The sequence below is a fragment of the Solanum verrucosum genome, unplaced genomic scaffold (genome assembly GCF_900185275.1).
Source record: "Solanum verrucosum unplaced genomic scaffold, falcon-dt-bn FXZP01001278.1, whole genome shotgun sequence".
NCBI lineage: Eukaryota > Viridiplantae > Streptophyta > Magnoliopsida > Solanales > Solanaceae > Solanum > Solanum verrucosum.
In genome coordinates this window covers 258463-327890 of record NW_026020317.1, presented here as the reverse complement: position 1 = coordinate 327890, position 69428 = coordinate 258463, and the positions used below count along the sequence as shown (strand labels likewise).

Here is a 69428-nt window from a genome sequence, read left to right as displayed (position 1 = left end):
ATTATGTACAAAATAATGAGTGATTTTATGAAATATAAATGTTTGAGATAATTTTTAATTTTTTTAAAAAAAAAAATCATAAAATTTAGCTCAAATACTTATTTTTTTTAGTATTTAAAGATTTGAATTATTTGTTAAAAGTATTTACCAAATAATATTTGCTTTAAGTTTTTTCAAATATATTTGAAAATATCGATGGCCAAATGGGTTATGGACGGTTGTGCTATCTGTCAAATGCCAATACCAGTGCTCCTCAAAAAAAAAATGTTGTTATTTTCCTAGTCTTATTTTATGTGGTATTATTTACTTTAGTATTGTATTTAAAAAATAAATATTTTATGTGATATTATTTAATTTAGCATTGTATTTTTAAAAATGAAATTTGCAGTTTATAATAATCTTTAAATATATGAGTGTGTATAATTTTATTAAAAGTAGAAAGAGAGTTTTAAAATTAAATTAACTTTAGTTATAATAAAGTAACATTATTTTTTAATGTCACGATCCAAACCGTCGTGATTGACACCCACACTAATCCTCCGGTGGAAAAACCACTACCACAACCCGATTAAGCAATTTAAAGAAACTAAACCATTAAACATTACGGAAGCAGATTTAAATGATGAATTAAGTACTGAGTTCCCATAAACTCATAAGGTTTAACAAAAACAACCAAACATAAACCTAGCGGAAATTCAACCCCTAGACCTGAAAGTTATTGTACCAAAACTTTACTAATCAACAAATCTAAAAAAAAGGGGGTGCAACTCCGAAAACTAAACATAAGTAAAAGTCTAAATATATATAGTCTGAGTCCGAAAGGAATGGACATAACTAATGATAGATCCATGGCAGCCTGAAAGAATTGGTTCACCCTCAAATCCGGTCTCGGTCAATGATCTCCTAGCTGAGGTCTGTCAGTAGGCGCTTGAAGATGCCTTGTACTCAACGAAGAAAGAGCAAGTGCAGTATCAGTACACGAAACAACGGTGTACATGGCTACTCCAATAAGCGAATTTTAATTATAATAATGTGACATTATTTTTTGAATCTTTAAAAAAAAAAAAGATATTACGCGTAAAATAAGACGGAAGGAGTATCTATTATTTTTTAATTTGATTATTGTAATTTTTGTTTTGTTATATGTTCACTTTCCTTACTTCTTTTCTTATTAGACTACTTTAGATTGTTTTTTCAAGACACTATTAAATATAGTATCGTTATCTTTAAAATAGGATAAGATCTATTTACGTTATACTTTCTTAAAAACTCATTTTATAAGACTATGTTAAATACTTTATTGTTGTGTAGAGTCTTTAGCTAAAGAGTGATCTATTGGATCTGATCTATTTTGATCCTATAAATGTAACTCTTAAAGCATTTTTAGTTTTTTCTTTAATTTACTAAAGTATAGTACGTTTGGTTTAATAATTAATAGAATGCACTTAAAAGTTGATAGTGACTATCACTATTAAAATCACGGCCAAAATTGATTAAATCAATTAAAGAATCGACACACTTGATCGATTTGATTCCAATTTTTTTAATATAACAAAACGAAAAATTTCAATCAAATTTTCTGTACAAATATTAATCAAATTATATAGTCTGATTTTTAAAAAATAAAAAATAAACAACTAGGTTTGATTGATCGATTTTGATAGTACTTTTAATTATATTTTATGATATCGTCGTTAGAAATTAAATTCTTTATATTAATTAGATCAAAGGTACTTTATTTTTATTTATTTTTAAAAAGGTACTTTATTTTAGCAAATTTAAATTTAAATTTAAAGATGTTCAAAGTTTATTTCAAAAGATAAAGTAAACTTTACCCCAATATATATGGGACAATTTTAACTTAAAAAAACCATACTTTATATTGGGTCCCTTTAATTAATGAGTTACTTTTTTGAAAACATGATGAATTATTATAAGAGACTTAAGTCTTAAGGTTTATAGATTCGAGAATGCAAAAAACTATTACATCATCAAGTAGCGTGCAAACAAAATAACTTTCACTTTTTAAAGTTGTGATTTTTTTCAATTATTAACGTAAATGTTACTTATATTTTAACTAGCATTTTTTTAAAGTAATTTTGTTAGGTTATTTATATATTTTATTATAATTTTTGTTAATTGTTTTATTCTATTTTGAAATAATTTTTCTTGAGCCGAGGATTTATCAAAAATAATTTATCTATTTTTAAAATGATGATAAAATCTGCATACACTCTATCGTCACTAGACCTAATTTTATGGGATTACAGTGAATATATTTTTAATATTATTGTATTCTTGATAATAATTACTTGGTGGTCTATTTGTTCTTTTTTCTTGTCCAATAAAATAAATAATTGTAGTTTACTTTAGCAAATTAAGAAAGAATTTTTTTTTTATATATATATACTAGATATGGTACGGGGTCCAATATATGTTACTGTTTCTGTTTCAATTTATGTTGTACATATGAAATTTGAAATTAGTCAATTTTTTAGTATGTTTTTATATATTTTAAGTTGCTAATTATTTTTATTTAGAGTATGTTTTACGTAAATATATTATAAATCACAATAATTAACAAGTTAATATAAAAAAACTTATAAAAAATTCATTGACTTTTGAAATTTCATTTGTATCGCATAAATTATGACAAAGCAAGTAATATATATGAAAATTACATAAAATGTACTATAACTCACAATAATTAGCAACTTAAAATATCTATATATCTATATTTCTCCCAATTTATGTGGTATAGATGAAATTTTGAAAGTTAACAAAAACTTTTTATATGTTTTCAAATATTTTAAGCTATTAATTATTATGATTTATAATACTTTTTACATAAAAAATTTATTTATATAAAGTATAAAAGAAAAAATTTAAAAAATGAAACATAAATGTCAGCACGAGTCCAATCTATGTTAATTTCTATGTTTTAATTATTGTAATACCGATTGAATTTGGAGAGTCAACTACATTTTTTAAAAGGATTTTTTTATAAATTTTAAGTTGTTAATTATTATAATTTATAATGTTTTTATTTATTTTAAACCAATATATATTTCTCTCTGTCTCAATTACATGACACATATGGAATTTGGAGAGTCAACTAAAATTTTAAAATATGTTAAGTTGTTAATTTTATACCTTATAGTACTATTACATCATTTTCAAATAAAATATGTAATTTTTTTTATTTCAATTCATGTGTCATTGATATAATTACATATATTAAGTAATAAAGAATTAATGTCTAAATTATGTGACACCTATGAATTTTGGAGTGTAAATCAAATTAGTTATATGATTTTAAAAAAATAAAGCGGTTGATTATTACAATTTATAATATTTTTTATATTTTTTTAAAATGATATATATATATATATATATTTATGATATTGATATTAGTATTATAATAAATTAAATTTTATTATTTTTAAATTTATGATCTCAATTGTCAGTCTATGCCACATTATAAAACGTTCCAAAGTAGATATCAGATTTACAAAAATGTCGATGCCAGCTAAAGTAATAAAATAACATCTAAGGGCATGAACCTATATATATATATATATATATATATATGTATATATAAAGCTGAATATAGACAATCTGATGTGGCACCTCTCTATGGCCAACATTTCTATTCATCTTTTTTCTCCTTTTTTTGACATTTTATCTTTGTTTTGTATTTTTTATTTGTATTTTAAAAAAAAAACTGAAAGTATTTATGTCATACCCAATTAATTATGCCTTTTATAACATCCATTACACTAATATAGATTTAAGTAAATGGAAATGGAAGATGAAAAGATAAAAACTATTCGTTTTTCATAACTGTTTATAATTATTTAGCCTATAAAATAAAATAAAAATAGTTGAACATTTGTAACAAATAAGAACAAATTTGTTCACTTTGGCTCTTCTTCTTTTGACGATGATGATGAATATATGGTATCAATTTCTGTCGCTAAGATGTCCATCAAATTTCTAGGTTATGTGACTTTTTTAACAAAAGAGAAAGAGAGAATATCTCATGATTCTTGTGAAGACATTGATGTAAAAAAAGAGATCATGTAACAAAAGTTTCTCTTCAAAATAAAAGACTTTTTGAAAAAATGTTTATTCCTCCTACAAGGAGAGAAAATTCATTGTGGTTGAGAAATTTATAAGAAGGTTGATTAGTGTTTCAAAGGGTAAGAAAAATTATTTGGAGAAAAAATCATTTTATTTATGAAATTCGTATCAAATTAGGAGGAGTACAAGCAAAAATTTATTTTGTGATTTGAAAAGAGAGAAAATTAGATATTATTTCTTTCAACCTCATTATTCTTCTAATTTCTTTCTTCTTTTAATTTGTCTTGATTTTTTATATCTTTAATTAAATTTTTTTTTCTTTTTTATCTTTAATTAAAGTTTATATATATTTTCTTAAAAAAGAATTTAAAAAGATGATCATATTTAGTTCCTTTCCTCGTCAATGCTATTAATCTCATAATTAGTGTTATTTATATTATTTTCTTAATAACTTTTTTTTCTTTCTTTTAATTATTTATTTGAAGAAATTTGTTATCATAACTTTATAAGAATTACACATGTATTTTTACATAATTGATTTGTCATTTTAAAATTTTTTGGATCATTCTTCATCTTAAAGTTTCTATCTATATGTAATAATAAAGCTAAAATAGAAAATGTGGGGTGACACCTTCTTAGCAATAGATACTTATTTATTTTTATCAATGTTTCTGACATTTTTTGTTATTTTTTCCTTAAAATAATTGTTGCCTCAATTTTTAGTTTTAGTTTTATTTTTTTAGCATTTTCTAATTTTAAAAGACTGAAAAATTTATATTGAAAATTTATAAAATATAAAAAATGATTTATTTAACTCCTATCATCATCAATATTATTATTAATTTCTTTTAGTTCTTTCCTTAATCTTCATATCATCATTAATGTAATTTATATATATATATATAAATATATTTGTGACATTTCTTAGAAGTTAGGATTACTATTTATTTAATTTCTAAAAATTTTGAATTCTTTTGTCATACTAAATACAACATGTTTTATTATAATTACATTCAATATATTAATCAATATGTTGTACGAATGAAAATAAAATTATCATTTCATAAAAACAAAGGTTAAAATATAATTTATTATGATTAAGGAAAGATAAAAATATTATTCCAATATCCATAACCATATTTAATACATTAAAAATTAATTGAAAAGCTGTAAATGGAAAAGGAATCATTATTTTTAAATTTTTGGATCATTTCTTCTTCTAAAAGTTTCTATCCATATGTAACAATAAAGTTAAAATAGAAAATGTAGTGACACCATTCTTAGTAATAGATACTTATTTATTCTTATCAATTTTTTCTGACAATTTTGGTTATATTTTTCTTTAAAATAATTATTGCCTTGATTTTAATTTTAATTTTTAACATTTATTTTTAATTTTAAAAGATTGGAAATTTTATGTTAAAAATTTAATTTTTATATATATAAAGTTGGATATGTAAATGATGATGTGACATTTCATAGAAGCTAAGATTACTATTTATCTAATTTCTCAATTTTTTGAGTTCTTTTGTCATACTAAATACAATATGTTTTATTATAATTACATTCAATATAGTAAACAATATGTTCTAGGAATTAAAACAAAATTATCATTCAGAAAAATAAATGTTAAATTATAATTTTATTATGATTAAGGAAAGATAAAGATATTATTTCAATATCCCATAACCACATTCAATACATTAGAAATTAATTAGATATAACTGTAAATGGAAAATGAATCACCATTTAAGGAAAATAAATGTTTTCAATACCATAATAATTAAGGAGAGAGTAAGATATTATTTTAATATTCTAATTTGGAACTTTTAATCTACTACTCAATTAAAAAGAAAATGCATTTAATAACATTAAAAAGTTATTAGTTTAATATTTTTTCTCATTCTACTAATTCAATTCAATCAAACTTAATTTTAAAGATAAAATAACAGCTCCATTTTAATTGTTATCAATATATTTCAAAAATTTATCGTGAAAAGGCTTTTCTTGCACCTTATTTTAATTTTCATATACTATTATTATTTTTTCTGCCATTTTTCAATGATTTTTTATTTCGATTTAAAATTTAATGTTTATTCTTAAAACTCTGATGGTACAAATTAAGGTGGAGTAGAGTATAATAAATCATGATTCTTCTACTAAATAAGAAGATATAACGAAATTGAAAGAGTGAAGTTTTTTTTTTTTAAATGGATAGGAAATTCTATTAAGGTATCATTACGTCATTATTCAATATATTTTTAATATAAATTTCATTTGCTGATGCATTTGTTTAGTACTCCCTCTGTCCCTAATTACTTGTTCATTTTTCCTTTTATAGTTGTCCCTAATTACTTGTCCATTTTAACAAATCAAGAAAGAACAAATTTTTTTACCTATTATACCCTCAATTAAATGACTAATTACTTTGAAAATTGCAGAACTTTTCATCTACTTCATAATTAATAGGGGTAAAATGATAAACTCACTATGTCATTAATTGATTTCTTAATAAATGTGTCAATTTAAAAGTGGACAAGTAATTAGGGACAAAGGGAGTATTACGGTGTTATTTCACATTACGAGATATTTCTTAGACATTTAAGGAGAATGGTACACCGAAATATATATTATATATTAAAGGATCAACTTCATGCAATGGAAGAATTTGTTATTAGCAAATATATTTTAACTTATTTGATAAAAAATATATTCTTCCTCATTTAATAAATGTAAAATTTGTCAATCTTTATTTTTTTCACAATCTTCATATTATTAAAACAAACAATAATATTACGATTAAACAACAGAGTAAATATAAAATTAATCAAAAATATTTATTTTTTAATGATTGCGCGAAGTGCGGTCAAGTTATCTAATTTAAAACAAAAAGGTAAAATTTAAATGGGTCTACAATAGAATTCCTAGAAATCCAACTTGAAAAATTACGTTAAAAATGGAAAATAAAAAGTGAAATAAATTTAATTGAGAGTTATCCTTCGTTTGTCCCATTTTATCTGACACTTTTTATTTCTCGAGAATCAAATAGTTTAAGTTTGACCGTAAATTTGCGTATGGTATCTTCAAATTTTTAAAAATGAAATTTATATATTTGTAAACTACGTAAAAATAAGAATATTATAATTCATAATAATTAATAATTCAAAATATTTTTAAAATCTATGAAAAATTTAAGATCAAAGATAAACTAAAGAGAGTAAAAGGGGAGAATGGAAAGTAGAAAAAAAGAAAAAAAAAACGAATATATAGAGAGAGAAACTGAGGAAAAAAAGTCAGAAAAGTAATTATTCATGTAGGTTGTTGTATATGTAGAAAGACACGTGTACAATTAATGAGCCACAATTAATTTTACAGTACAACTTGAAATGCTTTATATACAACTTGATAGTGCCGTGTTCGTCCTTTAAAGTGTCACTTCTACTAAGGAGTAATAATAATATAGATCTTCTTTGGTTTTTTAAATATTATATTCAATCATATATCATAAGGTTACTTGTCAGTATATCATTTTCAAGTACTTTTTTCATTTCATATTATTTAGCCCATATTAGTTTGACACAATTTTTAAGAAATTTTTTTTATTAAAGATATAGTATTTTATTAATAATATTTTAAAATTTTAAGTTTAATTATTATTATTTTATGTAATATTTAATATTAAAAATAATATAATAAAAACTCTTAAATTTATTAAAATAGATAAGTGAAAATAAAATATATTACTCCCTTTGTCTCATATTAGTTGATCATTATACTAAATTAAGAAAATATTAATTAATTTTTTCTGTATTACTCTTGCAATGAATTTTTTTTGAACGTATTCATATTTGTTTGTAAAACTTTCAAAAAGATTTTTGCAAGGAGCGAATTAGTAAAATTTATCTTCTTATTTACGATTTTTTAGGTATAATATATAGGGAAAATCCTTTTGGCCAGAATGATATTTTACCTATGTTATTTTACCTTACCTTTTAACTTTAATACATTTTAACTAAAAAATGGAAAAAAATCAGTTTATTTTTAAATTAAAAAAATATTGTTGTTGTACAATAAAAGCAAAATATAATAATACTAAACAATATAGGGAGACAAATGGTGATGGAAAGCATAAATCTCTTCAAGTGTGTATTTTACAAGGGTGAAGACTACCCTTTTATAAGATGTTCCAACCATCCTTTTACAGCATTTGACAATACGTTACTATAATATTAATTAATACAATAAATGGATACATTACGTTAGGATAGATTAAGAGAAACGTCCACACAATTAAGTGGATTTGTAACACTCCCCCTTGGATGTTTATAGATAGTGTGCCTCGTTAAAACTTTACTAGGAAAACCCCAATGGGAAAAAGCCTAGTGAAAGAAAAAGAGTACACACATCTTGTAATACGCCTTGAGTGTTGCCTCATTAAAAACCTTACCAGGAAAACCCAATGGGACAAAACCTTAGTTAAGGGAAAAAGAGTACAACGCGTATTTTACTCCCTCTGATGAAAACTTTATTTGATGTCTTGGAGACGACGCATTCCAATCTTATATCTTAGCTTCTCAAATGTAGATGTTGGCAATGCCTTAGTGAATAAATCTGCAAGATTATCACTTGAACGACTGTTGAACATATATCTCACCATTTTGTTGAAGATCATGCGTGAAAAAGATCTTAAATGAAATATACTTTGTTCGATCTCCTTTGATATATCCTCCCTTTAACTGAGCTATACAAACAACATTATCTTCATACAATATTGTTGGAATCTTCGTTTGCACAGAAAGATCACATAATTGCAAAATGTGTTGAGTCATTGATCTCAACCATACACACTCTCGACTAGCTTCATGAATGTCTGTTACCTCTGTATGATTTAAAGAAGTAGCAACTATTGTTTGCTTCATCGAACGCCATGATATAGTTATACCTCCATATGTGAATAAATAGCCTGTCTGAGATCGGGCTTTATGTGGGTCAGACAAATATCCTGCATCTGCATAACCGATCAATTCTGACTTGGATGCATTAGAATACAACAATCCCATATAATTGTTCCTTGAAGATATCTGAATATATGCTTAACACCTTTTCAATGTCTTATTGTTGGACATGAGCTGAATCTTGCCAATAAACTTACTACGAAACAAATATTTGGCTGGGTATTGTTGGCAAGGTATATCAGTGCTCCAATAGCACTGAGATATGGTGTTTCATCACCAAGAATCTCTTCATCCTTTTCTTAAGGTCGGAATGGATCTTTATTTATGTCAAGAGATCTCACAACCACCGGGGTACTCAATGGGTATGATTTATCCATGTAAAATTTCTTCAAAACCTTTTCAATATATGTTGATTGATGGATAAATATTCAATTTTGTCAAATGTTCAATCTGAATGCCAAGAATATTTTTTGTCTTACCAAGATCTTTCATTTCAAATTCTTTCTTCAAACACTTAACAGCTTTTGAAAGCTCTTCAGGAGTTCCAATGATGTTCAAGTTATCAACATAAACATATATTATTACAAATTCAGATTTTGACCTTCGTATAAAAATACAAGGACAAATGGGGTAATTCTTATACCCTTCCTTTAGCAAGTATTCACTATACCACATTCGCCCTGATTGTTTCAATCCATATAAGGATTTCTGAAGCTTTATTGAACAACTTTCCTTTGAATTTTTATATGCTTCAGGCACTTTGAGTGCTTCAGAGATTTTCATAAAAAATATCGTGGTCTAGTGAGCCATATAAATAGGCTGTGACAACGTCCATTAGATGCATTTCAAGTTTTCATGAACTTTCATATTTATCAGATACCTGAAGGTAATTGCATCTACCACATGAGAATATGTCTCCTCATAATCAATGTCAGGCCTTTGCGAAAATCCTTGTCCCACAAGTCGTCCTTTATATCTTACAACTTTACCATTTTCATTGTGTTTTCGCACAAAAATTCATTTGTACCCCACTGATTTGACACCTTCAGATGTTCAGACTATTGGTCCAAAAACTTCACGTTTTTTCAGTGAAGCCAATTCTGTTTGAATTGTTTCCTTCCATTTTGACCAATTATCTCTCTGTCTATATTCATTGACAGATCTTGGTTCCAAATTCTCATCTTGTTGCATTATTTCAACTACAACATTATAGGAAAAAATATTATCCACCACAATATTATTTCGATTTCACCTTTTTCTCGTCGAGACATAATTTATTGAGATTTCATCATTCTCATTATTTTTAGGTACATGGACCTCCTCAGTGGTGTCATCATTTATTATGTCTCAGAGCTCTTCATGAGTAATTGCCTCTATATTATGATCATCTTGATCATTTATTCTGTTTCTTTTTCGAGGATTTTTACCTTGGAACCAATTGATCTACCACGTTTTAAACGTGGTCCAGATCATTTGCCTTAACATTTTGTCCTATCAGAACATCAACTCAAACTTGAGCATTAACAGCTGGGATATATGATTTAGTAACCCGTGGTAGGTTAGTAAATGCATCTGACAGTTGATTTGCAATTTTCTGCAAATAAATTATCTTTTGAACTTCTTGCTCACATTGATTTATCCGAGGATCTAAATGAGACAATGAAAATGAATTTCAATCTATCTCATTTTCCAACTGTTTTTGTTCTCCCCCTAATATTGGGTATACTGATTCATCAAAATGACAATCAACAAACCTTGTCGTAAATACATCTCCAGTTATAGGTTCCAAATATTTTATAATAGAACAAGATTAATACCCAACATATATCCCCAACCTGTTTTAGGAACTCATCTTTATGCGTTGTAGTGGAGCAATTAGAACATATACCGCACAATCAAAGATTCTAAGATGAGAAATGTTTGGCTCCTGACCAAAAACCAATTGCAATGGGGAGATGTAATGATAACTAGTTGACCTTATGCGCGCAAGTGCCGCTGCATGCAAAATATCATGCCCTCAAACTGTAATAGGCAACTTTGTCCTCATCAACAATGGTCTAGCTATCAATTGAAGATGTTTAATCAATGACTCTGCTAAACCATTTTGAGTATGAACATGTGCAACGGGATGTTTGACTGTTATTCCAGTGGACAAACAATAATCATTAAATGCCTGAGATGTAAACTCATCGACATTATCAAAACGAATTGTTTTTATTGCATAATCTGGAAATTGTGATTTTAACCTTATTAATTGAGCCAACAACCTCGCAAAAGTCATATTGCGAGTTGATAATAAGCATACATGAGACCATCTTGTAAATACATCTATCAAGACCATATAATATTTAAATGGTCTGCATGCAGGGTGTATAGGCCCACGTATATCACCATGTATCCGTTTCAAAAACACAAGGGATTTCACCCCAATCTTAGCCACTGATGGTTTGATAACCAACCTTTCTTGAGAACAAGCAGCACAAGAGAATTTTTTTATTGAAGAACATTTTGGTTCTTCAAAGTATGCCCATGTGAATTCTCAATTATTTTGCGCATCATATTATAACCGGGATGTCCCAACCGGTCATGCCAAATGATAAAATCATTGGAATCAGTAAACCATTTGTTTACTACGGCATATGATTTAACTGTACCAATGTTTGTATGGTACAACCCAGAAGAAAGTGCAGACAATTTTTCATGCACAATTTTCTTCTCTGCATTTATTGTAGTAATATAAAGGTATTCAACCTTTCCTTCATGCGCAGTCTCAACATGATAGCCATTTTGGTGAATAACCTTGAAACTTAACAAGTTTCTTTGAGACTTACTACAATACAATGCATTATCAATTACCAATAATATTCCTCCGGGTAGCAACAAGGCCGCTCTTCCAGAGCCCTTCATCAATTTTGTACTACCGGATATTATATTTAACATATCCCTTTATCATAATCAAATAAGAGAAATATTTCTTTTCTCTTAGTATTGTATGAGTTGTGACACAGTCCAGAAGCACATATCTCCATTATTCATCTTTGATCCAACTGAAGACTGAGAAATTTTATATATTTATCTTCTTAAATATAAAAATACATAATAAGAAGTATGAAACAAAGAAAATTTAAGTACATGAACTTTAAGTAATACATTAAAAATACATAACAACATTATTCATTTCCCAGTTCAAATATCAATCTTCAATTGCAATCCCCAAAGAAGTCTTTAGCTTCCAGATGAAAAATATCATCGAGCCTATCAAAAACATCATCTTTCAATGCTAAATTCGCCTCAACATTCTCATCATATTTTTGAGAAGACTCTGCCTGAGTATCATCTTTGAGAGTCAAATGTGACTCCACCCGGGCATTAGAAGATGAGAAACCGCCTTTATTTTCTTTCCTTTTAAAGAAATTTTGATACAACCTGACAAAATGCTCAAGTGCCTGACATTCATTTTTTCAGTGACCTTTAAGGCCACAATGATGGCAGTGATCGCCTTTGCCTTTTGAAGGATTATTTTGAGAACCCACATTGATTTCCCTTTGTTATGACCACCACCTCGACGATTATTATATCATTTTTTGCCTTTGCCACGTCCGCGCACATTATCATGGCCTCGATTATTTTGTCTTATTTCAGACTGGTCGTGTGCTTCTACCATGTGTGCCTCCGGTAATTGTAACATCTCGCTAATTGAAAGGGCTAGAAAGAAGTTAAAAATTGGAAATAGCCATTTTTGGAGAGAATAAAAATCTGGAAAATTGATTAAGTTAAGTTTGAGTTTTTGGTTAACTTCAAACGACCATAAATCCTAGCTTAGGATGATTTAGGTGTGTTTCCAGATATCTTAGAAAATATCTTGGAATAATCTTTCCAACGCCGCCGAGTTTGAGCGATTTCGAGTTTGTATGAGGGAGATATGCCCAATGGAAGTAAGTTGTTCAAAAAAAAAATGTCCAATCCGGATTTTAGAGGGGTATTATGGTCTTTTCCTTACCCAATTATTTTATTTCATTTTTGGGTAATTAATTGGGTTCTAAACTGATCTTAGTCAGTTTACACTTTTGGAAAAAAAGAGTTAGGATTTTGAGAAAAGAGAAATGAAGAGGAGAAAGGAGGAAAGGAAGCAAGAATCGTCAAGATCTTCACGAATCGCTTGTGAATTTCGTCAAGGGGTGATCTCTACGAGGTATGTGAGTTCACACAGCGTTGGGTTCGATCACCCACGCGTCAAACATGTTTTATTCAGTGTAATTTCGTCCTAAAAAGATTGAGAATTTGATGTTCTTGAGTTGTATTCTTGAATTACTTTCGTTCTTGAATTTGGGATAAGATTGAGGAGTTCTTGAGAGTTTAAGATTGATTATTACAGTTGCTTTGAGTTAGATTCTTCTGTATATATTGTGGGTACCTGAATCTAAAGAGATATCGAGAAAAAGAATCGAAATTAGGCGAATTAGGGCTAGAAAACAAAGAAGAAAAATGTCGGGAAAATCTGGATCCCCAGGCCACGTCGCTGACCTGCCCCACAGTTTTACAAAATTCTTCTTCGCGTCGCGGAGCTGTCACGGACCGTTCTGCCTCCAAAAGTATTTTTGCGACCAAAATTTAAATGCATCTCCGCGTCGCGGACCAGCTTTCAGACAGTGAATTCTTGATATTTTCTCATGTTTAGCTATCTAAAGTCACTCCTAAACATCATGAGATCTTTCCTATCACAATCCTTGAATCCATAATTCAATTCAAGGAAAGTTAAGAGTCAAGTCAAGAGAAGTTCATAGAGTCTTCCAAAAGTTTTTTACAAATGATTTAACCTTGTTTTAAGACTTGAGTTTTGAGTTCAGTAAAGAGTAAAGTTGAAGTTCATTTCTTCAAATATATATGGGGACTATGTATTCCCAAAGAGTTTAAAATGTTTTCAAATTTAAACAAGTAAGGAAACTTTGATTTCCAAAAGAGCCTTTGAGCTAGTTTCAGTTAAGGAGTACATGTTTTCACATTTGAGCAAGAAAGGAAACTTTGTTTTCCAAAGAGCCTTTGAGCTAGTTTTCAGAAAAGAGTAAATGCTTTCACAATTAAGCAAGAAGGGAAACTGAAATTTCCAAGATAGCATTTGAGCTAAGTTTTGAGCAATTATCTCAAACCACATCAAGAAGTTATGTTTTTTTTAAAACATAAAGAGCTAGTATCATATTTTGGGAGTAATATTGAGCACCAATATGGAGAAGAGTTTAGAGAACTCCGAGCCGCCATAAATCATGTAGCCATCATAGGTAGAAAAGGGTTATACTTTTTAGATGATTCATTTAGTCTTTTTAGCATAGACTAGTGGTTCCACTTAGTTGTTTAGGATCTATACCACCGGCAAGGTATAGGACGTCCCTGGCAGCGTGAAGCAAAATGATGTATTATCATGATAGCTCTTAAGTGATGGTTGTCAGTTAGAGAAACTCCCACAGTAGTACTTTGTATTTTTATATACATCAGAAATATTTATATTTTCATATACGAACAGAGTTCATATTGTATCTTTGCATACATACAGAGTTATTATTGTATTTCTAAATATACAAAGTTGAAAACCATGTTTTAAAGCTTTTCTTTATATTGCATTTATTTACACTGCTTTATATTAAAATCAGTTCAATTGAGTTGAGTTGAGCTAGGTAAGTTGTTCAGTTCCATTCAAGCTTATGTCTTGTTTTAGATTTCCTCTCGCATACTCGTACAATCAATGTACTGATGTCATTTGGCCTACATCTTATTATGATGCAAACACAGGTAACTAAGATCAACATCCAGCGCATCGTTGATCCAGTTGAGCACTCAGAGTTAGTTGGTGAGCCTCCTTGCTTTCCGGAGGATCCCTTTAGTTATGTTTTGTTTTATTGCTTGCTTATTTCAGTTGTTAGGATGATCGGGGTTCTTGTCCCGACATCTCTCAGAGTTTAGAGGCTTCATAGACAGAGTAAGTGATGTTAGTTCATGAGTCTTTACTTTTCCTTTTCAGTTAAGTTGAGACTTTAGTTGCCACTTTGGCAGTGAATGTTATTATAATATATTCTAAGTTATATTTTGAGCAGTTCAGTTTACTTGTTTAAAAGTATTTATCGTGAGTAAAGTCTTCCGTTGAGTAAGTAAATCAGGCTAAGGGTTCGCTTAGGGCCAGCAATGGTTCTCGAGTGCCGGCCACGTCCAGGGTGTAGGCTCAGGGCGTGACAGTAATGGAGCACTTCCATCGGGGCGGACTTCATGATTTTTCATTAAAAGGTCATTATGTTGGTCAGCCACCAGAAGGCATGAGATTAATTCAGAGTATTTTTTAAAACTCTTTTCACGATATTGTTGTTGTACTATCATATTAGAGGCATGGAAAGTAGTTAGTGTCTTTTTCAGTATGTCCTCATCTTTTATAATTTCCCCACATAATTTTAATTGAGAGGTGATTCTAAATACAACAGAGTTATACTCAATTACGATTTTATAGTCTTGAAACCGTAAGTGCATCCACTCATAACGAGCCCTTAGCAATAATGTTGCCTTGAGGTGGTCATACCTCAATTTCAAACCTATCCACAATTCAAGTGGATCTTTCACTGTTAAGTATTCAACCTTCAGGTTTTCATCAAAATGATGACGAAGGAAAATCACATATTTCGCTTTATCCTGACTTGATGCCGTATTTCCTTCGATTATACTATCACCAAGACCCTTACACTCTGTTTGGATCATTGTTACTTAAAATGTATTGTATTGTATTGTATCATTAATATACCTACAATGTTTGTTTTGATTGTTACTTAAAATGTATTGTATTGTATTGTATTGTTAAATTTTATTGTTACGTAACAATGAAAACCCTTATTTTATGGAACAACTAATTTGGTGTGTTCCCATTGTTACTTAATTTCTTTTTCCAATTATATCTTTATATAATATTTCAAAATACTAGTTTACCCTTTACCTTATATTATTTAATTCTAGTCAAACCTCCTACCCTAAAATAATTAAGGATATTTTAGTAAATTTATAAATTACAATACAGTATGATACAATCAAACCAAACAATTAAAATATTATTAAACAACAACAAACAATACAGTTGTAACGACCCGAGTCTACACCCTGGACGTGGCCGGCACTCAAGAACCATTGTTGGTCCCCAAGCGAACCCTCATCCTGACTGACTACAAGCGAAAGAATAACTTAAGCATACAAAAGCTTAAAACTGAAATAAAAGTTCATAAAACTTAAATACAAACTTTAAGTCCAAAGAAAACTCTGTATAATAAAATATATACAACTCGCCATAAAAAGACAACTTTAGTCTTTAAAACATTTAATAAAATAAATGATACAGACTTTTCAACTATACTGACTATCTATGAAGCCTCTAACTGATAAAGATGGAAGTCGGGACAAGACCCACAACATCCTAACAACTGATATAACTGAAAGGTAAATGAAATCCTCCGGAAGCAAGGAGGCTCACCATAGCTAACTCGAACTCTTGGATGTATCAACGAAACTCATGTTGATGATCCTGAATACCTGTGTTTGCATCATGTAAAGATGCAGGCCGAATGGCTCAGTACGTGAAATGTACGAGTATGTAAGAGGAATTCTAAAGCATAAATATAAGCTTGAAACTTGATAAAAAGGAAACATACTTACCTCTTTTCAATCTTACTCAACTCAAGGAATACTCCAAACTACTCAAAACTACTCAAACTTACTAAACTCAGAAGTACTCAAGGATAAGATACTCAACTCAAAGATTAGATACTCAACTCAAGGATATGATATTCGACTCAAAGATATGATATTCGACTCTAGATACTCAACTTTGAATACTCAACTCAATATGACTGAACTTATTTCAATATAAAACAATTTAAAACAAGTGCAATATAAAGAAACAAACTGTTTAAAAACATGTTGTCAACTCTGTCTGTATGCAAGGATATAACAAAATTCTGAAATATATGTAAAAATACAAATAATTGTGTATATAAGAATATAATAACTTCTGTGGGAGTTTCTCTAATCGACAACCATCACTTAAGAGTTATAGTGATAATACAACACTTTACCTTAACTTAACTTAGTGGATCCACTAGTCTATTGTGAAAAGGATTCATCTAAAAAGTATGACCCTTTTCTACTCATGGTGGCTATATGGTTTTATGGAGACGTGAGTTATCTCAACTCATGCTCGTCCCCAATTCGATGCTCAATACTACTCCCAAAATATACTACCTCTTATGTTTTTAAAAACATACTTCTTCTATGATTTGAGATTAGTGCTCAAAAACTTAGCTCAAAGGCTATCTTGGAAATCTCAGTTTCCTCTTTTGCTTCATTTAGAAAGCGATTACTCTTTTCTGAAAACTAGCCCAAAAGCTCTTTGGAAATCCCAGTTTTCATTCTTATTTAAATGTGAAAACATTTATAAACTCTTTGGGAATACTTAGTTCCCTAATAACTTTTGAGAAGTGAACTCAACTCTCAACTCTTTACTTTACTCAAAACTTAAGTCTTAAAACAAAGTTAAAATGTTTGTAAAAGACTTCTTAAAATATGGTTCATGTCGAATGATGGACATGGACAACTCAATGCAAGGTTTTCAATAACCATAGATAGAACTCAAATACTTGGAACTCAAGAACTTCAATGATACTACTCATTTCAAGAATGCTCAACTCAGAGGGTTCGTGTGGAATTATGAGCATGAACGACTCAACTCAAGGACTCAAAGATACTTCTCTTCTCAAGACTGCTCGACTTATAGGATTCATGTGAAATTATGGGCATGAACAACTCAACTCAAAGACTTTATGGTTAACATGTAATAGTCCCATGCTTAGAAATATAATATCAAAGGGGATTTGGAACTCAATACTCAAGACTTAGAACTTGAAGATACTACTCATATCAATGATACTCAATTTATGGAGTTCATGCGGAATTATAGGCATGAACGACTCAACTCAAAGGTCTACATAACTACATGGAACTCATGTATACAACTCTTCTCATTCTCTTACTTACTTACTCAAAACTTAACTCAAATTGATGATGGATCTCAAAGGTTTCACAATTGAACTCAAAGGCTTTCTTGAACTCTACTCTTAACTCTCTCCTGAATGTGAATTATGAATTCAAGAGTTATGTTTCATGATATGAAGGATCTCGTGACGACAAAGTAGACTCATGAATACATTCTCATACTCACTTGCTCGAGTCTTGAAATAAGTTACTAGAAGTTGTAGAAGACTCCACAAAAGGACTCAAAGGGACTCTCTTAGAATGTTCGAAAGAATTCTCAAAACTTAACTCTTAGCTCTACCTTGAATTTGAATTATGAATTCAAGGTTATGATCATGTTATGAATGATTTCTAGGTGTTTAGAAGTAGCTTAGAGTATTTATAATCGAAAGAGAGTGAAGGTGCACTTTAAACGAACTCAACGGAGCAACCGAAGACAAACTGGATGGGGCAGGCGACCCTGGCGCTATGGTTGGCGCCCCTAAACTTCAGAGGAGGGTTTGGGGTGCTCTGGCTGGCGCACCGGGCCAGGCCTTAAACCAGAAAACGCGACGAATTGCTTTGCTCGTTTTCTCACCCTAACTCGCTTAGAATCGAACGGTTTCTTCCCCAATCACTTAGAATCAATTACTTAACATAAGTACACTCTAATCTACTTAATACACCCCTTAAAACACTCACTTTGATCTCAAGAAATTGTCAAGAACCCAACACAACAAGATTTAAAATGAACTTCAAGAACATCTATCAAGAACTCATCAAGAACTCAAATCTTTCAACTTCAAGAATGAAATTTGCGCTGAAAATAACATGTTTGGCGTGTGGGTGAACAAACCCAACACTATGGAAGCTTACATACCTCTTAGGGATCAAACCCATGGCAAAAATCCGCTACAAGACGCAAGAATCTCGACGAACGCTTGATCCTCTCCTCTTTTCTCTTCTTTTCTCTTCTTGAACTCTCAACTAAAACCCTAGGTGTAAACTAGGATTATAAAACTGAACCTAATCATATTAGTCCTCTAAAATATTACTAAAAACGAATTAAATCTGTTTTGGTAAGGAAAAGACGAAAATACCTCTTACTATTTTCGGCTAACTTTTCTTAACTGGTCAGCCTAACTTCAAAAGGTCATATCTAACTCATCCGACCTCGAAACTTAGCAAACTCGGCGGCTTTGAAAAGATAATTCAAAGATCTTTCCTACGGTATCTAGTAGCACACCTAAATCATCCTGAGTTAGGAGTTATGGTCGTTTGAAGTCAACCCAAAACTCATACTTAAGCATAACTTGTAAAATTTCAGATTTTGCTATTGCCAATTTAATTCTTTTTCGAACCCAAGGTGCTACATCTAGTGAACTTAACACTTGAGAAATTTTAAATTCCTCGAAAAAATCCTACTCACAATGAAGGATGGTTCAAGTCTTAGCTCTAAAATTTTCTGGGGTGTTACAACAGTCTAGCCAAACATTGTATCTACCATACAATACAGTACAATAGAGTATAATACAATACAATACATTATGAAACAATGAGTAACAATGATCCAAACAGAGTATTAGCGGTAAGGTGAATTTCAACATCAAGTACCCATGACAAATAGATCTTTCCAGAAATGTCAAGTGCCACAAATTCAAGTTTTGACAAATTCGACATGATGAAAACTATCATAAAATAATTGAGTTAATATTATGATGTTGGTTTCTTTATAATGAATGGTTAATTAATGTTCAAATGATAAAGTATAATATGATTATAAAATATATTAGATGTTATATGCATGCACATTGAATGTCTCAAAAACATATAAACTAATGACGCATTGAAACAGTAGATTTAATATGTAATTTTAATTGTTCTACAATATTTATTATTAGTTTCAACGCCAAATTTTTTGTAAGAGTTTCAAGTCATATTTAATACAATAATATTCTTCTTCATGACACACCAATATACTTATCATAATGTATGAAAATACTTACGACTTATTTTAACTAGCATGCTATCATATTACTTAGTAATTAATTTAGAGTTATAAGTTAGTAGCATATAAATAACATAACAATATAAACCTGAAACGTATTGATTATTATGCCTAATAAAGTATCATAATAATAGTTAAATCAAGTTATATATGCAGTAATTAAATTATCGATCAAAGATTTATGCAAGTCCTATTAGAGGGTTATAAACATATAATTGTATACCCGACTCTAAATGAAAATTGATTAACTTTTAGGAAAAAAAACAAAATCTCAAATTAAGTATGTCTCAATTGGTTAGAGACTCGTGTTGATAACGTATTGTAAAATAAGAGCAAAATATAATAATACTAAACAATATAGGGAGACAAATGGTGATGAAAAGCATAAATCTCTTCAAGTGTGTATGAAGACTACCCTTTTATAGAATGTTCAAACCATCCTTTACAACATTTGACAATACGTTACTATAATATTAATTAATACAATAAATGAATACATTATGTTAGGATAGATTAAGAGAAACATCCACACAATTAAGTGAATTTGTAACAATTATAATTCTTTTAAATTTCTAGCCTAATTCTGACCAAATTTTCTTGTCATTTAGCATTACCCTCGATTAATATCAAACAGACAAAGTAATATAGAGATCAAACTACAATGAATGGGGAACCTAAAGATGAGGAAACCTATGACAGTCTTCATAAAAAGCTGAAACATGCGAAAATCTATTACATTGATTTCCTAAAGGAAACTTTTCCTTTTCTCCTTTTTCTTTCACTTCTTATACTGATCGGTACACTCTCCGTTTCAAAACAAATATATCCATGAATTGTTTTAAATGGTAAGCAGATACTTTCCGTCATATTTTTTGGATATTAATGCTCTGTTATTTAAAAACTAAAGCATATATACTCTTTATACTAACAAACATATATGTGTCATAATCTTATCCACCGATTCAATATTTATTAAATATCGGATCGACGGATAAAATTATGCCACGTGTCCCTATTTAGTCTTTCGTTAAAGTGAAGGGCATATATGCTCTAGTTTTTGGACGGCAGGGGCATCAGTGTCCCAAAAATATGACGAAGGGTATCTACATACCATTTACGTTAGTTCGAAGTATATTTATCCTTTTTCCCTATTTTCAATTCTCAAATAATAATTTTTTATTTCTCTAAATTATGGATAAATTATTATTTTGATATTTATTATAATTGACTTTTACTTTCTAATTAACTAAAATCTACTTATGTTTTAGTCCACTTATGTGAAAAAGAAAATGTTATATGTAGATTATTTCCTTCATTATGATGTAACAATAGAAGTTAAACATAATACATAAATAATTAAATAACGAATCTATTAATAGTTCAAGAAATTTGTAATCATTCATAAACAAACGAATTAAACATGCATACTTTAAATTTTTCTTATTTTTATTTGGAATTTGATATTCATATTAAATCCAATTAATTTAAATTTGTGTCAATAGGACCCATTCGAAAATTTGAACTTGAACTTCTAATTAAGCGAGGAGTAATCTCATCCACCGCACGGTATCGTGTTGTTTTAAATAATTAAAAGTGAGAGTGTAGTTAAAAAGTTATTTGGAAGGTCATGACTCATGAGTTAAGTGGTGTCTATTGGACATTGGCAAATGAGAAAAGTGTATCTATTTCTGTTTTTGCCCTTTCCACCAGTCAGTCTCTGACTCCTTTCTCCTTAATTGTTACTTTTTGGATAATCATAAAACATAGTTAACTTTTATGTATGTTTCATTCTACTTTTACTCTTTCACATGTCTCCACTTCTACAAAATTGACAATCCATTTATGTAGACATTTCTACCCTCCATTTCTTTTCTTTTTTTTAAATAATAATAATATGTTACTTAATTGGATTATAGTTTAATACTCCCTCCGTTTCAAAAAGAATGATCTCCTTTTCTTTTTAGTCCGTTTAAAAAAGAATAACCTCTTTTCTTTTTTGGTAACATTTTAATTTCAGCTTTCCACGTGGCATGTTTAAAGCCACAAGATTGAAGGACAATTTAGTACATTTGACATAACTTTAATTTAGGATCACAAGATTCAAAAGTCTTCTTTATTTTCTAAAACTTTGTGCCAAGTCAAACCAGGTCACTCTTTGTGAAACAGAGGGAGTAATACTTTATACTATATTATGATTCATTTAAAAATAGTGTTCCAAAAAATGAAAAAAAAGAAGAAATATATAAGTGAGAGATATCTTATGATAAAAATGTCTTGAAGATATGTGTTATGTATTCATTAGATACCCCCACACATATATATATGGTAGGCATATTTTTTTATGGATAGAAAAATTGTTTTTCCTATCTTTTGATCGTGTATTGCCACTTAGGTAGCGTTTGATTTAAAAATTTATAAAGGAAAAAAATGGAATTATAATAACCATTATTTCAACTAATTTCTTATTGGGAAAAAAATAAAAAGGATTTTTAAAATGTTACATTATTCAAGATTTGTAACAATATGACTTTTGTTGTATAGTAATAGCCATTACCTTGGACACCATGAAGATTGTCTAGTGGCCTAACTCTATGTTAAGTCCTTCTCCACAAATATGACAAATGCCCATCTTTTATCGTATGATCATTCATATTCCCAGATGTTTGTTTTTTTATTTATTTTATCTTTTTACATATTGAGTGGTATTATATATTATATTTATCTTTAAATTTCACGCATAAATTCAATTATGCCTTTTTTAAAAAAAAAACATTAACATTTCTCTATCATATTTTCTATGAGATTCAATACCAATGTTATTGAGTTATATATTTAATAATGATAGCTTATACCCTTAAAAAGTTTCTACTCCAAAATATTTTTTCTATGTAGAATTTTAGGACTATGCATTTCTAAACAGGCTTATTAGATAGTCATTTGTAAATATATTCTAATTGTTGCATGTTTTTAAAACTTTCCCATAATATTCGGAAGTTAATTTAATTTTTGACACCATTAAAAAAAGTTATACAAATATAGATATTCGTCATAATTTCTCTTTCTCTAATGCTAGGTGTTTTGTCAGAATTTGATTATCTTACTTATTGCTTTACAATCTAGATTATTTTTAGCAAAAGATCATATTTGTGCAAATCATCCATTTTTCTTATTAACCAAGACAAACAAGCTCTAAGACAAGGGGTGTGTTTGATATGAAAGAAAACATTTTTAGAGTTTTTCCATGTTTGATTAGTAAGAATATTTTGAAAATTTTCATTTTTTTAGGAAAACAAAATCATTAAAAATGAGGAAAATAATGCTCCTAATAGAATTAGGAAAACAAATTTCATAAGTAGTTTTTAAATTTATTGTCACCTTCCGACCTACTCAACGTCCCAAACTAGCCCCATTTCTTGACCATTCAACCCCCGAACTCCCACTCGCCACCCAATACTACCCTCATATAATACTTAGTCAGCTTACATATAAACACTCTTGTGATATTGTTTCTTTTACTTATCTATCAAATACTAAAAAAAAATAAGGGATAAGGGTCTGAAAAATACCTCAACTTTGGTCGAATTTACTGTTGCGATACTAAACTTTCATGAGGACTATTTATAATTTTGCATTATTTTTTATGTCCACGTGGGCAAATATATATGTTTAAAATACGGTATTAAATAGTATAGGAAGGTAATAGGTCCTTATGAAAGTTTAGTATCGCAACAACAAATTCGACCAAAGTTGAGGTATTTTTCAAACCCTTATCCCAAAAAATAAGTAAGACACTTACTTACCTCCCAAAAAAATATTTTCTGTCATACCAAACACATCCAGATTTGTGAAAATGAAGTGGGCTTGATCCATGTAACGAAAAATAGCCCATTTATGCCTTACTAAAAATACTCTTACCAACCCAACAGTTAAGCTTCCAAATCAAGAACGAACAACAATTTCTGTAAATCACCTGTTCCATCAATGGCGTTTCCTCTCCATTACGTATGTCTTCTTCCTTCTATTATGTTTTCTAGTTTCATTTCTCCTAATTTTTTTTAAAAAAAAATCAATGGTGTTCAATTCTCACAAGATCTAATTTCTATTGATTAATCGATCACAATGCCCAATTCTTGAAATTTTTCTGTTCAGTCGTTTTATGTATCATTAATTAGGATTTTACTGAAATGGGGTTGATTAATCTTCAAAAAGGAGTGGAAAAAATTGAATCTTGGGGAAGTTTAGCTGATCTAGCTCATCATTGCACGTTTCAGATCTCAATGTAGATATAGTAGCTTCTTTATATTGTAGTATTTATTATGACGTGTCATTTAGCTGATCAAATCTTTTTAGTTGATCAAATCTTGTGTTAGTTGATTTCACTATGAATTTGTGAAAACAAGTGTGAACTTGGTATAAATATATACTCCATGTATTTCGATTTGTTTGTCTTGCTTTCATTTTTCGTGGATATTTCAAAAAGAATGCATCTTTCCTTTTCTGACAGCTCTTTAATTTTCAACTTTACACGTAACATGTTTAAGACCGAGATTAAATGATATTTTGGTAGTTCTTTGATTTCTTGAACTCCATGTTAAGTCAAAACCAGGCAACAAACACATTGAAACAGGCGGAGTATGTTCAAGTAGAAAAGTAGGGGGTGCAGCTGCCCTATGTTAACTTGGATCTGTCACTGTAATTTAGTTTACTAGAAATGCGTGCTGAAAAGAATGTAAATTGATGAAGTTGGAATGTGAGTAAAATGGGTGAATGATTACTCATGGTAGAATGATCATATTATTGTGTGTAGGGTTCTTGCCCTGTGGTAAAGAATATACTTCTTTTGGATTCCGAAGGAAAACGTGTAGCGGTAAAATACTACTGTGATGACTGGCCAACATACAGCGCCAAGCTTGCATTTGAGAAGTCAATTTTTACCAAGACTCAAAAGACAAATGCTCGAACTGAAGGTATTGTTCACCCTTTTAGTTTCTTTTTGATTTTTATGGCTGTGTGTTTTATATGCTTCTGGAAAGTCATTGCTTTTGTTCTATTATCAAGTGATCTCGTGCTCGAATTGTATTAACCTAAACTCTTTTTAATCATGGACGAGGTTTTAAGTTAACTGGATATTTTTTTCGCAGTGTTTTTTTAGTTACTTTGTAAATAAGGAATAAAACTGTTCTTCATATTTATTCGTGTACAGTGGATCTCATTTTTATAGGATTCCCTACTTCTTATCCTTTTTCCGTACTTTTAATTGATCTGCAGCTGAGATAGCAATGTTTGACAGTAACATCATCGTTTATAAGTTTGTTCAAGATCTTCACTTCTTTGTGACGGGAGGTGATGATGAAAATGAACTAATTCTAGCCACTGTTCTCCAGGGCTTCTATGATGCAGTTACCCTTTTACTCAGGTACCCATAAGCCAAATCTTTATTCATGTATTTTGATCTCTTCATAAATTGTGTACATGCTGTCTAACCGATTATGCATTGTTGCAGGAGTAATGTTGAACAGAGGGAGGCTCTTGAAAACTTGGATTTGATTCTTCTGTGCTTGGATGAGATTGTGGATGGAGGGTAAGCTACGCACTTCTCTAATGGTGTAGTAACAGCGTGTTACAGTTTTTTTCTTTCAATAGTGTTTCGTTTTTCCAATTTTTGCTATTTTTCACAAGTACTGTCATCCTGCTGTAGAAACTCTAATTACATGTCATCCTTTAGCAATTCACTTGAGCAATTTTCTTGTCATCTCGTGCTGCTTAAGCATTGCATCCTCTGGGAATAAGTCATTGCTTCAAAAGTTGTGTTGCTGTATCTAGGATTGGGTTGAACAACCAGTACAATAGACTAGTGATAACTAGCTTCCATACTTTAGAATTTGTGTGGAAATGATTCCCTACTTCAGCAGTAATTTGTTCCGTGAGGTTACTTTTAAACTTTTGAGGCTACCTACCATACTCTTGTTCAACACCCCTTCTTTCATGGCTCTGCTGGGATGCTGATCACCAAGAAGGTCTTCTGTTGGATACTAGATGATGGTTAATGGTTCAAAATATGTATATTAGCCAGTGGAAGACAGTGTTCTCGCAATATCCTGTGCTTTGGAGAAACTAAAAATACATGTCAGAATTCTAGTTAAAGCATTTAGGGTCGTCAATGATCCTCTGCCTGATGAGAAATTTTCCTGTAGTATTTTTGATAGAGGTGCAGTTCTCTTGTTAGATTTGTATATGTGAATAATTAACATTTCGTTTTTCTAAAAAATGCATATTCTATGAATTCTGTAAAGCTACTACCTCTTTTTCACCGAAAATCTCTTAGCTTGGGGTAAACTTTTACCTGAAAATTTTTGAATATTTTGGCAGGATGATTCTTGAAACAGATGGTAGTGTCATTGCCGGTAAAGTTGCCAGTCATAATATGGATGACGGGTCACCCATTTCCGAGCAGGTAAACAATACTTCCTTAATATTTTCTGAATCATATTTTAGACAGTATTCAACCTTTAGGAAAGATGAAGGTTTCTTGCTAGTTGGGCAATGGTTCAAATCATCTGATTCACTGTGCTTAGCTAGAACGTCTTGGGGGCCAACATTTTCGAAAGGGTTGTTTTAGAACTTTCCGAAATCATGCCAACTTTATGAGTCGTATTCATAACTCTAAGCACTAGAATAAAGAAAAGTGAGATAGTTCTTTAGGTTATATTCATTCAATCAATCAACTATGCCTTAGTCTGGAACTTAGATTGTATTTTGTCATCAAATCTTTATAGGAAGAGTTATCAAACTTGATTAAACGAATTCCGATGCAATGTTTTCTTCATTTTGAATTGGTAACTTTGTAGCTAAACCTGCATTTTGGTGTGTTAAATATATTTTCAGACAATCAGTCAAGCTTTGGCAACGGCTCGTGAACATTTGACAAGATCACTTCTCAGATGAAGCATCTCAACGCTTGTGAAAAGAGATGAATCGAGCTTCATTCTTCAGATGTATCGTCCCCAAATCATTTTAGATGTTTTTTCCTTAGGATGGAAATGCTGTCCATCCTTGATCAAGTCTTTTCGCGTTATTAATTCATAGAATGTCCTCTTTCTGTTAATTTTAATTCTTTGACTCCAAACATTGTTTAGCCATTACACAAGTTGGATTTTACAAGTATATTACACATTGACTTTGTTATAGAGGTTTTGACAATTCAATACATTTTTGTGCTTGTTACTGTGTTACTGAGGATTTCTTTTTCCGCGTCTTTGTTCTTGTGATAGATAGAACATGCTATCTAACGCAAGCAGATGAATCGTCTTGTGTAACACGAGCAGGTTACGATGAATCCAGAAGTTAGATGACAAGAAAGTTCTTAGTATTTGTTGATGTAATCTGAATTCTGTGAACTCATCACTCTTCTTATAGCAGAAACAGGCTCATGAGCCACTGAGTGATATTTGGTTCAGTATATATGTACTCGGGCCTTGTGCACACCGCCCGTCACACCCTGAGGTATTGGTCCACCTGAACCATCGGACCAATGATCAGCCATGACTGATCATTTTGGTAGTCTTATCAGTGCCTTTCCATTTTCTCGATAATTTAAATCATATTGAAGAAAAAAGATGTGGATAGTGTCAACTGTCAAGTTCCTCAAACTTCAAAAGATCTTTCGGTCAAACTTTATATTTGTGGTTAAAAATTCACTTAATATGTATAAATAACTTATTAAGAATCCAGTAAATTGCATATTTTAGTATTCAGAACTCATAAACTAAAAATTCCTAACTCCGTCTGTAATGAGTAGCGTATATTCTATTTTCCATGTTAAGTTCTTTCTTTTCTAACAAACTTTAATAGCATTCGAGAGTCAAACAAACTTTTTTTATGCAAATTTTTCATATGTATTTTAAATATCTTCGATTGTTATTTATCGTGACTTATTCTATTTTTAAAAAGAAAAATAAAAAAATCTCTGAATTCAAATTTGACTTTCAAGATTTGAATTATACCATATAAATTGGTAAATAAACATTCTCATTTTAATTTATGACTTGACCATAATAAACTAGTATAGTTTGATGTAAACATCACGTGCAAAAAAGTTTACGTAGGGTCCAAGTAGGAACGATTTAGGGTTCCAATAAATTTATAATTCAGATTTAGTAAGGCATGAAGCTGGAATAGCTCAGTTGGTTAGAGCGTGTGGCTGTTAACCACAAGGTCGGAGGTTCAAGCCCTCCTTCTAGCGCTTTTCATTTCTTTTTTGCTTTCATTCTATCTAGCCTTGACTAATGTCTTGGCGTGTTCGGTATGAAAGAAAAATGATTTTCTAGAAATATTCACTTTTTAGATTTTGTATGTTTCGAACTTCGATAAAATTGTCTAAGCTTAGTAGTAGAGTGCGTGACTTTTAACAACATAGTCATGGATTTGTGATTCGATTCTATCAGTGGCTAATCCATAATTTTCACTGTGTGGATTTAAGATATAAAAAATAAATATACAAAGAAGTAAACAAAACAAATTTTGATTAGTTAACATAGACTATTACAATTCTATTTTACGAGTTTTCATTTCTTAAAACCTATTCATAATACTCTCATAAGAAATAGTATTAAATATTCTTTTCTCCACATAAGGCACCATACAACAACTCATGAAATCATCATCCATTCACAATTCACTCTTGATCAACTTCATTATCGAGAAAGCTCTTTCAACTATAGCAGTAAAAGTCGACATGAGCAACACAAATTTTACAAGGAGAAACACAAGAGGATAATTAAATGCTTCTTTGTCTTATCTAGCTTTTAAGAAAGATCACCAATCCCATATTGGAGAACCTTTTATCTATATCAGGGACATCAACAATATAAGTCTTTGACTGATTCCTTAGAGTAACCATTAGATTTTCACCAAAATCATCAGAATATAATTAAGTCATTCTCAACATTTTCTTGATGTCAAAACTAGAAGATGAGTCAACTGGACTCAAACAAGTAACTCCAATAAGCAAATCTTTTTTAACCTCATTGTTGACACCCAATTTTGGCCCTCCACAATTTAATTAATTTTCAAACTTCTTAGATTTCGAACAAATTGAAGTAATTATTTTGAAAAAAAAATCAAAATTACTTTTGAAATCATTTTCAAGGCAATTTTCCATTTTTACTATAAAATATATCTCTATATACTTAAATATATAGATTTATATAATTTTTCAATTTGAATAAATAGTTAGTAAAACGTTTTACCAAAAATAGAGTTAATTAAGTACGTATCGTATTTCCTTTAAAATTGATCACGATTTAATAAAGATCTTTCTCTTCGAAATAATTGCTTTGTTTTGTCAAAGTTAAGAAGCTTAAATAATTAATTAGATTCATAATTTATCTAGTTTCCATTTTATCAAAATTGAACTAAAACATGCCGATTTGATGAAATATAGAGACCAAGGGACCTGCTCCCTTTGATATCCAATTGGAACCTTAACTTGATGAGCCCAAAGCAATTATACCCAACCCAGCCCAATTCCTTTCATGCCAAAACAAACCCAATACCCATCAGATTACATACAATAACAATGGCATAATACATATATTGGACCTTAAACTTGGCTTCAAATTTTAACTTTGACCTCCAACTTTCAAAGTGCACAAATAGACATTTTAACTATCCAACCTTTTAATAAATAAACACGCGTGTCTTACCTGACAAAACGCGTGATGTGCACGTATTTTGCGCGAGTTAGGAGTAATTTTCAAGGCACACAACACTAAAAAAAAATGCTGAAATGACAACTCTACCCTTAATTAATTTTTTTTTTTAGTTCTAAAATGGACGTGTAAAGTGTTTAATTAGTTGGTAGCCATTGAGTGGCTCACTAATACACGTGGAAGCGTTTGCATTTCACGCTCTTTGCTCCAAAAATCGCGTGTTTATTTATTAAAAGGTTGGATAGTTAAAGTGCTTGTTTGTGCACTATGAAAGTTGGAGGTCAAAGTTGAAATTTGAAGCCAAGTTTAGGGTCCAATATATGTATTATGCCCAATAACAATACATCAGTACCAGTCGACCCCCATCACGTTTCAGCTTCACGCGAAGAAACCCGCGACAACAACGTCAATACACAGTGATCCCAGACGGCGTGAACATATGAAGCAAACGGCGTCAAATAGACGGAACAGTACGCCCTACGCGTACAGGCAGTACACAACTTTATTCTCGTCGTCTTCTTCCTTTCCCTTGACAAACAGTACGCCTAGTACTGTTCCAGCCTTTTCCAGCCGCGGAATCGTCCTTGCTCGCGCGGATTGACGCCACGTCGAGTTCAAGGACACCCAAGTGAATCGAGATCGTCCACCTCTATTTCAATCCGTTGAAATTGTGAGAATTCTAGTTTTTTTTTTTAGGGAATTAGAGTTGAAATTCAAATTCGTGGGCCTTGTTCCTATCCAACTTCTCAGCCCTTTTTCCAAAATTTCGAACCCTAGTTTTTCCTTATAAATATCCATGTTATTTCACTGAAAATGGGGGGGTCGTTCTTCACTGATATACAGAGAGATATAAGGTTTACAAAGAAATCGATTTAGATAGTCCAAAGCTTGAAGGTTTAATTTTTTTTTCACAAGGTTCTGTCCTTGAAGTCTTCATCCAAGCTTTCCGGAAAATCTCCTTTGGTAGTGGACGCTCGTTGTTTACCACTCGTCATTCCAATTCGCTGCCCAGAACCAGGTAAATTCTTTCTTAGCTTTGTTTGTGTTTAATTCCCAACTTGTCTTCTATTTATGTGTTCTTGGCTTTGTTTAGACTTTGGTTTGATATTTGAATAGCTAATAATGTTTCTCCTGTGCTTACTGTTTTATTGTTATAGTCGTAAATCTTCCTAACTTCTTTGGTGTTCTATTCGTGTTGCTCGTCTGAAATGATCGTGAAGATTAACGCTCACCTTGGTTCTAATCCTTACATTTTTTCCTTTAATGATAAGCATCCAATTTTGTGTTTATGCATCTAAGATGTTAAGCTTATTAGTTTGATTTCTCTGTTAAAAACTACTGTGCCCAACATATTCATTTATTTTCTAATATTTTCTTCTTTGACATTATACTGTACCCTTGCTCATGTTTCTTTATAGTTGATATTTGTTCAAGCTTAAATTTGCTAACAACATGTTTTAGTATGGTTTCGAGTACGTTTCAGTAACTGTCACTTTTTTTGAAAGAAAAAATGATGGTTCCTCAGCGTATCCTATTTTTAGTTTTTGGGTTAAAAAAATGTGTATTTATTTAGCTTAAAACTAATCTTGTTCTTGAACTATTACATTTGCAAGCTTGAATCTCTTGAACTCGTGGGTTGCTTAAGTTCTCTTTTTATATCCATTTAAGCTCCAGCTTCGTATTGCGCGTTTTAGTTTGATTTTCTTCTCATCTAAGTTGGGTAACCGTTGATTTGTTGTTTTAAGGTGAAACCTTGTTGGTGGTATGAACTTAAGATGCTTCTATCCAAATGATGAATGTTAAATAGGCTTGAGTCTATTTATGTGTTAGGATTAGCTGCTGATTCTCTCTTGTATTGATCATGGCTCGGCAATATTTCTTATCGTTAAATTAGTTTGGATTACCCCATTTGTCAGTATGCTTTAAGCAAAAATTAATGTCTCTTTTATACTCTTCAAGTAAATTCTCATAATCATGAAGATTGTTAGCATGTTCTTGCCTTCTTATTGACCTTTATCTGATTCAAATCCTCTTACTAGTTCATAGTAGGACTGATTTATAAATTTGTAATCGCTCTCAATGAAGTCGAGCTTGCTTTGTATTTGAGTTTGAGTATCCCTGTTTAAGTAGCTATTGCATTTATCATAGAATCTTTTATTTTGATGAGTGAATCATGAACTGGTGTTAGTTTGATTTCAAGAAGTCTTAAACCTTTAAGCGTTGCTTTAGAGATCCTTTAGATTGTTTTGACTGAAATTTCAGTCAGAAAGCTCCAAAATTTAGTTTTGTTTACCTTCTTTCCCCGATATTGATAGGTTTCTTCAACATGTTTAAATATGGCAGTCTCTGTTGTTTTGAATTGAATTCATACTAATGTCAGTTTGCTTTCCTAAACAGTGATAGATAATTATAGTTGATTGTTTAATAAAATTTCAGCAGAGATAAACATGTCATTAAGAGTGTCACACCCCAAATTCGGATGTGATGGCACGTGTCCATTTCCCACCCGACACGTCAGCCTAACCCAACCACAACGATAGAGAAGTAGAAATACGAGAATAAAAGATAATAAATAAGCGAAAGACTTTAATTAAGACTCCACACTACCCAAAATTTGGTTGTCACATGTACAAACCTCTAAATACAGAATTCGAATAAAAATATACAAGTCTCAGAGTATAGTTCTCGAATAGAACAAAACTGAAAGTAAAGATAACTCAAGGGCACGTCTGGAATGAACTGCTACCTCTCGAGTATGTCCCGAATCTCAATCTGCTAAAGAAAATACTAAGACGAATCTGAGAGAGCTGTCAACCTACACAATTGTGTAGAAGCAAGGGTGAGTACCGAAAACCACAGGTACTCGCAAGTAACTCTAAACTAAACAAAACTAGCAGCTACAAACAACTCTTTTCAATCTCAACCAAACCATCGAAACTTCAATCTAGCAGCAAACCAACCAACCTATACTAAACAGATCATATTCAACATCCAAAACCAATAGTATATCCTCATCAACCTCAGATCAACAAATAAGAACAAGTAGATCAAATTCCACATAAGAAGGGTAAATCGATATAATCCACACATCACAGACAAAGATAAGGCAAATGTGATGCAAAATGCAATAATGATGTCATGTAGTCATGATGCATGTCTGTCTACGATACACATCTGTTGACGTAATCAGTCCGCGCTGAATACTCAAATCAGAACCCATGGGGGCCACACATGGACCATGTATCACCGCCGGAACCAGATCCCATCAACATCCAAATCGCTAGCCGGAGCTAGTCCATCTCATATATCTCTAGCCGAAGCTAGTCTCAACTGTGTCTCATATCCATCCATCCTCATATCAGTGTCTCAGAACTCATGCAACAGATAGTTCACACATGGGATGAATAATGAATATGCACATGTCATCAATCACAATCATATCACGATCACATCATAGTATTACACATCATTTGTCTCAATCACAACCATATCACGACCACATCATAGTATTACACATCACCTGTCTCAATCACAATCATATCACGACCACATCATAGTATTACACATCACCTGTCTCAATCACAACCATATCACGACCACATCATAGTATTACACATCATCTGTCTCAATCACAACCATATCACAACAACATCATAGTATTACACATCACATGTCTCAATCACAACCATATCACGACCACATCATAGTATTACACATCATCTGTCTCAACATCAATGTCTGTATCAATCATAGCCTACTCATGCTCTTCTATCCCCTCAATATCAGTTATCACATGACTTATTCAACAAATTCAAGTCACATATAACACATTTAGCTCGTTTTATTCCCCATCTTTCATTTACAACAATTTCAATCAACAAATAAAACCCATCCTCAATCCCCATTACTCCCCAACACAATTAGGAAAGTAGTCATGCGTTGTCTAAGAGTTTTACAAAGTTTGGAAGCCACTTGCCTTAAAACGAACTCCAAAAGTTACTTGACTTGAGCCTTTCCTTTCCGAGTATAATCCGGATCACGATAATCTATTCAAACAATTAAGCACAATCACAATTCGAGTCCAATGACACCAAAATCAAGAAATTTAGGGAAAAAGGGCAAAACGGTCCAAAAGTCTCATACCGGAAAACGATACCCAAATCTGGAAATTTTCGATGTAAAATGATCCTTAAAGTATTTGGAAGCTAATGGTGAAAACCAATTTGAAAACGGAGTTGAAATCAATTCACAAACTCAATTTGAAGGAAAATTCACGTTCTTGAAGAAGCCTAAAATATTTGGATCCGAAATCCCGACTCGAAAATGAAATATCTCTTGAAAAACATCTTACCCATGCTTAGATAAGTTCAAATATGAAATTTCATCAAAAACGGAGTTAAGATCAACCTTGAAATTCTCAATTTATCAAACTTTAACTTTATCGGGAAAGTCCAAATTGTACGCGGTTAATATGATGAAAATAATCGATGAATCAATAATTTTATGTTAAAATCAGTTTACCCATAACATAAGGATCGTAAATATACCTTTTTCATCAAAAAGGGAGTCCAAATCGATAAAACCCCAATTTTTCCCAAGAGATTTACGGATAGGAAAAAAAACCAGATAAAGAAATTATGAGAAAATGTCAAATTGAAGATTGAATACTAACCCTCATATTAATTCAAGAAGAAACCCGTAAGAATCACTCCATTCCGATCTCTAGAACTCCTGATATGCTCAAAATACCAAATGAACACAGTCTGAGATTTTATAACAGTACATGGCTGTTATGCACCAGAAAAACAGCAGTTAATCTTTCACTAAAAAGGCCGTAATTTCCTCATACGATAGTGAAATGACCCGATTCTTTTTTTTAAATGTCTTAAATAATGATACGGACCTGCTCGTACAATCGGAGCTCAATTTCATGCTCGTTTGCCCAGTCAAATATCATTTCTACTCGGTAAACAATTATTTCTTATTTGCGATAAAAGTCCAATCTCGGGTTAGCGAAAATGCACCAAAATTTGCAGATAAGTCCTATAATTCATGCTCAAAATTTCAGAACCTTCGGAATAATTTTTCGACCTTTAAAACTAATAATGAACCCTTTAGTTGCCTCGATTTGCTGAAATAGTGTCAAAGCATCCAAGAAGCTTAAAAGCTCACCCAAAACTCATTTGGCACTTCCCGAACACAAACCAAATATGCTACTAGCTTGAAAATGACATTTCGGACTCAATGAAATCGTCGGAATTTGAATTCGAGGTCTCCTTGACCCGGTATCCGATAAGGCGTCAAGAAACTTACTTTATGCTCAAAAACTCGAAACGCACTCGGGGCCTCTAAAAATTCAACCAAGACTCATTCTAGACTTAGAATCACCCCCTGAATCCAACGGTGCCCTCGGAATTCCATTTCGAGCACCGAAACCTCATTTGTTGACCAAAGTCAACTCTTGATCAAAATTTCACAATTTTTGCAACTTAGGACCTCAAATCTTCGTTTTAACTCCAAATTCAACTCCGTAAATTTTGATAGACCCGTTTCGACATTCTAAAACTGCTGGAATCGACGGAAATCCGATTCGAGTCTCGAAACTCCAAATGACTCGAAATAGCACTTTTAACCAAACTTTAACTCTTAAAAACTCAACTTTCCAAAAACTCAACTTTTCATCAATTTTCCTTCAAACCAACTTCGAAAATACAACAATTAGGACTCGGGGCAACTATCGGGAGGGGTAAAACGGTCATTTTATGAAAATTTCCAAAAATGACCTTTAGGGTCATTACAAAGAGTTTTAAGCTTAAGTTGATATCTTCCTAATGCTGTTGTTAATCTTTTCCCTCTTTTCTTGGCATGAACTCTCTAGTTTGAGTCCAATTGGACTCCTCCTCTTGCATTTTCCTCTCCCAGTCGACTCTCCTTTAAACCAATTGAAGGGGAAGTTAATATCATTGGGTTGAAACCCAAGTAATACCAACGGATCAGTGGCAGCAACCAGCAGCAACAACAGCTCTAAAGAGCTAAAATGAGGAGCAAAATTGGGTTAAAACCTCTAAAAGACAGCAGCAGCAGTAGCCTTGAAAAGGCTGAAATTTGATAATTTATGGACTCTCGAAAGTCCACCAAGTGCAGCAGATTTGCAGCAGCCTCGAAGGGCTGGAAATAGCATTTTTTGGACTTTAAAAAAGTTCAAAAACAGCTCCAGCAGCAGCAAATAAGAAGCAGCAAGAGGACTTAAATTTGTCCCAATTCTATTCGCACTTTGTCTCCATCATATTGTGATTTTGTGATATTTGTTTTTAACTTCTAACATTTATTTTATCTAACTTAGATGAATCCTTGGAAGTTTTTAAGTAACTCTTCTATTTCGTTAGTTGTTTATTTTAAGTACTTAAATTTTCAAAACTCTTTCAAGTTAGGCAACTTAAGCTCTTAGACTAACTTGAGAATTATCCATATTCTTTCATAGTTAGTAATTAGCTTTGAATCCATGTTTATGAGTTTGAATTAACTATTTAGTTCAAATTTTGACTAGGATAGAGTTGTTAAGTTTTCTTAAACTAAATTAGTTCTCTTCTAAAATAACTCAAGACTTTGTATGAATAACGTAAGGATTTTTTATATCCTTTCATAGTTGTTAAATAAGGTTCCTTGATCCATGTTGGTGAGTTAGAATTAATCGTATGGTTCAAAAGTTGACTATGGATAAAAGTTTCAAGTTAGGATTATTTTTGAAATTTTAACAAGCATCAAAAGATTTTTTATCTAAGTTTCAAACAAGATTTTTTATAAGTAATTCTTTTATTTTACAAAATTAGCCAAATTTTTAAATCTGGCGGTCAATCGCGTGTTAGCGGATTCTCTAAGATGCCTAAACCCTTCCTTAGAGAATTAATTGATTACCCGACTCTGGTTTATTCAAATGTTTTCTTTTAAAAATTATCCTTTTTAATGGTTTTCTTAATTTTTTCTAAACAATTAAGTGGGGACTTCCAAATTATATTTTTTTCCAAAACTTAACGAAAATTGCCAAAGTTGCGAAATTGGTTTCGAAACTTTAGTTTTCGAAATCGGGTCGTAACACTCATTAAAACAATCATTGAGTTCTTGAAACTGCCAATTGATAATCTTAAAAAATACTTTCACATGATAATGATGTGAGATAGTATAGTCAACAACTTTACGTCGAGATCTTTCAAAATTAACATAGAACTCATCAAAATTAGGTATCAAAATATTTTACTTAACACAAAATGCAGACACATTCTCGATAAGTGGATCGCAACCTTCATCCTTTAAATCTTGCAATCGTTTATTCATCACTTTAATAAGTAGAATAACATTTGCAATATCTTGTTCTTTTATATATAACGATTCATTAAGCTCGTTTGTGAGTGTCAAAATATCTCTCATTAAATGCAATATGAAAGCAATCTCAAATGCTTGACAGACTTTGAGATATTTTGTTGTCTTAGCTTTTTCTTCAACAGATTCAGAATCAACAACAAAATTATCAAGAAAATCAGTTATAGAGTCAAATTTACTAATGAAGTTCTTAAAATATTTATAATGTGAACCCCATCAAGTATTGACAGCTCTAGCAACACCAAGTTATTGATTCAATTCCTTACCACTTTCAATCTCACCCATATCAAGTGCCTCTTGAACTTTTTCTACTTGATTTCTCGAAGTTCATTCAAGTATTTAAAAGAACCTCCCGCTACATTTAAGATATTAAAAATCAATACAAGTTCACTACATCAAATATGTATTTTTAGCGGCAATTAACACTCTTTGTATATGTCCCTAAAGCCTTTAGTGACATTGGTTCTAATGGTACTTAACTAATGTCAGTAAAGACTTTAGCACTCTTTATTAATGTCAATATTTATTGCCACTAAAAGTTGTTTTTGTTGTAGTGGTTCTCCAACTTGAAGACATTTTTTGAATATTCCAACGAGAGTTAACAAAAGTAAATGAGCAAAACAATGAATTGAATGAGCCGGTCTTTTTTCTTGTTAAATCAAAAAATTTAGGCAACTTAAACACCCTTGCATATTGCTAGCTCTATCATAGAATTGTCCCCATATATAAGATAAACTCAAAGAATATTGCTCGAGATAGTTAACAATTGCTTCTTTCAAACATAAAGCACTAGTATCACAAACATGAATAATTCATATGAATTGTTCCACCTCAAACCTCTTTCTCAACATAACACAAACAAATCATCATCATTTGCTTCTTACGTGATAACATCACCAGATTTGTTAACTAGTAATAAGAAATAATCACCATTTAGTTTCTTCATAATAACTTTAATTATTTCAAGCTTGCATATAGTGATAATATATTTTTTACTTTTACGAGAAGTCAACTGGTCAGTTTTTGAGCCTTTTCAACACAAGTTCATTAATTTTATCACACCCCTTCACATACCATGAAAGAATTTCAAGAAAGTTACATTTGTTTAGTGATGATTCATCATCACGATGTCCGCGAAATGTCAATCCTTGATTCAAGAGAAGTCTCACCACTTTAACTGAAGCCTATTAACGAATTGTGTGCTCAAGCTTGATTTGATTGGATAGCTTAACAAATGCAGCCTGAATTGATTGCTCTTGTCGCATTAGATTATCATACTTCTTTTTTGCATGATTGTGAGCATTGTTTAACTTACAACTATGCATATATAATCATTTCATTTCGTTCCAACTCTTGAACCCTATACTTGAAAATTGTTAGAATTCGGAGCAAAAACCACGTAGTTATACACCTTTGGGCTTATGTGGCACTTTATGACTCCACGTAGTTCGGTATTGGTTTTTAATATTGGGTCATTGGGTAAATCGATAACCATTAAGACTATAGTAATTTACTACTTTTACCTATACAAAAATATTAAATATTAATCTCAATATCTTACTAGTTATGTCTTTAGCATTTAGCCTTCAATTCATACTTACTGTGACTTTGAATTCACAACTCCACATAATACAAACCATCAAAACTCAAAATCTAAAGTAAGAACCACATTCCTCTTAATTTCTCTTTGTGTTACACATGTATAGTTCTTTTCATGTTTGTTATAATTGTTTCTATTTTATGATCATTTGTAAGTTACATTATTGTCTTGTCACGAAAAATTTATTATAGAAGTCATCTATTTATTTGATAAACATTTTCTTATTGGTTAAACCGAAAATCTAACCGTTAAGAACCAAAACTAATTAATCGAAAATCGATAAAAAATATCTTATTGGTTTAGTGTATTTAAAAATCGATAAATCGAACCAATAATACATAACTTCAAACCAAATCGATCGATGCACACTCCTACGCTTAAGAGGTGTTTGGATGTCACGTAAGCCAAAAAGGTGTACAAAATTACAAAAAAAAAAAAAATTAGCTCGAGAGGGTAATAGGATCTTAATTTAGTTAATGTGTCTCTGAAATTTTAGTGATAGTATATGGGGTACTTGTGTCTTATCCCTTTTTATTAGAAGGAACTCAAAAATGAAATTTAAGCTCTTCCATATAAATTACAAAATCACAAAAATTATCACATCCCATTAATACAGTATATATTTTTCATGAGTACCTTAGTTTTTTTAAAGACAAAATTGGTGGCAAACAAGAAAAACATTGGAGGACCCTCTTAGTTTATCCCACAACTAAGTTACTTGGGCATCACAAGACATCCTATAAACATAAGAACTTGCTGCCACAGAATATTAGAGACTGCTCTACAAACATGACTTGCTTCCCAATGTAGATCCAAAATTTAGATTTTGAAATGTATATGTATTTGTTTTTCGCGCATATATGTAGAGTTCGACCCCAAATCATTGGATTCTGTCAAACAAGCGAACCCGTTGTTGATCCGTCACTCTTTACATCATTTTGTCATCCTCGTTATCATTCCCCTTTGATGCAGGAGTAAGATTATGTTGAGGTGCAGCGTTCGTCTTCCTTTGTCCTGCCTCTGCCAGTCGTCTAAGAAGATTGGTGACTGTAGGAATGAACTTTGTTGCTAAAGAGAGAAATCCAGGAAGCTGTCAACACATGTATACAAGATCAGGTAACAAAAAGATTTTAACTTTAAAAGCTTTCCACATTGTGATGTAAGAAATGGAAGTGCACCAATCACGGTTTTGTATCAAGTCCATTTCGTCCAAATCTAAACGATTAACTCTAAAAATGTTGCAGAATAGGAAGGAAGTTACAAATGCGTCTCGTTATGTAAGATTACAACTAATTTGTATTGGCAATTGTAGTTTTGAATGAAAACAGAAGTCTAGAAAGTCAGCTGCAACAGTAAATGATATGAAGTATCATATTTTATGACAATGGAGGAAGTTTACAATGATAATACTCTATGTGATCAGCAAAGATAGAGAGCTCGTACCAGCTACTTGGTCAAACTGCTTCTAATACAACAAAACTGAACTTTTTAACCAATCAGATTCAATACTAAAAAAAAAAAAAAAAAAAAAAAAAAAAAAGATTCAATACTTACAGCACCATTGCGAAATTCACCAGAGATGTCCAGTTGCACCCAGAGGGCTTTCACTAGTAGAAAGGCAACAAATATGACTCCCAAATACAAAGGATTCCTGGAAAGAGTAAAACCAACATGAGCTATGGGATCACGGTGGGTACACCCCATCATCGAGAGGATATAAAAGTCTCTACTCGTCAAACTAAGTGGTATCATGACTAAGAGTGTCAATATTAGTCCAAATTTCTTAACCCACCCAAAATTCACAGGTTAAGATAAATCCGTCTTTGAATTTGATATGGGCTAAAAGAGTAGATCCTAACAAGTTAATCTCAACCTCCATTTCAAGGCCTATACTAAAAGTACTGAATAAATTACTCAATTCACTAGATAGAGAAGGAAGAGAAAATAGAGAAACTTCTACCTTATTCTAACATTAGATTTAGAGGTGGTCTTAAGTTGGGCAGGTTGGGTTATGATCTGCTATCGAATAAATATGTGACCAAACTAATGTGTACCCGAGCAAATTCAGCTGTACTTCTTACTCATGATCCACAAGTAGGAAATGATACCTCAACAGTGTCATGAATTCATTGAACCCCAGAATAAGCAACGCGACAACTGCCCATGGAGGTGGTAACCAATTGTTGTTCCTCTTGCTGGCCTCCTGAAAGTTTAAAAATAGACAATCAGAAGTTAAGCACAAAGGAGTCTAATAATATTACAACCCTGAAGAGAAAATTATATCTTGATGAAAATATCAAATAGAGACGTCATAACACATGCTAAGAAGAACTGCTATGTTAACATACAATTGACAGGCTCAGAGAATCGTTGGAATCAAATTAAAAGGCAACAGGGTAACATAAGTCAAAGCTGAAACTTTTCTTAAGCCAGTGATAAAACATTCAAAATTGTTTGATTCAAATGTACTGAAAAGTGTTGTCAAATGCGAAAATGATGAAAAAAAAAGAGACTTTAAATGCAAAGTGCAATTACCATGATCGCTTTAGTTAAAAGGTGCAAAATGAATAATATATAAAATATTAAATGTATGTGTGGTATATATGCACATTCATACGTTTAACTGATGCAAGAAAAATAAGTAGAATCAAACAACAATTATGTGAGTAGAGCAACTGCAAGATTTTCAATTAAGTGAAATACTGAAATACTCCATATGATATAAAAACATCAAATTTGGAAACCCATCCATTATTTCTGATGCAAATTTAAAATTTCTAATATAGATTAAGTACCTAGTTTCTTTATATTTTCTAAATTATTGCTCTTAATCACTGGTATAGTTATCCAAAACATTCTCCTCCTTGTAAATTGGTCGGATAACTCATAGGTACATATACCAAATCCTTTTTATTTGATTTATTTCCTTAAAATATATCATTTTGATGGACATTGTATGTGATTCAGTGTTACAATTGTCAAGACTGCATCAACTATTTATCGTTCTCGCTCGGGAGCCAAAACGAACACGCCTACTACCTACTGTACTGGACCTTCGACAAGGCATTCTACCTTTGTCGAATCGGAACCAACACCACTTCATTGCGCTCGAACAGTTGAGCAACTTCCGTGCACAAATATAGATTCATTCCTCGTACCTAGTCCAGCCTCACAACCCTTCGCGGGTTCGTAAGAAGTCAGTCTTGAATTAAGAAAGAAACATTAGTTGGTTTGTCATTGTTAAGGTGCATGCCTTGGTGCCTCCCGCGGCAGGCACCTATCTTTCCAAAGCGCTATAACTGTTCTATGCCTCATTTCAGGGCTTAGGCGTGCCTCAAGATCACTTCCCCTGAACTGAAAATCAACTAAAGGTAGTGTTAAGCTATGCAACTTGGGCATAACTCAACCCCAAAAGCTAACTCATGAGGGGAATAATTGTCAAGTCTATTAAAGAAACCACTCAGTCCTTTAAGAGAATGTGGGACTCTTCACACACACAAACCCTCATGCCCAGAGTTGGACATCTAGAGCGTGGACAATTTATTATGGGACCCAACATCGGAAATAAGAATTGGCATGGGTCCTACTCTGATACCATTTAAGCTATGACATTTGGGCGTAACTCAACCAAAAGGTAGCTTATGAGGGAGGATTGCCCAAGTCATATTAAAGAGACCACCCATCCCTTAAAGGGCCAATGTGGGATTTTCAGTTAGGTTTACTCCAGCTTATCACCACTCAAAACTAGCACTTCTACTCCTAACACAACAGGTAATCAACCACCAAGTACAAAAAGGTACTCACCCCCTCAAATTCTTTGGTACATAATTATCAAATCTCTGAAGTTTAATGTACAAAATTGCATCAAATTTATTCCTAATAACACTCTGTAGCATGTTTCCAGCCACCATCGTATACATTCTAGTTATTTGGAGTTTTAGAATCTGCCATAATGACAAAGAAATTAAGTATACAAAGAGTGAAGTCCTAAAAGCACATAAATGAGTGCAAGATGTAGGAGAACGTGCCTGAGCAGCAATGGCTTGTGTAACAATATATTCAGTCTCAGTGTTAAATTGCTTCCACAATGATTTGCATTGGATAGGTGTGATCAAAGTTTTTGATGCAGAGACCTGCAATCAAAAGTTAACCAGAAGATGATATTTGATAGGTCAAATATGGATAAAAGAAAAATTACTCAATAGAAGTGTAATTTCAAGAGAAAAACATTTGCATGCATCTTTCTGATCTTGCAGGTCTAAGTACCAAAATGAGAAAGGTAAACAAATGAAAATGTTGGACCAAGCTGCAAGGTTTGCATAGAAGGGTATATAAAGTACTGCACTGTTACGTCACAAAAAATAGTACTGCACTGATAAAAATTGACAATTTAGTTGATGTTTCAAAGCAAATATTCAAATTGTTTGAACTTTATGAAGTCACTTTGACCATAACTTGAATAATCTTGCTCTCTTCTTGTAAATAACTTCTAAGGAAAACCAAATTATCGACTAAGCAAGTTACCTCATTCCAAGTGCTAGAGGCCAGAGGATCAAGCAATTCAGTGCCTTTTTTGGTTGAAGCACCTGGCTTTCCATCCCCAAGTGCAACAGTCAGTGTATTCTCTATGCTATCACGTTCATCTTCCAGACGAATTGCAGCCATAACTGACATGAGCTTCAAAGACTGAGGATAGAATTAAAAAAACAGAGATTTATGTGATATTCAAACCTTAAACGACACCAGAGAAAAGAAAGATATATTCAGTCAGTCATACAGCTGATCTGGCAGTTTTGGTAATAGCTCGAATATTTTCCTTTCCAGTCCAAATACGTGGCATTGAATCAGAATCATAGCTAAATAACATTGAAAACCTGTCATAATTTTCAAGTCAGTGGCATATATTTTGTATGAAGGTATTCAATGTCAGAACTCCAGAACAAGACGATCAAATATCAGTACCTATCCTTCATACGAATCAAAACCCTTCCAGCTTCTTCCTTTGTCTTTGCTTCAACTACTCCACGTGCATAATCCTTCAATCTCAAAACCATACTATCCTTTGTTTGTTCATCCATTTCAAAACCAGAAAGTGCGGCCGAAAAACCAGTGAGTGCTGTGTCAGTCTCACGTTGAAGCAGTTTTCTCATTGCTGGCCATGTATCGTCACCAGCTCCATCTAAAAGACCCTCAACAGGTCCAGCTAATGCGTCATTTAGTTTTGTCTAGACAAAAACTCTCATTCAGTGCCAGCATAACTACATCTAAAGATACAGTTGATCTCAAAAGGCTTCCCTCAGTTATTGTTGTACTCCCTCCGTTCACTTTTACTTGTCCACTATTCCAAAAATAGATTTTCACTTTTACTTGTCACTTTTAACATATCAAGAAAAGACAGTTATTTTTTTCCAATTTTACCCTCAACATTAATTACTTATTTCCAAGATCGAAGACTATTCATCAATTAATATGGGTAATGTGGTAAAATATTAATCATTGTTTCTTAAGGGACGTGTAAAGTTCAAAGTGGACAAGTAAAAGTGAACGGAGGGAGTATCATCTAAGTTCCAGTTGCAACAAAGTAGTAATGTTGTAAGAGCCATTCAGATATCAGATGGAAATGTATTGTCATATTAAACTTCTTTTTCCAGGCAAATGTCAAATTACTTGGATCTAAACATCCCAGTATCAAACATTAGCAATGGATTCAATCCCGACATTTAGTAAATTTTGAGATGTAGCACAAGGACTAAAATATAAAGGTTATTAAACTTCATACCTCATAGAGAGTAGTAACTTCAGCCAGCTTGGCAGTACGAGCTTCAGCGATATGAGCATCTATATCACGCTTGAGCTTATCCCTAACTCTGGACGAGTCCCATTTCGCTTGGTCAATAACAGCATCTGCAAAATATTGTATCAGTAGACTGATTTCAAAAAACAATCTGCTGGGATTAAGGTCAACATATTACGCTAGGCAAATATATCAGCCACCAATGTTTGTCTTTGTTCACTTTGATACCTACAAGCTCAGCTAGGTGTTTGCTAATGAGTGATCAATACTGACAGATAAGATGATCGCGTCTTTGGAACAGATTAAATAGAGTGGGGTTACAGCAATATACAGGTTATTCCTGTACCTGCACATTCTTCATCAAACTGGGACATAAAAGTCCCAGTGCACTCACGAGCAGCCATTGCGAACCCTATACCTCCCTTCAATTCCCTATCAAATGCTTCTTTGAATCTTTGCAAAGTATCAGATCGTATGCGTCCCAGCATAGATTGGTAGGCTGGTTGGATGAGCTACAAACAAAAAAAGAATGAATCATGAGGTTGGTTAAAGAAAATGTTTTTTCTTGATTAGAGAAGATGCCCATCTGAGAGGGAGCATGATGTATGCAGCATTCCCTGCATCAAGTTGCATATTTCTGCAATCATCAGCATAGTTGCATGAGAATCTTTATTGTATAGGTATAATGAAGATTAGTTGATACATCACTCCAAGGAACAAACTGGAGCTACTTTGTTAGCAAAAGGATTGCTTCCACCATACCAAGTGACGATTTGAATTATTTTAATAAGCAAAAGGATATTTCCATTTCAAACTTTCATATCCACACATAGTGACATCTGAATGTAGGAATGATGGAAAATTGTTAGGAATGCAGATGAAACTCATGGAAGAGTTTCTGAACTTCGATGTGAAATTTTCTGTCAAACTAACTTTCATCCATTGTTTAAATAAGTTTTCCACTTCCACTTATCGAACACACTATCTTAAACTTGCCTAGTAAAACTCTATCATATAGACTGAAATGAAGGGAGTATAATTTTTTCTAGTGGGGATGGAAAATGCAATGCCATCACCAGTTCATGAACTGTTACATTAGAATTGAAAGTCGTTAGGTATATTTAGTCCTAGTAGCTGTCATCAAACAAAAGAAATCCGCCAAGTTTTGAACAGTGAAACAAGTTTAGGGGAGAGAAATGTCTAGCACCACTACCTGAAGCAATTTCTCTTCCAACTGCTTTCTCTTTGAAGATCTCACTCCTTCGTCAAAGAATGTTGCCTCTGCATCATATCTGAAAAGGAAAAAAATCTTATACTCTGCTACGTGCTTATTATTGTTAATATGCATACAAGTTCGTAACATGTATATCAAAGAAGATGAGTACAGAATTATGCATATACGACATGATTCTGCACAATTCCAGAATGATTCACAGGTTCAACTTTGCTTATAGCTTTAAATTGTCAGTCTTTCCTTTGTCCTAAACTCTCTTTCACATTACAACTTCCTTCATGTGTTTTTAAAAGTATTACCAGGTATGCATCCAGGCTCTTTACATTGAACTATACAAGGCAAACCCAAAACTAAGACGTATCAATAACACAATACCATAGCCTTAGTAACAGTGCAGTGATCAAACATAATTTTGTGGTCCCCTCTCACAACAAGAGTGCTCGAATGCATCCTTCTCAAGGGAAAGAAAGAGAACATTAAGAAACATCACCATATAGATATGCTTCCCTCAGACATAAAGATACTCCTTCCGATCATCATTTGGTATCTGAAACGTAGTACAGCTACTTTGGTGTGTATGAGAAAGAATGAGAAAGGCAAGAAACTCATTTCGACGTATGAAAATATACATGCATAGAGTTATAAAGAACGCTAAATGAGATAGCGTTCTTACTCAGATAAACAAGTGTTCAAGATTGAGCTAAGCTTCTTCCCAAAGCCCCCCACAGGATGAGATTGCACGGCCTCTTTTAATTGACACCACTCCTAAAACAAAAGATAAATCATTACATGTGAGTACCGATGTTCCAATTGATTGATGAAACAATGTGCAGTTCACTAAATATTTAATACAATTCAAATACCTCATTTTTCATGAAGGAGTCATATTTTTCATTGGAAATTTCATCACAGCGCACTGTAGCTACCATAACCTGTATTTAGTTTAAATCAAGCACATCAACAAGGATATAATGATCAGCTGAAACTTCAATTGAGCAGATTCAGGGTACATAACCTTATGGGCAGGGAGGTCAAGGTCCCTATTCTCTTTTATAACCTCCCACATATGCTGCGCACTAAATGAAAAGCCTGAAGCAGGAACAACTCCCCGTCTATCTCCAGCAAGACCTCCAGGTGCAATAGAATGAAAGAATCGCTGTCTTAGACTAGCCACCTTTACAAGGATAACAAGGATAAACATAATCTAATAACCCAAAAGCTCAAACAAAAGAATTGGTAATCTGAGTATGTCGGCAAACACTATATACCCAACCAAACAGATTCAAAATAGAGTAATGAAGACGGGGGAATCAACTAATTTCCAGTAATTGATTTGTGTCTACCTGCTCTGTAAATTGCTCTTCCTTCTCTTCATAACTAGAAAGAGCAACAACCTCAACCTGGACATTTAATCAATTTCATTACATACATATGCATCAAAGAAAATCATGCAACAAGAAATTTATGAGAGATCTTAACTGAAGAGACTCACGTTAAAAAATTCACTTAAAGGTGTTTCCTCGTGAGCTTGTGGTTTTGGGACGGAATCCCATATCTACATCAAATAGAAACAAATAAGAATCAACAATTGAGTCCACAATAGTACGTATACTATGAAACATGGCTATGATACCTTCTGAATATCTTCCCTTAAAACAGGCTCCAAATTTTCAAGCGGAGTCTACAAATACAATGGAAAAATCAACTGGTTAAACAATCACCGGATACAATTAATGTAGGAATATCTTCAACTGAAAAATCATCCATGAGTGAAGAAGGAACCTACCCTTGTTTTATCACGTATAACAAACAGCAGTGTCGTTTTTCGAGGACTAAATAACCGCATCATAACCTGTTAACGTTAATTGGTAAATCAGTGAATCAAAATATTCATACAAGGTACCACCTTGTACTATACCTGAAAAACAGTCTTCAAAAGAGGTTTATTTGCAGCTTGTTCACGGCCAATATCATGGCACCACCTGAATTTGAAACTTATAAACAACTTGTCCATTTGGATATTCTTTTTTCAGGCTTTAATTAATCTCAAGTGCATGTAATTCACACACTAAAAGAAAACTTACATATTGATTAGCACAATATCAGAAACAGCTAGCGCAAATAGGGCACTTTGCTTCTCAAATGTAGTGTCATCCTACACAAAACATAAAGTCTGAATGAGATATATAGAGAGCATTCAATGAGCATTGATAGAGGAAACTTGGTGGCTACAAATCAATCATAGAAATTTGAAAATTACCAATATAATATGGAGTAGCTAACAGTGGATATATAGACAGTTTAACACAGAAATAAGTACGTCGACCAAGAGATGAGGGAAGTCGAATTTAAAAGATCTCATAAACCAGCAAATCCATGGAAATTGTTCCAACAAAAACATCTTGTTGAAGATTGTTCTCAATTATCTCAGTGAAGCATTGTTGAACGCAGCAAAAAGGAAGATGTGAAGATTGTGGATTCCGAATTGGAATAAACCACTTCATACTGGAAAGGTAGTAGGACAAGGCAGCAAAAGGACAAACAGTGTCCATATTAGGATGCAATAACTATACATATGCAGCCACACAATAGGGTACAACACTTTGGGAGAAATACATATGGTGTTTTATATATAAACAAACATAGGAGCTACATTGAAAGCCAAGCATGGGCAAAAAAGAATGTGGGAAAGCAAATCATCATCGAGAAAGTCAGTTCGACGAACCTCTCCACGCTCTCTCCCATCAGTGCCCTCTAAATCCATAACAAGGGTGCACGGCTCAATCCCAACACATCGACCCATCCAGATACCTTTTGTGGTTTGTGACCTGAAAAGAATATTAATAATGCTCACTTTTATAGGATACACAGAATTACCATGATAAGCTAAATGACTAGCCCATACCTTCCTTTATAAGCATCCATCTCTCTAAAGTTAGTACCAAATAGATGATTTAACAGTGTACTTTTCCCTGGAATGATCTCATTCGAAGTTAGCGAGAGGAATGAAAATTGAGTCAGTTAAGAATACGGACAGACAGTCCAACAAGATAAATTTACATTAGTAGATTACAAACTGAAAACTGGAAGATAGCAATTGAGTTCATCTAGAAAAAATTAATACCGCTACTTTGTGGGCCCATGATGGATACTATAGCATATGAAAGACCACATTCTGCCAATTTAACTTCCTTTATGAAACTTTCAACTCCAGTAACATTGAAGACTCCATCCCCATCAATGAGGTGGGTGGAACAACATTCATCATTTTTATCTGAAAGCATATGTTATAAAGTCAAAAAGAACCCAACTTTAAAAAAACCTTAGATTGAACCAGCATCCATTGTTTGGAAACAAATAAAATCCACAAGGTATCACAAATTCATAATTCTATATAGTAAGATAGAAAAGAGAAAGAGTTCACATTTCATCCTAACTGAAGGCTACAGAGTCGAGCTCTAAGTAAGAAGGTACATCATATCAACCCATAAATAGGATTACAAAAATTGTACTATTCTCTATTAGTTCAAAATTTTATAAACTAAAACATATACATGTATACTAATTATTAAAACCAATCCTTTTGGTATTGAAGTCCTTGCATAACAACATTTGTATTACTACTATTTAGTGCATAACAGTTCGTATATTATCACCCCAAGGTAACTAATTCGCAAAGCATACCTTCCCTACTCTGGCTGTCTGGCACATAAATATCAAAAAGAAAACAATAACATAGCCAGTGTAATTCCACAAGTAGAGTATGGGGAGGGTGTTGTATACACAGCCTTACTCCTACCTAGAAAAGTTGTTTCCAATACACCCTCGACTCGAGTAAAGAATAATAAAATCATTAATGAAAAGGAAAAAAAGAAAAACATTTCCCAGAATTACACTTATTACATTGCCAGGGGAAAATTAACATGCAGAAGATGCAATGCATTTTTACATTTGGCACAATATATTCAATAGTGGAAGGAAACCCACCAATTAAATGATCCAAAATACCGAAAACAAGAAATAAAAATCCAATCTTTACACATGAAATACATTGAAGAAACAGTGGATTGGAAATGGAACAGAGCATGAATTGAAGGCATACCCATATCAGATCGATGCTTGTCGATTGCAAAATTACTATTTACAATAAATGCGATTTCTAGGACAAAAAATTGAGCTCCATAACCAAATGATTCAATCTTTAACCCTACACAATTTCCGTCTCAGAAGAATACTGCGAAACTTTTGAAAAGGTCGTGCATGGATCCCGCTCCCACGTCGTCGTATCGAATGTAATACCCCCCTCATGCCATTTGTAATTTTTTCATATAATTATTATTATTATATATATATATATATATATAGTTTGTCAAAATATATAAAATTTATTTCAAAAAAGTTTTTAAAGATTTTATTGAGAACATTTGAGGTGTCTATTTTTGTTTATTGGTCAAAATATATTTAATTTTGAAAGTAAATTAAAGGAGGAAAACAACTTTTATCTGTTATAAATTAATATTTAGGGATCGTTTGGTAACTGGATAGAGTTATGCAAATATTATGCAGTGTTTAGTTACGGAGAGATTAACAATATGTTAGTGAGCTAATTTTTATTTCTTTAACTTCAAAAGTAATTAGTAAGCTAATATTTATTATAATTATTAAAATAACTAATTATATAAATAACACATTAAAAATAAAGAAATACCAATAGACAAAAATAACAAAGTAAATAACAAATAACAAAAAATAATTAAGTAATTTGTATTCAATATGATTAAGCAATTAAGTAATATGTAATTTAAAATAAAATAAATAATAGATAACTAACAAAAAATTGTATTTTTAACTAAAAGGAAAAAAATTAACAAGAATTTAAGCAAAGAAATTGGAAGTAATTAAGCAATTAACAAGACAAAAAACTTAAAAGAATAAAATTGGTAGTGCTTTTTTAACATGTATTAATTATTTAATTTGTTGTAAATTAATATATATATATATAAGAGTAAATTATATTAATATGGTGAATGTGTAATTTACCATTTTAATACATGTATAACTAATACCCACATAACTTATTTCGCCTTCTATCCCGCATAAATTATACATAGATTATCTCATAAGTTATACAAGTATTAATTATGTAGGATTAAACGCAATCAAATACCGTATAAAATAATACATGAATAACTTTTATACAACAGTTGAAAATCTGTCAACCAAACACTGGATAAAGTTAATACATGAATAACTCTTATCCTATTTGCAAACCAAACATGGTATAAAATTAATACATGAATAATCAAGTTATTCATGTATTAGCTTTGTCCTATCCAGCTACCAAACGACCCCTTACTTAATTGGGACTAAGTTTGAAGCGTCTAAATATGAATGTTTATTGGAGAAAGTTATTCAACATTCCTTGGTCCATGGGGACGGCCCAATCCAATTAGTCATTAGAATAGGGTTGTAATATGATTTTTCAAGCTCATTTAAATTTAGTGCTTATAAGTCTGGCTCATACAAGCCCTTGTCCATTAAGGTTTGATCGGGGTCGGTCCATGGGTCAAACTATTTATTTAAGGGTAACTTACAAAAATCGCAATATATATGAGTTAATTACTTAGATGTGCATTATGTTGTAATATTGTGAATCTTACTAGATTTTGATGTGTCCAGGTACATGAACTTAGATGTAATATGTTCTAGATACACTCTATCCAATAGGATATATAGACAAATCTTACGCCCTCGGCTCCTTCCTATCTCGCTCCCCACTCTCTTATCACGCTTGCGTATATGGGATGCATCACATTAGATACATATTTCTTGCGTATCTAGTATCCTAGATACATATTAATCAATTAGATTTTTGCTAGTGTTATTGAAACAACCCCATTGTTTGTCATATTTGATTTGAAAATTCTCTCATTTTCTTGATATTATAGAATTTTAAATTTGAAAAGAAAAAAAATGGCTAGCCCGCAACCCTACTAGGGTTAGTTGAGTTGAGTACTTTTAAGCCTTTCCAAATGAAGGTCCCGCCCTAGCCCCATCAAATTTCTTGGCCCACGCGGCTTGAGTCGGGTGGAGCTGGGTGACCCCTTTTTGACAACTTTAGTTAGGGGTAAAATCCATTTTCTTTTAATATTAATTAACTTGAATAAGAAAACATTTAATTAACAAAATAAAATAAAGAAAAGATTAATATAGTAGTAGTAGTTATCAAAAAGGGTGAAGCATGGAATTTGTATAAAGCTTTCTCCTGATATCACACTTGTCGTTTTCGGCACTCTGTGCAGGGAAGCATGGAATTCCACATGGATCGACGAAGATTATGCCGTCTCACCACCACCTTCTTCATCTCCTTCTTCTTCCTCATCTCCTTTACACATTCCTTCTATCTTCCTGGTGTTGCTCCTCGAGACTTTCAAACTGTACACCACCCTTTTCCCCTCTTGATTTGTTTTTTTAACCAAAAAGAATGGTTTTGGGATCAGCTAGTAAATTTGGGTGTCCACTAATTTCAACCAATAATCATTTCTTAGATGATTGAGATGTTTTTCAGTTTTGGGTGTCTATTAATATCTACCCATAATCATTTCTTGAGTGATTCAGACATTTTTCTAGTTTTGGGTGTCAAGTAATTCATACCCATGATCATTTTCTTGAATGATTGTGACATTTTTAGTTTTTGGGCTTCCAGCAATTTCTACCCATAACCATTTTCTTGAATAATTCAGAGATTTTTTTATTTTGGGTGTCCAATAATGTCCCTCCATAATCATTTCTTGAATAATTTGATTTTCACCAACTGTTGAAGCTTTGATATAGTATGCCATGTTTTTAACATGGGGTTCTGATGTGATATGTGATTGTAGTAATGGACGTGAATTCATATGGTGGCTTAATTGAGTGGTTGATTGTAGTAATGGACCTGATAATTTATATCATATGTTGATGGACTAATCCTAGAAAAAAAGTCACTTTTGATTAATTTTGCTGAAGTTGAGCTCAAGTTGTCTGCTGGATAGGCATCTTATATGATATCATCACAACTCTTTGTTACAATGAAGGCAGTTTTCACCTGCTACATATATATTTTTGTATCCTCTATATATAGACCCGCGTAGAGACAGTGAATGTGTGTGCCCCTACTAAATGGTTTGCTTGAATGACTGCCTTTGGCAGAATACATTCAACTCATAGCAAAATGTGTGATAAGATTAAAAAAGAAAAGGTGACTAATTCAGTGTGAACTCAATGGAGAAATGTGGTATATTCTAAAGCTCTGAGATCTCCTTTCCAAAGTGGAAGAGACCCTTTTGACGTTTCTTTTTATTGAATCTGTTTCTCTGGAGGTCTTTATATGTTTGTCTATTGAAAATCCTATCCAAGAAATATTTGTCATTGCAGTGATTTTATACTAGTTGTGGGGTAGAAACATCTGAGAGAAGATCACTCAAAAGATACTATTTTGCTTTGTTTGGACTTTGGGTGTTGCTATATGTTATGTGATATGTGTTATGCTTTCTGTTTGATTCTTCCCACTTCTAGCGGAAAAGAACAAACTTTCTGTAAAGGGACAACTCTTTGCTGCTTTCTCTGCTATGTATAATTGTGTAAAGAAGCTGTTCTATCCATGTTCTTACAGGGTGATCCACTTAATATCAAAGTAAACAAGCTGTCATCTACAAAGACACAACTACCATATGACTATTACTTCTTGAAGTATTGCAAACCTACTGAAATTTTGAATAGTGCGGAGAATTTGGGGGAGGTTCTTCGAGGGGACCGAATAGAGAATTCAGTTTATACTGTAAGGATATGCTGTTTCCGTCTAGTTTGAAAATGGCACTAAAAATGTTTGTTCATGTACTTTCTAGTGAATTGGCTGCGTTGGTTATATCTTGTAAATTGATTCACAGTTTGAAATGAGACAAGAACAGCCATGTCAAGTGGTTTGTCGACAAAAACTTGTTGCTGAATATGCAAAGAACTTCAAGGAAAAGATTGATGATGAGTACAGAGTCAATATGTACGATAAATTTAGTTTAATTTTTCTTTTCCAGTTCAGTCCCACCATGCTCAGTTTTTGCACCACCATAAAAAAATTAACTTTGATCATTCAAATAAATTATGCAGGATTCTGGATAACCTTCCTGTTGCTGTTCTTAGACAAAGGCGAGATGGGAGTCAGTCAACTACTTACGAGCATGGTTTCCGTGTTGGGTTCAAGGGAAATTATGCTGGGGTTAGTGCAATCACTGGATTAATATAGAATGATGACATAATACTTGCTAAGTAATCTAACCGTTAATGCATTCACTTGCTTCTGCCAGAGTAAAGTGGGGAAGTATTTTATCAACAACCACTTAAGCTTTCGAGTCATGTACCATAAGGATCTTGATACTGATACAGCTCGAATTGTTGGGTTTGAAGTCACTCCAAATAGGTTTAGATGCAAACCTGTTCCTTTCTGTTTGTATTCAAATTTTGTATTCGTGGGGAAGGTATAATTATTCCTGGATGTTCTTCTCTCACTTGATTTTTCTTGACAGCATTAAGCATGAGTACAAGGAGTGGAATGACAAGAACCCTCAAGTGATGACGTGCAACCAGAATACAAGAAATTTAATTCTAGGTGGTGTTATACCCCAAGAAGTAGATACAGATAAGGAAGTTGTATTTTCCTATGATGTTTCCTTCAAGGTATTTTTTCTTTGTTATAGAATGTATATAGACTTAAATCTAGTAATATACATAGCTATATTTAGGTAGCAGATTTATAGGAATCACTGCAGATTCATAGGAATCAATCTTAATTTCTTTCCTTAGTTAGCACCTAATGTATTGTATTTATTCACTGCTAAACTACTGCAATAAGAGAAGAGATTTTCCATTAATTTACATGGTATCAGAGCCTATTGGCTCGTGTCGTTTTGGCTGTGTTACGGAAGAGTTTGGATTTCTAATCCACTGATTTAGAGTGGTCAGTCTGCGTACTGCCACCACAGAAGGAGGTGGAGTATATTTTCCGGCCAAACCAGTCTTCTCTATCATCTGGGTGTGAAGCCAGTGGCAGTCACACACTGCTCATACAGTTCGCCTATTCATCACACACCAGCACGTGAAGGTGCATGTTCTGGTGTTAAAACACGATTCAAAAAGTCTGTTCTTCACTTCCAGGTTTGTTTCTGTTCTGCGACATTGAATCTGGTCTGTGATTTGTGGTTCCGTGGCTGCTAGCTCCTACTTCAGTTCAGATAATTGGTGTTGTGTGGATAAACTGCTGGTTCAAGATTTCTTTTTTCTGAACTACTTATTTGGGTATTTTATTGTTCACTGCTTGCTGAATCTACTGGTCAAGTAGTCAATTTCTTTATTCTGCGTCGACAATTGGTTTCTTGGTTGATAAAATCATTTGACTCTGTTCATCTGTGTTTGTGGGGTCACAAACTGACGTACATGCTTCTAGTTATACTTGCTGTTGATAAGTTCATATGCTACTAAAATATTTGGAGAAAATGACTGAAATTGTGACTCCTACATCTTCGGATAAAGGAATTTTGGTTTCAGCAGAAGAGTTTGCAAAATTCTCGCAATATCAAAACTTACAAAAGAAATCTGTTCCGGTTACTACCCTTGTTGAGTCAGGAAAAGCATGTCTTATATCCTCTTCGAATAAATGGGTGATCGATTCAGGTGCCACAGATCACATGACAGGTAATCCTAATATATACTCTAGCTTTCGATCACATGGAGCACTCTCTCCTGTGACGGTTGCTGATGGTTCGCTCTGTAAGATTATAGGATCTGGGATTGTAAAACCAACATCCTCTATTACCTTGTCATCTGTATTAGGTCTACCAAAGTTAGCCTTTAATTTGATGTCTGTTAGCAAGCTTACTAGGGACCTAAACTGTTATATCTCGTTCTTTCCTGATCATTGTTTGTTTCGTGATCTGAAGACAAATAAAGTTATTGGAAAAGGACATGTATCTGATAATCTCTACATTCTTGATGAATATTGGGAGCCTCGATTTGCTGCCTTCTCTAGTGTCATGTCTCCATTCGAGGCACATTGTAAATTGGGACATCCTTCTTTGCCTACGTTGAAGAAACTTTGTCCTCAATTTCAGAATATTTCTTCAGTGGATTGTGAGTCATGTCTATTTGCCAAACACCATCGTAGCTCAACAAATCCAAGGGTTAATAAGCGGGTGGAGTCGATGTTTGAGTTAGTTCATTCTGATGTTTGGGGACCATGTCCTGTTGTTTCTAAAACTGGATATAAGTATTTTGTCACATTTGTGGATGATTTCTCTCGAATGACTTGGATTTATTTTATGAAGAGTCGTTCTGAAGTGTTTACTCACTTTTGTGCCTTTTGTGCGGAGGTCAAAACTCAATTCAATACTTCGTTGCGTATTCTGAGGAGTGATAATGCTAAAGAATATATGTCAGAATTGTTCCAATCCTACATGAGACAACACGGTATTCTCCATCAAACTTCATGTGTTGATACACCCTCTCAAAATGGAGTTGCCGAGAGAAAGAATAGGCATCTGCTTGAGACAGCTCGAGCACTTTTGTTCCAAATGAAGGTCCCTAAACAATTTTGGGCTGATGCAGTCTCCACAGCTTGTTTCTTGATTAATCGCATGCCATCGACTGTTCTTGTTGGTAATGTGCCTTACAGTGTTCTTTTTCCAAACAAGCCACTATTTCCAGTGGAGCCTAAGGTGTTTGGAAGCACATGTTATGTTCGAGATGTTCGGCCATCTGTTACCAAGTTGGACCCTAAAGCATTGAAGTGTGTTTTCTTGGGTTATTCTCGCCTTCAGAAGGGGTATCGATGCTATTCTACCGAGCTTGGTAAATATTTGGTGTCAAATGATGTGGTATTTTCAGAGACGACACCATTCTTCTATGCACCTCCCAGTTCGACAACTCAGGGGGAGGAAGATGAGTGGTTAGTCTATCAAGTTACTCGTGATGTGACAAAACAATTAGATGATGTCCTTCATTCTCTTAGTTCCCCTATTGAACACAATTTGACTACTGGGCCCACATCTTCTACTCCGGTAAGACCACCAATTGTTCAAGTTTATTCGAGAAGACGAGAGATCGATGATACATGTTCTGCACCAGCTCCTTTGTTATCAAATCTTTCTTCACCCGATCCTTCAGATGATCTTGATCTCCCTATTGCTCTTCGCAAAGGTAAAAGGACTTGTCAATCGACGTATTCCATTGCTAATTTTGTTTCTTATGACCGCTTATCCTCTACGTCAAGGTCCTTGGTTGCTTCTTTAGAATCTATCTCTGTACCCAAAACAATGAAGGAAGCTTTGACTCATCCTGGATGGTATGATGCGATGCTTGAGGAAATACATGCCTTAGAGGAAAATCACACATGGGATTTGGTGGATTTACCTAGTGGGAAGAAACCAGTGGGATGTAAGTGGGTGTTCACAGTTAAAGTAAATCCAGATGGTTCTGTGGCAAGACTTAAGGCCAGGCTTGTGGCTAAAGGGTATGCTCAGACCTATGGGGTGGATTATTCAGACACTTTCTCTCCAGTTGCCAAACTTACTTCCGTCCGCTTGTTCATATCTCTAGCTGCTTCTGAGAATTGGCCTTTACATCAGTTGGATATCAAAAATGCATTCCTTCATGGTGATCTTCAAGAGGAAGTATATATGGAGCAACCACCTGGTTTTGTTGCTCAGGGGGAGTATGGGAGAGTGTGTTATTTGAAAAAGTCTTTGTATGGCTTGAAACAGAGTCCGCGAGCTTGGTTTGGGAAGTTCAGCGAGGTAGTCCTGGAGTTTGGGATGAAGATGAGCAAATGTGATCACTCAGTCTTTTACCGACAATCAGCAGTTGGCACTATCTTACTGGTTGTGTATGTCGATGACATTGTCATCACAGGAAGTGATTATGCGGGGATCTCTTCCCTCAAATCTTTCCTGCATACTAGGTTTCATACGAAAGACTTGGGTCAGTTGAAATACTTTTTGGGTATAGAGGTGAATAGAAACAAGAAGGGAATTTTGTTGTCTCAGAGAAAGTATATTCTTGATCTTCTTGCAGACACTGGAAAGTTAGCAGCTAAACCTTGCAGTACTCCAATGGTTCCCAATGTGCAGCTTATGAAAGATGACGGCGACCTCTTTGATGATCCCGAGAGATATAGGAGGTTAGTTGGGAAGTTAAACTACCTCAGTGTGACTCGTCCAGACATTGCTTTTGCAGTAAGTGTTGTCAGCCAGTTTATGTCCTCGCCTACAATCAAACATTGGGCAGCTTTGGAGCAGATTTTATGTTACTTGAAAGGAGCCCCTGGACTTGGGATATTGTATAGCAATCATGGTCATACTCGTGTTGAGTGTTTTGCAGATGCTGACTATGCCGGATCCAAAATTGACAGGAGATCGACTACAGGCTATTGTGTCTTTGTTGGAGGGAACCTAGTTTCATGGAGAAGTAAGAAGCAAAGTGTTGTATCTCGATCTAGTGCAGAATCTGAGTATAGAGCTATGTCACAGTCTACGTGTGAGATTATGTGGATACATCATCTTCTAACTGAAATTGGGTTGGAACATCATACACCAACAAAACTTTGGTGTGATAATCAAGCTGCCTTGCATATTGCCTCAAATCCGGTGTATCATGAAAGAACTAAACATATTGAGGTTGATTGTCATTTTATTCGTGAGAAGATTCAGGAAAACTTGATTTCCACTGGCTACGTGAAGACAGGAGAGCAAGTAGCTGATTTACTCACTAAGGCATTGAATGGAACTCGAGTTGATTATCTTTGTAACAAGCTGGGCATGATCAATATATATGCTCCAGCTTGAGGGGGAGTGTTATAGAATGTATATAGACTTAAATCTAGTAATATACATAGCTATATTTAGGTAGCAGATTTATAGGAATCACTGCAGATTCATAGGAATCAATCTTAATTTCTTTCCTTAGTTAGCACCTAATGTATTGTATTTATTCACTGCTAAACTACTGCAATAAGAGAAGAGATTTTCCATTAATTTACATTCTTATTGAACTGTTATCTGTGTCCTACTTCAGGCACAAAACAATTATTTATCGTTTGTTGATTTTCTTTTAACTGTTTTTCTGCAGGAGAGTGAGATAAGGTGGGCTTCTCGTTGGGATACATACCTTCTCATGAATGATGATCAGATTCACTGGTTTTCCATCATAAACTCTCTTATGATTGTCCTCTTCCTTTCTGGTATGGTCGCGATGATCATGATGAGAACTTTGTACAGAGATATTGCTAACTATAATCAACTGGAAACACAAGATGAAGCTCAGGAAGAAACAGGATGGAAACTTGTTCATGGAGATGTTTTCCGCCCTCCTACTAATTGTGGATTATTGTGTGTTTACGTTGGGACTGGTGTCCAGATATTTGCGATGACACTAGTGACAATGATGTTTGCTGTGCTGGGTTTCTTGTCGCCTTCTAACCGTGGTGGACTTATGACTGCCATGGTTCTGCTCTGGGTCTTCATGGGGTTGTTTGCTGGTTTTTCTTCTGCACGTCTTTACCGAACATTCAGGGGAACACATTGGAAGAGGATTACCTTGAGAACTGCTTTTATGTTCCCTGGTATACTTTTTGCTGTCTTCTTTGTGCTGAATGCTCTCATCTGGGGAGAGAAATCTTCCGGAGCAGTGCCTTTTGGAACTATGTTTGCTCTTGTGTGCTTATGGTTTGGTATCTCAGTGCCTTTAGTGTTTGTTGGTGGATACATGGGCAATAAAAAAGTGGTCACTGAAGAGCCGGTTAAGACAAACAAAATACCTAGACAAATACCGGAGCAACCATGGTACATGACACCTGCGTTTTCAATTCTTATCGGTGGTATTCTTCCATTTGGAGCTGTTTTCATTGAGTTGTTCTTCATTTTGACTTCCATATGGCTGAACCAGTTCTACTACATCTTTGGCTTCCTTTTTATAGTCTTTCTGATCTTGATAATCACGTGTGCGGAGATAACAATGGTTCTCTGCTACTTCCAGTTGTGCAGTGAAGATTATTATTGGTGGTGGAGAGCTTATCTGACTGCTGGATCCTCGGCATTGTACTTCTTTCTCTATTCAGTTTTCTATTTCTTCAGCAAGTTGGAAATCACAAAGCTGGTTTCAGGAATCTTGTATTTCGGTTACATGTTGATTGCATCCTACGCCTTCTTTGTGCTAACGGGAACAATTGGTTTCTATGCTTGCTTCTGGTTTGTTCGGAGGATCTACTCCTCTGTGAAGATCGACTGATCAAGAGATTTCGAAATTTAGGAAGTGGTCATGTTGATTGCATCATATGCCTCCTTGGTGATATACTTGCTTGTGCTTTGTCCAGAAAATATACTCCTTGGTGAAGATTGAGTACTGACCATATCTCATAGTATGTAGTGGTATAGTGAAAATGGTCTTACTTTTGATGACTTTGATACATAGAAAGAGTTGCAAAGTTTTTTATTTTCGTTACTTCATAGGACAAAGGCTGAAAATTCCAGCCTTCTAACGACCATTTCGATTCCAGTTCACAGGCTTGGTTTGTTTCTTATCATTCTAGTTTATTTTGTTGGTTACATTGTTGACACATTTTTTGTAGCTTTTAGCAATACATTTGGATACCTTATACACTCCCTAGAGGTATGCAAGTATTTTTGGGTTTTAAGCTTTTTATTTTCTACTTTTTGTAATGTTTAAAAAAAATAAAAGAATATTTCTAAGCTTGCACTTTTAGATCAAATAAGTACGTACTTATCAAAATAAGCTAAAAATCAAAAGTTGGATATTCCCAACTTATGACGTTTGGTTTTTAGCTTATAATCTATTTTGTAAATGTCAATCCAAACATTCTCTTAAGTCAAGCCTATAGGTAAACAAACTCCAAATGACATCAAATTTGACAAGAGGAATGGGCCCTTCACCCAAAATCCCAAAATTACAACTATTTATGACTTGAGGAGAAGTATTGAAAAATGGCTTCAATTCCATTTTTTTCGACCAAACACACTCAAAGTGGGGGACATGGGACCAGCCATGTCTCCAAGGTTTGTTTAATAGGCCTATTTTCAACAATATTAATAGGTCAGTCGCATGGGCAATGGCGGAGCCAGAATTTTTAATTAGGGGTTCAAAATCTGAAGAAATAGACACATGAAGTAGCCTAAGGGAGTTCAACATCTACTATATATACATAAAAAATTAATTTAACCATGTAAAAATAATATAATTTTCCGCCGAAGGGGGGCCGATGACCCTCCTAAAGATAGGGTGGCTCCGCCACTACGCATGGGTCGGAGCCACCTTATACGAAAGGTGTGATCTGCTGCACACCTATGTTGGAAAACTATGTGATGTACAAATATTAAATGTGTAGTTACTATAAGTGTATATTTAATTATGAACACCCCTAACACAGGGGAAGAAAATTTGCGCACCCTCGACCAAATTTGTTGAACGTTATGCTACATTTCTTTCTGAATGTGCTTTAGAAAGCATTTTCATATTTAGTTTGTCCACTTGCATAGCTGATAGCTGTCAAGAAACAACACTTTTGACAGACATGATGAAACATCCAATATCTTAACAGACAACACATGATGAGGAACAAGAGTGAGAAAGCATAGTAATTGAAAGAGCTTCATGGTACTACAACATAGTAAAAAGCATTTCTCTATGTGCAAAGCAATGAATTATTGCTTTCTTACATACATTATGATTGTACAATGTTGAAGTTCATGGAAGCAAAATGCTTTCCAAGTCTCTCACCCTAACACAAACAAAATTTGCACATCGGCTCATCAAGAAATGTCTTGATGTGTAATTAGACGAAACCTCACATGTACAGAATCTTTTGCCAATCATCTTCGTAATCAGGTGAGCTTTGATCAAAGAGGTGTGTTGCTGAACTGTACAACTTCAACCCCAGCAGAGCCAAAAAAATGGTAGTGTGGATTTATGGATGTCTAGTAGCTCGTTCGAAAAATGTTTATAGGAGTGGTTAAGTATTTTTATCACTTGTATACTCAGGATCATCAACTACAAATGGCTTCCACTGAGAGTTTCTTTAGAACATTTCGACAAGGATCGCCTCCAAAATTCTCTGGTGTTACCTGTACTGAGCAAGACTCTTTCCCAACACAATTCTGCAAGTATAGTAATAATAACCAATTTAAGATGCAAATAAATCAGTCTAGCTCAGAGATTGTTAGGAAAAGATGCTAAATTGACCAATCAGTTTCTCATGTCAACTCATTAAATTATGATTCATAAATACCTTTTTGAAAGCATCATATGAGCGCGGAGCATGGCAGCTTCCCTGCTGGAAGCTTCCACAAACTCCCTCTGGTGTTCCAAAGCTTGCAAATTTGATTGAAGAAATCTTCTGACCAGGTGCACACTTAAGATGGACTTTAGGCCTGAGAGGTCTGTCAAATTTACCAGATACTAGCCTCTGCCAATTCAACAACTGTGGTTGCCACTCATATATATCAGCACAAACACTTGCTATTTCTCTTTTGACTAAAGTGATTCCGTAAGGATCTCCTCCCCATTCCTCGAATACAACTAACAAATTTCCAGTAGGATACAGCCAAGACCGGGGTACATGGTACCTGAATTTATGATTCTCAGTTAAGTTGGAGCTTCTTGTTACTGTTACATCAGAGTAAAATTCACTAAGGTTTGTCATTACTTACCATCTTTGTGAGCCCTCACCACAGTTAGTTAGGCACTTTTTTTCATCAAACCAGCCAGTATAGTTACAGACACTACAACTTCCAGATGATTTATATGCAGGCCAGTGGCGTCCGAGGCTCTGACCATTTATCCATACTTGACCTTTGCCCATGGTATTCATATCTAAAGCCAAAGGCTCATTTCCATCTGGAGCATTGAATGTAGTCTGTAAACACAGCAAAGGGATTTAGTGGGCTTTTCCTCAGATCTTTTGAAGGCATGATATGATCCGTATTACAGTAAATGCTAGCACTGCTCCATAAAGCGTAATCCTTTAAGTAATATTACTTTCTTATTGAAGGATAACTTTTACTTTTAATAACTAAAATGGTAGAGAAGATATGAGTTATGCACCTTATACCAACTGAGTGGCTGCTTCTGAGCCACTAAAGAGCCTTCCACCCACTCCACGGATGGGCTACCACTGAGTGAATGAAGACTCAGGGCTTCTCCTTTTAGACCAACCTGGTGAAACAAATAAAAAAGTCAGGTAGACAGGCATTATAAGCAAACAATTTTGTTTGAACATCTAAAAAGACAAACCTTGTAGAACCATTTCTGCCATGTTAAATCTCTTGTTCCCTCGTTAAGTCCATTAAGTGAAACTGGTCCAAGAACACCAGCATTCCATGTCTCAAAATGAGGGCCAACGTTCTACATTCAAACACATGTAAAAGCAAGACACGTGATGAGCATATTTTGGAAATACTGAAGTATAACTCTCAAAATCAGTTTCACTTTAGTGCAATGCGTAGAACGAAGCAACTGCGCCGATAACCAGGCATATGTATGATCATATGCACGTGCAATAGAGAAAGAGAGGGTGGGGAGAGAGGGACAGACCGGAAGACCAACAGCAATGCTTAGCAAAGAAATCTTGTTCACACCAGCTCTCAGATTTATACCATTGCTGAAAGTTAGTTTTGGGTCCTCTAAACTTCCGTACACAGTTCCTGCAAAAAGTTTGGATGAACGGAAACATCAAATAACAATGTGCTGCTTGACTGGGACATCAGTTTTTTTTCTTACGCCAAATTGTTTCCTCGGACGTAAATTGCAAGCAATCAAAAGCCTCAAACTTCCATATAAAACACCAAAATAAAAAGAGATTCAAACCACAATTGTATGTAACAAAAGACGTCAGACCTGCTAATTGACCATTCACAAATACATGCAATGCATGGCCAGCAGAGAAGACCGTAAGCCAAGGCCAATTTCCACTATTCAAAAATCCTTCTGTTGGATCAATCTGAATGCTGCGGGTAAACATTATTAATTATAAACATGTGAGCAATATAAAGTAGTTCAAGTGTAATTAACTTCCTTATTTTGTTTGTGAAGCAATACTAGAAGCTACAGACGCACTTACTCAGTCATATACCACAAGTAATCAGATACATCTCTTGTGATATTTATCTGCTCCAATAACCCAACAACTGTGAAAGTATCGTCTTCATGCAATGCTGCGTCTTCATTGTATGACTCCCATGAGAATCCTCTACTGACTGGAGTCATCTTCATCTGAGCACTTTGAGCACCAACCTTTACATTGAATTAAGAGTGTGCTGTCAGACTTCTGACTGTGGAGTTACGTATAAGGCATTCTCTCAAGAAAGTAAAATATTAGAAAATTGTGAGATATTCATGGTTATGTACTAATAACACAAGTACTTCAGGAGAAGAGTTTTTTTCTCACCCTTGCAGTATTATAGACAGTGTTCTTGCAGTCAGGAAGAATGCTGATAGACCAGGGTGGCAAGTTATAATGCATGTTCCCAAATGCCACTTTAGCAAAAGAGTGCTGGTTGTAATTTGCTAGGAAGGCAGCACAGGCCCCAGACTCCGACTTAAAAACACGTGCCTGTAAGAGAAAATGAACGTTTGTTTTCACTTCAATTCTGGTAATGATGATTAGTTTAAGAAGAACCCAAATAAATGTCACCTCTTGATAGTTTCCCAAGGATGTCATAGTTGGATCTGCAGATACTAAAGCTGGCTCACAGAGCTTTATTGCTCTATGTAGATCTTTCAGATGACCCCATTTAGGCTGCCGTAATGACCCTGAAGATCAAAGGGAAAAAAGTTCACTTAGGCAAAACGATTATTTCCACTTCAGTTGCTCTTTTTTTCCATCTTTTACATCTTCTTCCTAGTTCTAATCATGGACTTGACTGTAAAGAAACCTCATAAGTTTTTCTCAATAGCAGTAGACTAACTGAACAACAACATAGTATGATGTAAGTTTTTATCAACAACCATAGATTAACTGAGAAACATAATTTCATTTATGATGAAGAACAGGACTCCAAGTAATTAATTTAATGGAACTGCTAGCATCAGTAAAGCTACCAAAGGTGGTTGAACTTATTCTATCAAACTTGGGAAATTCATCAAGTTTTAGGAGAAGCAGTAGACATTGCTTTAAATGCAGCTTGTATGCCTACTACAACAGGTACATGGCCTTCTGAACTAGAATGACTTGAAATTAGTGATCAAAGCATTCAGCCCTATATACAGCAATGATTTGTTTTCGAGTAAGTAAAGGTGTGCAACATGGAAAACTAACATTCCATCCAAACAGAAGCACAAATAATTTGGTCAAGGAGTCAGAAATGGAAGCGCTGACCCTCACACATGAGGGAAAAAACTTATGGAAAGCAGTGTACTAATGTAAACAGGAATAACAGGAAAAGAAAAAAGAGTTCACAAAAAAAAAATCCCTTTTCTCTATACAAATGGTATGGAACAAAACAGGAAACAGAATTTTGATCCTTAACCATCTCCTTACATTAAAGATGTTCAATCCAAACATAGATTTTAAGAAAGAACATACCAAATTCATCTAGGGGTGCATCATAGTCATAACTAGTAGCAATAAATGGGCCACCAGATGTCCTTCCAAAGTTTGTTCCTCCATGATACTGGCCAAAAAAGAGGAAAAATAGGATCATAGAACAATGTATATTTCTTGGATTCAGAAGATACATACATCTAAATGTTAAAGTCCAATGCATTACCATATAGTAATTGATGAAGGAGCCTCCCGTTTGTATAAATCTTGCGACAGCAAACGCCATATCCTCTGCAGGACGGTAAGGAACTGGACCTCCAAATTCAGTAAACCTGCCAGCATTATCAAAACAGAAAATCATCCCGTCATGAACTCTAGCAAAGATGTAAAATAAGATATTGTTCACCTATTGCTTATGAGAGATGAATATGCAGTTTACCAGGCTGTCCAGGCTTCAGTCCACATCTTGGGTTTATTAGCCTTATTTGGTGTGAAGTAGTCACAGTAGAAACCATTGCAGGTATTAATCTGAGCAGGGAAAAGAAATACATTACGGTAAAATACCCGAGAAAATTTTATTAAAAAGGAAAGAGGAACAGAAGACATGCCAATACAAGTTATGTTTCCAGGATGTTTTAAAGTATTAGTAAAAGTAGCTATCAGAAACAGGGGAAGTACAGTATCTCTCTGATTGCAAGTTTGATTCAGACAGGTAAAGAACGTTTGGTAGGGTGTATAAGAATGGTGCTAAATAGGGTGAATTAGTAGCGATTGCATTAGTAATGCTAGAATTAGTTATGCTGAGATTATTTCTTATGCATTGTCTAGTTTGGTGTATTAAAAATAACATGCATTGCATAGTTTCTAAAAAAAAAATTTGTTTACAAAAATAACCTCAACAAATACGGTGGAAAGGATATGGAAAAGGTTTTGAGGGACAATTGTGTCTTTAACAATGCTAATGCAAGCATTAAAAACCCTTGCATTGCTGATACCATATGCATTGCATAATACCAAATAGAGTGTATACATTAGTTATACTTAAGTTGAAAAAGTTCACCCAACAAGGTATTAGTAATACACAAAGCTAATGCATGCATTATTTATTCTAATGCATCCTACCAAACGACCCCTAAGAAACAAACATATTCACAAGTCAGTGATTACAAGAGTCAAAGGTCACTGAATATATTTTTAAGAGACAAGAAAACAGATAGGAGTAGGAACAAAAGCCACCCCATGTGCAGGGACTAAAACTATTTTATTTAATTAATTCATCAACATCTAGGTTGACAACTGACAATAATTTTTGCATAGAAAATTAATGAAATTATATAGAATCCACTTACAATAGGATCAGGAACATCATCTTGCTTGCACATGATCCATGGGACACCAGTGCCAAGATCCACAGCCATTTTGGCTGCCCACTCTGAGTAAACTTTACCAGGTTCACCTAGTTCCCACTCCATAGGTCCATATTCATTTTCTATCTGTCAAAAAAAAAATTCAAAGACAAATATCTTCATCAAACAAATTTGCAAGATTAGTGGAGAAAATGATAACAAAAGATACTGAAATTTCTTTAACAACCTGAGATAGAATAATTGGACCACCCTGAGTTTCATAGAGCTTTTCTGCTTTCATCATATCAACAATCTTAGTAGTGAACTTTTGCATTGCAGCCTACATTACAGCATTTACACAAAAAGAATAACACCCAAATTAGAAACCAGTCACATTGAAATGAAGAACTTTTCATATGACAACTTGATCTAACCTTGAAAGGCTCATTGTCTGTTCTGAAACTGATACCTGGAACATACTTCAGCCAAACAGGAAAACCCCTGAAATTAAAACAAGTAATATGAGCAAGAACTTAAATTTATGCCTATATGGGGTGCCATAATTTTAAGCCATACCCAAAATTCCATTCAGCACATGCATAAGGTCCAATCCTAAGATGGACATAAAGTCCTGCTTCTTGCACCACTTTGATGAACTTCACTAAATCATACCTCTCTTCAAAATAATACTAGAAAGGGAAAGTAAAGTTAAACACTAGCAGCAAATGATAAAAAACATGAAAAATTAAAAAAAAAATGAGTCTACTTTACTCACTTTCCCTTCTTCAGTCTCATGCCCATTCCAGAAAACATAAGTCTGTATAACATCCACTCCCCCTTCTTTTGCCTTCTGAATAAGATCTGGCCACATCTGTGTAACCCCAAAACAAGGAAAAAGATTTAAACTTTAAGACACCCATTTGCCAAAAGAACAATCTTGAACAAAAACATGTAACATCAAAACCAACATATGAAGTAAATTTATTTATTTATTGACATGAGAATATACCTCAGGGGTGCTTCTAGGGTAGTGAATGGATCCAGAAATGAGAATTTTTCTTTGTCCATTTATAATGATAGCTTTATGGTCATATGAAACAGAAGCAATTCCACAAGAAACCCATAAACACAATAACAACATCAGCAACATTGCTATCCAAGAACCCATATTTGTCAGCATTGAGACAAATCAAGAATCAAGATTGTGCCTTTACAAGGCACTGAACTAATGAACTAACTTCCTCTCAACCCCCACACCTTATTATTCCTTTTTTTTTATCAAGTTGCAAACTTTATTCTATTCTTGCAATTATATAGGGATTGAAAAAAAAGTATTGAAGGGAAAACAGCTGTTATTGTTGCCTGAGGAATTTTCTTCTTTTTTGTTCTTTTTTATGTTTATACCGGCAGTCCATACTTTTTTTCTAGTGCTGAGCAAAAGAACAAAGAAGAAAGAGAAACTTGCTGCCTAGAGTAGTAGTACAAGTTCCAAGTAGATCACATTATTCAATTATTAAGGGTCTGTTTGGCAAGAAAATTGTGAATATTTACTTCTTTTTATTCCAATTTATAAAAGAAAAGGAATGTTTATTTTCTTTCTTTTGCGATTCTTTAATTTTAACTTTTTCTATAAAGCTATAATTTAAGACAAAAAATATTCAGAACATCTTTGTCCTTCTAGTTCATATTAAGTGAATTGTTAATATTTTTTTTCATAGTTCAAAATAAGTGAATTTTTTAATGTTCAAAAAAAATTATTGAGATTTTTTTCATATTTACCCTTCATTTAATAAGGTTCTTAACGAAGTACTTTATAGTTTTTTTAGGAGATAAATTTTGAAACAATCAAAAGGATAATAATGAAACAACAACACACCTCGTGGAATCTCTCATGGATGGATAAAATGTATGCAGATTTTATTACTATTTCATGAAGATAAAGAGATTGTTTCTAGAAGACCCTCGGCTCAGAAATAGCAATTTTAGATACAAAATGAAACTATAGTGAGTTACAAGAAAACAGTATGAAGTCTAGGGGAAGGAAGCAACACTACAACACAATAGTGCAATAATTGAAGCACATACACAACATACTGGAATAGATTATTGAAAATAATAATAAATGATGATGGATATATTTTTTTTAAAGTACAGTAAAACAAAGATAACAATATTGAAAATGTGAAAAATTATGCGTACTTATTTGAAAATGTGTTTGACCATAAATACTATAAATTAGACTTGTTTTTTGTATTTTTATGAGTGATTTGGAATGAGAAATTGCAATAAAGTTTTGGTATTTTGAAATTAACTTTAAGCTAAATTTCAAAATTTTATTGCCAATCATAATTTTTGAAAAAAAAAATTATTATCAAAATGCCCACTTAATAACTTTTCACAATTAATATTGAATTTTATTGTAAAATACATTGAATCTGGTGTTTATTAAAACTTGGAAGTATTTAAAACTCATTTAGGGAAGTAATTCTAAATAAAATGTGGAATTATTTATTTTATCTTATATTTGATTGAATCTTAATTTTGATATAAATAATTTAAGGATTATTTGTATCATATTTGTAAATTGTAATATTAATTTTATAGCACACTCAGCAAAATACTAGTTTGATAATTGATACCATTACTCACATGATAAAATAATAAAATAATAATAATGCTTCTCCATTATATTCATTATTCACTAAATAATTTCAT

The 69428-nt window shown here is 33.1% G+C and overlaps 4 protein-coding genes and 1 non-coding gene across 5 annotated transcripts; 3 read left to right on the top strand and 2 right to left on the bottom strand.

Annotated features, from left to right (window-relative positions):
• Positions 1-23919: 23919 nt before the first annotated feature.
• On the top strand, positions 23920-27304 carry LOC125835244 (coatomer subunit zeta-1-like). The gene is made up of 6 exons (XM_049514373.1): positions 23920-24078; positions 24884-25043; positions 25345-25492; positions 25580-25657; positions 26446-26530; positions 26962-27304. The coding sequence occupies exons 1-6, from the start codon at positions 24058-24060 to the stop codon at positions 27019-27021; spliced, it is 552 nt and encodes a 183-aa protein (XP_049370330.1). The 5' UTR covers positions 23920-24057; the 3' UTR covers positions 27022-27304.
• Positions 27305-28244: 940 nt separating this feature from the next.
• Positions 28245-28318, top strand: TRNAN-GUU (transfer RNA asparagine (anticodon GUU)). The gene has a single exon. It is a non-coding gene; the product is annotated as a tRNA-Asn (tRNA).
• An 11298-nt stretch (positions 28319-39616) lies between these two features.
• LOC125835351 (protein ROOT HAIR DEFECTIVE 3-like) lies at positions 39617-49075 on the bottom strand. The gene is made up of 22 exons (XM_049514471.1): positions 48916-49075; positions 48697-48763; positions 48517-48619; positions 47876-47946; positions 47710-47773; positions 47578-47643; positions 47425-47472; positions 47284-47346; positions 47135-47191; positions 46807-46965; positions 46655-46723; positions 46465-46556; positions 45771-45849; positions 44904-45069; positions 44543-44667; positions 43726-43988; positions 43541-43637; positions 43288-43449; positions 42792-42896; positions 40872-40966; positions 40318-40414; positions 39617-39853 (listed from the first exon to the last, which is right to left on the bottom strand). The coding sequence occupies exons 1-22, from the start codon at positions 49073-49075 to the stop codon at positions 39692-39694; spliced, it is 2370 nt and encodes a 789-aa protein (XP_049370428.1). The 3' UTR covers positions 39617-39691.
• Positions 49076-52042: 2967 nt separating this feature from the next.
• LOC125835332 (transmembrane 9 superfamily member 7-like) lies at positions 52043-60460 on the top strand. Its single transcript, XM_049514451.1, has 7 exons — positions 52043-52228; positions 53446-53610; positions 53720-53829; positions 53937-54045; positions 54134-54246; positions 54353-54503; positions 58944-60460. The coding sequence occupies exons 1-7, from the start codon at positions 52100-52102 to the stop codon at positions 60099-60101; spliced, it is 1935 nt and encodes a 644-aa protein (XP_049370408.1). The 5' UTR covers positions 52043-52099; the 3' UTR covers positions 60102-60460.
• A 1025-nt stretch (positions 60461-61485) lies between these two features.
• Positions 61486-68167, bottom strand: LOC125835245 (beta-galactosidase). The gene is made up of 19 exons (XM_049514374.1): positions 67723-68167; positions 67489-67584; positions 67290-67402; positions 67148-67214; positions 66961-67053; positions 66717-66860; positions 65807-65895; positions 65594-65699; positions 65410-65497; positions 64519-64637; positions 64273-64437; positions 63946-64118; positions 63723-63832; positions 63420-63529; positions 63120-63230; positions 62931-63041; positions 62537-62742; positions 62116-62452; positions 61486-61984 (listed from the first exon to the last, which is right to left on the bottom strand). The coding sequence occupies exons 1-19, from the start codon at positions 67891-67893 to the stop codon at positions 61874-61876; spliced, it is 2520 nt and encodes an 839-aa protein (XP_049370331.1). The 5' UTR covers positions 67894-68167; the 3' UTR covers positions 61486-61873.
• Between the last annotated feature and the right edge of the window lie 1261 nt (positions 68168-69428).

Bases quoted from the DNA above. Each gene is read 5' to 3' on its own strand.
- LOC125835351 (XM_049514471.1), bottom strand. From the start codon at position 49,075: ATGCTTTCAGATAAAAATGATGAATGTTGTTCCACCCACCTCATTGAT. The intron at 46,966-47,134 runs GTAGACACAAAT...ATCCTTGTAAAG, and splicing joins AAGAGCAATTTACAGAGCAG to GTGGCTAGTCTAAGACAGCG. The intron at 46,724-46,806 runs GTTATGTACCCT...AACTAAATACAG, and splicing joins TTGACCTCCCTGCCCATAAG to GTTATGGTAGCTACAGTGCG.
- LOC125835245 (XM_049514374.1), bottom strand. From the start codon at position 67,893: ATGCTGACAAATATGGGTTCTTGGATAGCAATGTTGCTGATGTTGTTA. The intron at 67,215-67,289 runs GTATGGCTTAAA...TTTTAATTTCAG, and splicing joins TGTGCTGAATGGAATTTTGG to GGGTTTTCCTGTTTGGCTGA. The intron at 65,498-65,593 runs GTAATGCATTGG...TTTTTTGGCCAG, and splicing joins CCTTCATCAATTACTATATG to TATCATGGAGGAACAAACTT.
- LOC125835244 (XM_049514373.1), top strand. From the start codon at position 24,058: ATGGCGTTTCCTCTCCATTAC. The intron at 25,493-25,579 runs GTACCCATAAGC...GCATTGTTGCAG, and splicing joins GCAGTTACCCTTTTACTCAG to GAGTAATGTTGAACAGAGGG. The intron at 26,531-26,961 runs GTAAACAATACT...ATATATTTTCAG, and splicing joins GGTCACCCATTTCCGAGCAG to ACAATCAGTCAAGCTTTGGC.
- LOC125835332 (XM_049514451.1), top strand. From the start codon at position 52,100: ATGGAATTCCACATGGATCGACGAAGATTATGCCGTCTCACCACCACC. The intron at 52,229-53,445 runs GTACACCACCCT...ATGTTCTTACAG, and splicing joins CTCCTCGAGACTTTCAAACT to GGTGATCCACTTAATATCAA. The intron at 54,504-58,943 runs GTATTTTTTCTT...GTTTTTCTGCAG, and splicing joins CCTATGATGTTTCCTTCAAG to GAGAGTGAGATAAGGTGGGC.